At 44.6% G+C, this 65,343-nt stretch overlaps 2 protein-coding genes across 2 annotated transcripts; one reads left to right on the plus strand and one right to left on the minus strand.

The window, feature by feature from the left end:
- The first annotated feature begins 3,652 nt into the window (after positions 1–3,652).
- PDLIM1 (PDZ and LIM domain 1) lies at positions 3,653–59,098 on the plus strand. Its single transcript, XM_032136241.2, has 7 exons — positions 3,653–3,890; positions 23,518–23,669; positions 26,446–26,530; positions 31,915–32,114; positions 49,176–49,327; positions 57,986–58,103; positions 58,559–59,098. The coding sequence occupies exons 1-7, from the start codon at positions 3,795–3,797 to the stop codon at positions 58,743–58,745; spliced, it is 990 nt and encodes a 329-aa protein (XP_031992132.1). The 5' UTR covers positions 3,653–3,794; the 3' UTR covers positions 58,746–59,098.
- On the minus strand, positions 29,798–30,359 carry LOC116457236 (large ribosomal subunit protein uL13-like). The gene has a single exon (XM_032754770.2). The coding sequence runs from the start codon at positions 30,357–30,359 to the stop codon at positions 29,814–29,816; it is 546 nt and encodes a 181-aa protein (XP_032610661.1). The 3' UTR covers positions 29,798–29,813.
- Positions 59,099–65,343: the final 6,245 nt, after the last annotated feature.

The raw sequence follows: 65,343 nt of genomic DNA on the forward strand, positions 1-65,343 counted from the left end.
CTGTCAATCTGTTTCTGGGTATTTTCTGAGTATATATGCTGTGTGCCCAGTTCAGAGCTAGCTGGCTGGGGGAGAGAAGAGGAGATTAAAAAGATCAGTGGAGGCCGGGCGCGGTGGCTTACGCTGTAATTCCAGCACTTTGGGAGGCTGAGGTGGGTGGATCACTTGAGGTCAGGAGTTCGAGACCAGCCTGGCCAACATGGTGAAACCCCATCTCTACTAAAAAGACAAAAATTAGCCAGGCGTGGTGGCAGGTGCCTGTAATCCCAGCTACTTGGAAGGCTGAGGCAGGAGAATCGCTTGAACCTGGGAGGCAGAGGTTCCGGTGAGTGGAGATCGTGCCACTGCACTCCAGCCTGGGAAATAGAGTAAGACTCTGTCTCAAAAAAAAAAAAAAAAAAAAAAAAAGGATAAATGATCAGGTCTCTATCCTGAGAAAGACGACTAGCACTTAGTCTCCATCCAAGGAGCTGGGACCATTTTGATGTTTATTATGAAAATTTTACATCATCCTTAGAGGCAATTATTAAAAAAAATTCTCATTCTGTCTGCCAGTAGTTTTCCTACTTTCTGTTAATTTCAATAGGTAGATAAGCTTTTATTTTTTAAGATGGTATACAAATAATTTTGTTGCACTCTTTTCATATATTTTGAAAACACGTTTCCCTGTCTCTTCACAGTCTTCATGGTTATTTTCATGCTGCATACTCTTCCCTCTTACGGCCATACCATATTTAGCCACTTTTCTGTTACTGGCTGATTCCAATTTTTTGTCATTATAAATAATGCAGCTATAAATATCTGTATACATATAGCATTTTTCTTTTTAAAAATTATGTCCTTGGAATTGTTGCTCAGAAAGTGGATGACTGGGGCAAAGGGTTGACTGTTTTATAGCTCTTGCTACGTAGAGCCAGACTACAACCGAGGACATTTAACAACGAAGCAACTGAGGACTCAAGTCTCACAGACATTTTGCTAACACATTAGCGCACTATGTCTGTATAGACTATTGTATGGAATAAACATTTATTGACACCTACTATGATTGAGGTCCATGTTAGCAGGGCACTTGGAATGAATGAAAGGCAGTCTCTGCCCTCAGAAGCACAGAAGCTGTGGCTTTTCAACTCTTTTCTCCTTCTAGGACAGAAAATATTCAAGATGCTTACACATCTAGGGACAGATTCAGAATTTGGTGATTCCTGCAAATTCTGCAGGGACTTGAAACACAGTCATGCTTTCTAATCAACAGAATCTTGAACAAAGACAATGTATTTTTGGTGTTCATAAAGCAGGTGGCTGGTTACTGGCTATAACACCATTCCTTTTTCTCAGGTTCAGGAAAGAATATCAGGATGCAAGAGGTTGAGAGGGATGTATAATCATATAACTCCACTTTGATTTCCTTTTTTTTTTTTTAGACTGAGTTTCGCTCTTGTTGCACAGGCTGGAGTGCAATGGCGCAATCTCGGCTCACCACAACCTCCACCTCCCGGGTTCAAGTGATTCTCCTGCCTCAGCCACCCGAGCAGCTGGGATTACAGGCGTGTGCCACCACGCCTGGCTAATTTTTGGTATTTTCAGTAGAGATGGGTTTCTCTCTGTTGGTCAGGCTGGTCTCGAACTCCAGACCTCAGGTGATCCGCTCGCCTTGGCCTCCCAAAGTGTTGGGATTACGGGTGTGAGCCACCGTGCCCGGCCCTCCACTTTAATTTCTGAAAGCAAACAAACTATTCCCAAACATAGGCATTTGTGCTGTCACACAATTGGACAAGCAAGATAATCTTTTTATGTGTAAATCTGTGCACAGGGCTCCTCAGTAGGTAGGCCAGAATCACAGGGAGACAGAGGTGTATAGTGAACAAACTCATTGAGCATAGGCTCTGTGCCAAGCACTGTGCTGGGGCCTGGGTACCAGGATGAATGGGTGCCAAGAAAACTGGGAAGAAACTGGGCCCAGAGAGGGTAAGTGGTCCTGAGGATGGCCAATGTGTTACATACATTAAATACTATGTGCCAGGCACTATTCTAGGCACTGGGGCACAGCAGTGATCTAAACAGATAAAAACCCCTGTCCTTATGGAATTAATGCCTAAGAGTGGGGGTGGAACAAAAAAATATGCAAAATATAGAGAATGCCAGATGGTGATACATACAAAGGAAAAAAATAAGGCAAGGGAAGGTAATAGAGCATTCTCGAGAGGATATCTTAAATGATGCTCAGAGATGACCTCAGAAAATGACATTTGCATTTTTTTTATTTTTTAGTTTTTTGAGATAGGGTCTCACTCTGTCACCCAGGCTGGAGTACAGTTGCACGACCACAGCTCACTGCAGCCTTGACCTCTCCGGCTCAAGCCATCCTCCCACCTCAGTCTCCCCAGCAGCTGGGACAGGTGTGCGCCACCAAACCCGGCTAATTTTTATTTTTTTAAATTTTTTTGTAGAGACAGGGTCTTGCCATGTTGCTGGGGCTGGTCTAGAATTCCTGGGCTCAACTGATCCTCCTGCCTCAGCCTCCCAAAGTGCCGGGATTCCAGGCATGAGCCACGTGTCCGGCCCCTAGAAAATGACATGTGAACACAGAGAGTGGTGGGGATGTCTGGGAGAAGGGCATTGCAGACAGGGCCCTGAGGCAAGGCTCTGAGTTAGGAGCAAGGAGCACAGCCTGGCAGAGTGGGGGGCAGGTGAGGAAAGGGCAGGAGGAGTTGAGGTCAGAGAGGGAGTTGAGGCCATTCTAGGGGTGGCCCTGTAGGCATTGAAAGGATCTGGGTTTTTAACCAGGGTGAGGTGGGGACGCCATGGACAGCATGAGACATGGTCTGGTCCGACGTGGAGAATGCACTCCACTGGGAGGGCGTCAGGGAGCCTGGCTAGGAAGCTGGTGGGAGGCTGGGAATCCAGGTCCCCAGACTCAGCTCTTTTTTTGCACTTACTTGGCCCTTGGCCCGCCCCAAACTTGAGGTTTGAACTGTTGGGGTCAGAACCTACCACGAACTCCAGCCTGGAGGAAAGATTTCTAGGAAGGTCTTGAAGTTCAGTTATAACCTGTGCGATGGTCTCATTAGCATTATAAAAGTTCCAGGATGGGGTTCTGTAGCACTGGGCCCGGGCAGTGGTCCAGATGCTGACTAGTGGTGTAGCCTCGGGCAAGTCGTCTCACCTACTGAGCAGACTCAGTTACTTCATCTGTAAAATGGGACTAAACGTCCCGATTGCCTCAGCATCAAATGAGATCATTCGAAAGCACCTTTTAAACATCATTACCGATTACAAAAAGCAAATGGGAAGTCGGAGCTGACCTCAGAGGGCTGACTTGGCACAGCACTTCAAATTTCTCATTTTACAAAGCACGAGGCGCGAGTTTGTCTCGCTGTCGGGACCTGCTTCCCTCTCACCTAGCACCCGCCCCGGGCCCGAGAGCCGCCTTGCGGCCGTGCGTACAGGAGGGAGGGAGGCGGTGTGGGGTCCCGGGCAGAGTTGCTGAGAGCCACGACCCCGCATCTGACTCGCGCTCTCTCGGCGGGACTCCGGGCCGGGGCCCCTAGGCCGGCGCGCAGGGCGGGGAGCGGCTGCGGGCGGGAGAACGGGCGGGGCGGCGGGCTGCGACGCGGCCTGGGCGGAGCCGCCCCCGCCCTGGCCCTCGCGGTTGCCCTGCCCCCGCCAGCCCCAGGCTCCCCGGGCCCGCGCCGCGCCGCTCTTTCTCCGACAGCCGCCGGGGGTGCCCTGCAAGCTGTGCCGCGCGTCCTGCCCGTCTGTCCCCGCGGGTCGTCGCCCGCCACAGCCGCGCCATGACCACCCAGCAGATAGTCCTCCAGGGCCCGGGGCCGTGGGGCTTCCGCCTCGTGGGCGGCAAGGACTTCGAGCAGCCTCTCGCCATTTCCCGGGTAAGAGCAGCTGGGACGTGCGTGGAAGCGGGGCGCTATGGGAGGTGATGTGCGGGGACTGGGGCCCCGCGGGCGCGGTCGGGGACGGAGTCGGGACCGCAGCCGGGCGCGTCCAGGTGCGCTGTGAGTTGAGCGCTCTCCGCGCGCCCGGGCCCCGCCGCTCCCCGCCGCTCCCCGCCGCCGCTTCGCGGAGGCTGCGCTCCCGGGCTGGCCGGCCCGCTGCGGGCGCGCTTCGTGTCCGCCAGAAAAAAAGAAGGCAGTTTTCGTTCTTTGGCCCCGGAAGCGCGGCGGGGCGGGTGTTAGTTCTTTGTCAACCAGCGAGGGGACGAGGGTCCCCGCAGATCCCGCGCGCTGGGAGATGGCACTTCTCCCTTCTTCCCAAATCGCTGTGCAGCCGAACGCAACAGGAAAGACCTGGAAAGTGAGGTGGGGTGGGTGGGAAGTTTACTGGGGTGGGGGTAAGTGGGATTAACCTAAAAAAAAACCGAAACACGCCCTTTGGACTTGACCCACGGCCGAGGCTCGCCCCTCGAATGCCTTTTGGAGAATGTGCTGGATTCGGGAAATAAACACAACAAACAAACTCAAACCCTCTTGGTTATTCTTCTCCCCTCTGCAGAACGTGGCCCTGCGGTCATTCTTCTAGCATTCCCAGATTATCTCTTTCCCCTCCCGGCACCAGCCCTTTTTTCTCAGGGCATGAGTAGATACTGGGATGGGGTTTCCACCTGGGGTGGGGTGGTGGTGCTTGAAATCTTAGAAGGGCTTCGGATCTTTAAAAGGACTCACGTTGAATCAGGGGCCACCAGAACCATTGCCCCCCTAATAAAGCGAAACCCCCAGGGAGACCCAGACTCAGCGTTCAGAGGTCTGGGCTTTGGCCATTTAATCTGGCCAAACACAGGTTGATGTCCCACTGAGAGATACCACGTTCAGTGCTTGGGCACCAAGAAGAGACTCAATAAGTACCTCGAATGAGGAAAGGGAGAAAAAGAAGTCCCCTTTCTCCCCACCCATGGCCACTCCTTGCCTGTAGGCGGCACATTCCATTCTTGGGCCTATCTGCCTGCTGAAGCTGCCCTTCAGCTTGTCTCCCAGACCTTCTAAACATCCTTCTTTTTACTTGGGGTTGGGGGAAGGGTGGAGAAGAAAGGGAATGATCCTTATGGATCCTTTTGACTCAAGCCCCTGCCTCCAGCAGCTGAAGGAGTTTGGTGGGAGGTGCAGGAGAAGAATTGGTGGCCTCCTCTTGACTTGTCTGCCAGCCACAGTCCTACCCATGCTTCTTTCCGGGTTGGCCTGGCCCAGTGAGGAGGTCTTCTCTATCTCACCCCCATGAAAGAGTAGGCGGGCCAGTTTTTGGGCCTTATCTTCCACCTGTTTGCCTCGTCCCACAGAGACCTCTGATTATTCTCAAAGGTACACACTGCCTTTCCAGCCACCAGCCTAATTCCTCAAGCGCAGGAACTGTGCCTTCCCCAAAATCGCCCCCAAGCTTGGTGCAGACCTGTACCTGGCCGGGCTGGGTAAATCCTTGCAGGCTTATTAAGAAATGCTTGTCCAGGGAGGACATTGTGTCTGCACATTTCAACTCGCTTACCTCATAGTCCATTTGTCCCTGTTCTTTGTGTCTATAATTAACCTGTCAGCCCTCTCCACTTCTGAGATTTATATATGACATGAAGCCCTTTTTTAAGTAGTGGAGGATGTATTGGCAATCTGTTAAAAGGGCAGTTACTGCCTTTCACTTTAGCTGCTTTTAAAAGTCTTAATGCATGAGTGAATGATGGAATGGCGTGGAAAACACCACACTGTAAATTCATTGGTTTTTACCTTCATATATTCACTTATTTATTTATGGCGTGTGCACGTGTTTAATGAGCATGTATCATATTCCAGAAACTGTGCAAACGCCTCAGAAATGAGAGGGCACAGCTCCATTCTCAAGGTGTTCATGGTCTAGTGAGGGAAGCTAATCTTTATAATGCCCTTGGCAGGTGCTTTAATTGAAAAGTGAAAGTGACTCAGAAGAGGTAACATTTTCATGCTGACAGTAGTTTATTTGTTTCTCTTCAGCTCCTTATTAATACATGGAAAAATTGTGAGCCTGTTCACCTCATGAGAATGGGAAAGTCATTGTCGTAAAGGGACCCTGGGGTGGCCATCTGAGATCTGGTGCTGGTCCAGTGTCTTCTTGCTTGAGCTGTACCTGGGGTGAATCTTCCACTGTCTGAGGCTATTTAAAAAAAAAAAAAAAAAACCTCTGCAGTGGGGATAGCACCAGCCCTTGGCTGTAAGTTAAGGTATGTGAGAGTGCTCCGTAAATAGTGATAGTGAGGAAATGTGAGCATTGACAAAGAGCTGTACACACTTTCTGATTGGTAGGTATGCTACATTATTTATCATCCTGGGCAGTTTGCTGGTACGGTTTTGTATATGATAGGCTTTGAGTCTCCACACCAAAGCAAACCATAAAATTAGGCTGGGAGAGGAGTGCCTTTTATTTAAATAACCATGTTTGCTTTCTCTTGCATGAATTATTGTGGTATTGGCTCCAGTCTTTTGCTCAACTGCTAAAGCTTCTTAATATAATGCTAATCTTATGTATTTGCATTTTTTTTATTTTTTAACTTGTTTTTTATTGTGGAATAAAAAATCATAAAATACAAATGCACAGCAAATGATTGTAAAGCAAGCATCTGTATAATCACTACCCAAGTCAAGAAATAGAATACTGCAGCACCCAAAAGTGCCCTAAATGTAACGCTATCCTGACCTATGGTAATCCCTTCCTTGCTTTTCTTCATAGTTTTACCACCTAAATTAGGTATCCAAAATACCATAGCTTAATTTTGTCTGTTTCTGAACAGACTCATACAGAACACGTGTGTGTGTGTGTGTGAACAGTTTCTTTAGCTCCTTAATGTTTTCATCTAGTATCGTGATCAACTTCAAATTTCAACCCAGATTTCCAACTTTAAGTGGACATAGGCTAGCTTTCTACTTTTACTCCCATTCTCGTTTAGTGCTCTTGCCTTGTGTTCCCTGATGATCCAGCCACACATTTGCCACTGTTCTCTGATATTTTTTTCTGTCAGTTCCTGCTTCAAATCAACACTTGCCCATTTCCTTGAGGTATTTTTTTAATTAAAAAAATTTTCCATGTTAATTTCTCATTCCCTCTAGTTACTTTCAAGGGAAGCCTTTAGAGAAATACCCGGGCCGACGTTGCAACTCAGTTTATGTTGACTGTTTTTCTCTCCCAGCAACTGATAAAAGACAGGAAAGGGGCTGGGTGCGGTGGCTCACGCTTGTAATCCCAGCACTTTGGGAGGCCGAGGCGGGCGGATCACGAGGTCAGGAGATCGAGACCTCAGTGAAACCCCGTCTCTACTAAAAATACAAAAAAAATTAGCGGGGCGTGGTGGCGGGCGCCTGTAGTCCCAGCTACTCGGAGAGGCCGAGGCAGGAGAATGGCGTGAACCCGGGAGGCGGAGCTTGCAGTGAGCCGAGATTGCGCCACTGCACTCCAGCCTGGGCGACAGAGCGAGACTCCGTCTCAAAAAAAAAAAAAAAAAAACAGGAAAGGGTGAGGCCAAGATCAAGGGATGCCCTTAGTTGGAGGAGTTGCTCATTTGTCTCTGGAGTCCTGGGGAACCCTTTGCTAAGAGCTGGGCGGTTTTGTGGCAAATGCTTATGCCTTTTCTCAAGTATCCCAGGGGATGCTTAATAATGGATACTGTGGCCAGAGGGTCATTTCTGATTTTTAAGAGTGGTATTTCCGGATTCAGATAGATTTTACATCATGTCCTAAAGATTGAAAGAGAAGGGTTTGTCTGTCAGATTATGAAAAGCAGGAAATGTCCAAAAAGGGTCATTATGTTTTAATGGCCATTATGCTGCATGCCCTTGGTCTGTGAAATTGATACCTGGGAAATATTAGTGACTTCAGCTGCTCACAGCTGACTTAAGGAGAGAGGGGGAAGACGTGAAAGAGAATGACGTGTAAGTGAATGGCTGAGCCCATACTACATTACCACCCTCTGACCAGATACTCTCCCCTCCCCAAACTCCTGATGCCAACCTTGCTGGTTTGTTTGAGGAGGCAAGAGGGAAGAACAATGGCTTTAGGGTATTGCAGCCAGGTAGATGACTGAGAGGAGAGTGTCATCTAGCCATCTGGGTCATATTCTCCTAGGCTGACCAGGACTCAGAAAAGCACCAAGGAATTGCTGTGTACTGGGATCAGGATAGGACTGGCACATTCTTAGGCCATGCCTTACTCTTGCTCCACAGAGGAGAGGAAAGCTAGCATTCTTTGCCTTTTGCAAATAGGAAAGCTCAGGTGCTCACAGGTTAGGTAATTTGTTTGAATTTACATAATTTCTCACTAGCTGACTTACTACTCAGCTTCCTTGTAAAGGATAGGGTAGAGACTGGAGCAAAAGTGGTTGTGTCAGAAAACTAACTTTTAAAGGATTATTTCTCTTCCAGTAGGTCTCAGAGGAAAGCCTGGGGGAAGCTTCCAGGACTTTAATTGAGGGCCTGGTACAATGTCCAGGGCAGGGACTCAACTGAGCTCTAGTCCGGGGCACCTCGGTGGGTGATCCTGGGAAAATCATGTCTTCTCCTGGGTTCAGTTCCCTGTAAAGATAAAATAAAATAATATTCCGTGTAAAGATAAAATAATAAGCAAGCAAACCCAGAAGTTTTCATATCCTTTGAATATGAGAGCTACTTTTTTTTTTTTTTTTGAGACAGGGTGTCGCTGTGTTGCCCAGGCTAGAGTTCAGTGGCATGATCTTGGCTCACTGCAACCTGCACCTCCTGGGTTTAAGAGATTCTTGTGCCTCAGCCTCCTGAGTAGCTGGGATCACAGGCGTGAGCCACCACGCATGGCTAATTTTTGTATTTTTAGTAGAGATGGGGTTTCGCCATGTTGGCCAGGCTGGTCTCAAACTCCTGGCCTCAAGTGACCTGCCCACCTTAGCCTCCCAAAGTGCTGGGATTACAGGCATGAGCCAAGAGCCCACTTTTTTATTGTTAGAGTGTCCTAGTCTCTCATGACATTAGTTGTACCTTCAATCATAAGTTGATTTAGAAAACACTATGAATTCAGGAATGTTTCAGATGTATTTGTCTTCTGTTAATCACAGCAGCATCCATTTACATTTGAAAGATTTGTGTGAGAAATATTTATTTGATCTGCCTGCAATAATAACCATAGTTAAAACATATATAGGACTTTTAATATGCCAGGCACCATTCTAAGACCATAATATATTCAGTGATCTTCACAAGTATTTTGTGAGGTAGGATTAAGATCCCCATTTTACAGATGAGGGAACTGAGGCATGGAGACATTAAGTACAGTGCCTGCATCATATAGCAGTGAGTGGTAGAGCTGGAGTTTGGCTAGGAAGTCCGGCTTCCAAGCCTGTAGTCTTAATCTCTGTGCCATAGTAATATATTAATAGCAGCTAACATTTTTCGAGTGCCTGCTCTGTGCTAAGCATGCACTTACATTATCTTCTTCTGTATTCCCCACAACCCATGACAGAGGGACACAGAACACAAAGTCAGACAATTGCAGAGCTGGGAAGTGAAGCCAGGCAGACTCACTTCCAGGTCAGCTTTAACCACTGTATTCTGCCTCCTAATAAGCCATAACTGTCAATATTTCATTGCTAATGGTGTTGACCCAGCACACAGCTCTGAAAAGTGCTAAGGGTGGTGCAGGCTTCAACATGAGGGATAAGACACTCCTGGGCTCCACACCCTGGAGCCTCTCATTCCCCTGAGGTTGGTTGCGGTGGCTCTCCAGTTGCCTTGTGGCCTCAGCTCAGGGCACCTCAGAAAGCAGCACCTCCCTTCCCTGTCCCTCCTGAAAAACTGGAAGTCATGGCCCCACCTGGGAGAATTTACAGTCCAGTTACGAGGTTCCATGACCACTTGGACAGTGAAGAACAGAAGAGCAGAGGAGTGGAAGGACTGGCTAGAGAAAGACCTGCTTGTGGGGGATAGGAGGGCATTTGGGAATGGTTCTTGTGGTAGATGAAGATAACCAGGCAGTGAACAGTTCCACCTTGTGGTAGCCAAGCTAAGTCCAAAACCGAATATACCCATGAAACCTAAGACAAAAAAGGTAATTCCTGTATGGCTGTTAGCACCCTGTGTGATTATTGATACTCTTGTTAGCCACATCCTGGACAAATTGGGCTGCTTATCCGTGGCCGAGTTCTGTGGTGCACTTTCCCATATGTAGTACACTGTCTCCTTGGTAAATGCCATAAATACTAAAAATGATTTTCTGAAGAACACAGTGGTCTTGTAGGAGGCCAGATTCCTGACTGAACACTCAGGGACTAATTTTTATAGACATGACCATTCATATCAAGTAAGACAATAAGAACATAGATAGGACCTAGTTTAGATAAAGATATTGAAAATGCATGCAGAGGCTGGGCTCGGTGGCTCACGCCTGTAATCCCAGCACTTTGAGAGGCCAAGGTGGGTGAATCACCTGAGGTCAGGAGTTTGAGGCCAGCCTGGCCAACATGGTGAAACCCTGTCTCTACTAAAAATTCAAAAATTAGCCGGGCGTGGTGGCAGGCACCTGTAGTCCCAGCTACTCAAGAGGCTGAGGCAGGAGAATTGCTCGAACTTGGGAGGCAGAGGTTGCAGTGAGCTGAAATCACGCCACTGCACTCCAGCCTGGGCAACAACAGCGAAACTCCGTCTAAAAAAAAAAAAAAAAAAATGCATACAGATAGATTAAATGTGGTTGATGCAGCAAATAGTTTGCACCCATTTCTTTAAAAAAATATAAAAAATACTTATGCTTCTGAAGCTGAGCATACCCATACCATATAACCCAACAGTTCTCCTGGTTAAATAGTCAATAGAAACTGGGTCCACATGAGTGCTAAAGGACAAGTTTGAGAATTTTCCAAACAACACTATTCATAATAGCCCCAAATTTGAAACAATTCACATGTCTAACAGCAATAGAATAGATAAGTAGTGGGTATAATTATATGATGTAAAACATCACAGCAACAAGAATGAAGAAATTACAACTATGCACAGTGACATGGAGGAGACACACACACACACACACACACACACACACACACACACACACTGAGAGAAAAAGGCCATACCTAAGAGTAAAGAGTAAATACTGTGTAATTCCAGTTACATAAAATTAGACAGAATTAATCTACAATGTTAGCAGTCAGGATCATGGCAGACCTTTGCCAGAAGGTCAGTGACGGAAAGCGGGCACAGGGAGGTTTAGCAGTTCAGGTAATGTTCTATTTCTTTATCTCATGCTGTTTCCTTGGGTGTGCTCTGCATGTGAGAATTCAATCAGCTGTGTAATTACCATTTGTGCTGTATACATGTCGTCCTTCAGTAAAGGTTACATAGAAGCCCACGTAATTATTTAAAAGATTGGACAATATAAACCTACAGAAAGCATAAGGTAAAAGGCTTCCCCAGTCTTACTTTACAGAGGTAAACACAGTGAACAGCTGGCTGCAAACCTTTCCAGACTTTTTCCATACACGTAGCATTTCTAAAACCAAATTACTATATCTCAGTGAACTATTTGGACTTCATTGCTTTGTGCTTTCTGCCTTATTTTTACTGTAACAAATCAAGAATTAAAGACATCTTAATGTCAAGGGAAAAATACATTTTTGATATCTGCTAGATCTAGTTCAAACCTTATCTTGTCCATTTACTAGCTTGTATGTTCTTGGACAGGTTAACCCCTGAAAATTCAGTGTCCTCATTTGCAATGTGGGAATAATAGCACTTGTCTTCAAAGGTTGTGGTGAGGATTAAGATGATATATAGAGAGAGCCTAGTGGTACTATTAAACAAATATTAATGGTAGCTACTATATATTGAGTGTTAATTACATGCCAGGCATTGTTCTGAACTCTTTACAAATGCAGTCTCATTTAACCCTTCCAACAACCTGATGAGGTTGATGCATTATAAATTTCATTTGATAAATGAAGATACTGAGTCAGAGTAATTCCCTCAAGGTTTAGTAAGTGTTTCGGCTTTGGGTTATGGATGGTAGCTGTTGGAGCTATTTAAAAGCACATAGGGTTCATAGGAGCTTGTTTGGAAACTTTTGAGGAACTCGATGACTTCTTGACGGAGTCTCGCTCTGTTGCCTGGGCTGGAGTGCAGTGGCATGATCTCAGCTCATTGCAACCTCCACCTCCTGGGTTCAAGTGATCCTCCCACCTCAGCCCCCCAAGTAGCTGGGATTACAAGCATGCGCCATTACACCTGGCTAATTTTTGTATTTTTAGTAGAGATGGGGTTTCACCATGTTGGTGAACAGGCTGGCCTTGAACTCCTGACTTCAAGTGATCTGCCCATCTCGGCCTTCCAAAGTGCTGGGATTACCGGCATGAGCCACCATGCCTGGCCTCAATGACTTCTTAAGAATTTAGTCAGGGTGTTCTATTTGGCTACCTGTTTTATTATATTCCTATCTGAGAAATGGTGGTCAGTCTTTCAGACTGAGAGAGCAGCACGTCTCTTTGAACTGTCACCCCTTAGCACTAATAACTTCTTTTTGCACCATGCACAGTGTGAAGCCGGATTAAGATGCAACTTATCTACAAGCACCTACCCTATTTTATTGCCTCATTTCCCTGAGAAAATGGTTATAGACTAACCAAGAACATTTTAAAACAGTGTTATGTTTTCAGGTCGCCCTGTATAAGTGCATACAGCTTCTGCAGCCATAATGTGGCTGTGAAGTCTGTGCCACAGCCTCAGCCCACAAACATACTGAGTCAGAAGATTCTGACTAAAGAGAGTTCAAATTCCACATCTAAATGGCATCCTACAGAGCTGGGTCCTGCTTTATCCCCAGTTTAGAATCTGTTAAAATTTGTACCCAAATACTTTGACACAACTATTAAATCAGTGGAGATTATGCTTAAAGGCATGTAACATTGAGATTGAACTTGAATCTCACATTTCTTTATCCCAGTTGTATATAATTATTACTATCATTATTTAGGCTGTCTCTTTCACTTACTTGCAGGCTTGTCTTTCACTTCCTTACGTATTTACAATATTTAAAACACAAGAACACACATAAGATTTAACAAAAAATTGGAACATGGAAGAGGAAAGAGAGAGAAGTGCCAGGAACTTTAAATCAGTTGGTTCTGTAATTGCACACTACATTTAGCTGTGAGTTTTCTGGCCAAGGGAAAATAGGACCCACGTCGAATTATTTAGATACCTTGTTTGGAGTTATTATACTTCTACTGGTTGGACGCAGTGGCTCATGCCTGTGAAACTAGCACTTTGGAAGGCCGAGGTGTGAGGATTGCTTGAGGCCAGGAGTTCAAGACCACCCTGGCCAACACAGTGAGACCCCATCTCTATTTAAAAAAAAACAACAAAATTACTTATGCAATGCTCCATTTGCATAGCATTTTCGGGGGTGTTAACCAACATTACAGGGGCTGTATTTTTTTGTTTGTTTTTTGTTTGAGACAGCATCCTGCTCTGTTGCCCAAGCTGGAGTGTGGTGGTGCTATTATAGCTAACTGCAGCCTCGACCTCCTCCCAGCTTAAGCGATCCTTCCACCTCAGTCTCCTCGAGTAGCTGGGACTACATGCCTGGCTAATTTTTAATTTATTGTTCAGACAGGGTCCCACTATGTTGCCCGGGCTAGTTTCAAGCTCCTGGGTTTAAGCAATCTTCCTGCTGTGGCCTCCCAAAGTGCTGGGATTATAGGCATGAGCCACCCCTGCCTGGCCTATTTTTTTTTTTTTTAAGTCTGTTTTGGTAAGAGATAGAGAAATACTATTCTAACGGATATTCCTTTCAAGGGCTTTCTATGTATTTTATAGGAGTATAAGTTCTGCCCTTGAAGGTGTTTCTGGAGGAGCTGAGATTTTAGGGTCTAATTACTTTTTGTCTACCTGATGACTTTAACTTCATTCAGGGAGAGAGTTTAAGGGGAAAAGATAGTCATAGTCATCATCTCTCTTGGTGTTTCCAAACCTGATGAGCATTAACATTTTCTGGGAAGCTTTAAAAAGGTATGGGTTCTTGGGTTTCACTGTATAGGCTGTCTTTGGTGGATCTGAGATGGGGTGTGGAGCTCTATCTATATTTTTAATCTCTGCCCCCATGGGATCTGACGACCAACCTGTTTGAAAACCATTGCCTCATCCTTGCAAATATCACAGTTGGCTGAGTATTGGTGAATGGGGTTGATTTCTGGCCTGAGGTTTAGATGCCAACTCCAAGGGGCAAGGTTAACAATGTCCCATAAAGAGTCAGGAAATTGGCCTGTAGTCCTGTCCACAAATAAACCTTCTGAATAGACACGGTTTTTCCCTCAAGAAAAAGAAAAAAATAAAACAAAGCAAAAACCTCTGCCTTAGAACCATTTAAACCATTCGACAAATATTTGGTTAAAACCCCCACCTCTGTCAAAAAGGCAACAGTGCTGTTTATCATCTAGGCTAGAATACTTCTGAGAATGAAATGGGGTGGTCTTGATAGTTAAGCTGTTTTGGGCAAATCAGGGCATTTGGTAATCCTAGTCATAAAGTATTTCTACGTATAATCATGCTTTCCATAACTTTTAAACTGAGCCAGTGGTCACAAACTCATTTGTATCAAGGGGTTAGGAGGCAACACAAGAGTTTTTAAATTTTTTTTTTCGGAGATGGAATCTCGCTCTGTTGCCCAGGCTGGAGTGCAGTGGGGTGATCTTGGCTCATTGCAACCTCTGCCTCCCCGATTCAAGTGATTCTCCTGCCTCAGCCTCCTGAGTAGCTGGGATTACAGGCATCTGCCACTACCTGGCTAATTTTTTTGTATTTTTAGTAGAGACGGGGTTTTGCCATGTTGGCCAGGCTGGTCTTGAACTCCTGACCTCTAGTGATCCACCCGTCCTGGCCTCCCAAAGAGCTGAGATTACAGGTGTGAGCCACCATGAATTTGTTTTTTTAAAAAGAAAATTTACTAAAAAGGACTAATATGCTCATACTTACTCATTTTTGTTAAATTCTGTATGTTATATATGTAAAAGAACATTTAAAAAATTGCAACTTTTAAGAAGCTGGCATTGGGTTTATGTTGCCTAGAATTGAAGCATATGGCCTGTTTGCAGCAGGAAGTTGCCTGGTAAATAATATTTTTCCTCATTGCTGAATCCCATTGGGCCCCCAGTGGGATCTCTGCTATCTTTTCTTTCTTTGCTCACCAAAACTGTTTCTTTGCCTATGAGAATTAAATAAGAATGTTGCTTGGCTTGTTTGAGAATCACATTTTCTTGCTGCATTCATTTCTGCTTTAGTAATTTTACAGAAGGCAAATTATAATCCCTAGTCCAAACCATTTGTAGCACAGGGACAACGTTTTGCTCCCCTGAGTAATCACAGTAAACTCTGACTCAGCCCAGTGTGTAGCATGCAGAGCTCAGCGTGTTGGTTGAATCAACAAATGTTGATGGACCAGACCTCCAAAATGATTTTCCCTAAAAACTGGCACCCTTTAAGGCATTGGAGAGGAAAAGCGTTAGAGTTGGCGTTTGAATTGCCTCACCCAGCAAGCTCTGCTCAATTATTTTTTTCCCATACCGTATTAGAAGAGTCAAGAAGGTAGTTATATTGTGGTATAAAGTATAATTATATGTGTATATTAGAATGGGAAAAAATGGCTAGAAACTTATATACCATAATAAATGAGTTTTGAGTAGGTGAGGTAGTCAGAAAATTAATAGCTGCAAGAATGGTCATAAATGGTAACAGGTACTGGGTTTCTGTGGCTGGGGCAGTAGAGCATGGTAGAGCCTGTGGCTAAATGGAGAGCATGTGTCTCATATAGAGGATCAGAGGCTCCTCATTTGGTGCTGATTGTTGCCATTTGGGAATCTAGGCCCAGAATTGCCAGATTTTCTGATTTTTCAAAAGAAGCTGAGAATCTAGGGGTTTGAATGATTTTGTTGATATATAAATATTGGCATGTGATTTAAATGTAAGAAAAAAAACAAGACTGTTGGCTGGGTCCATTTCACAGGCCTAGCTTTCAATCTTGAGCCAGAGTTAAAGGAACCCCATCTGGCTGTCAGTAGAACATGTGATTTTTAAGTAGGACTGCCTTCTGAAAGACCAGTTACTAGGGAAAGCCAGCCACAGAATGGCTGACCTAGAGGCCAAACAGGTGACCCCTTGAATGGATTTGCTTCTTTGAGCTGCTGTTAGAGTATCTGTCAAATGCAGTCACCTTAATCTCAGCAGAGCTAAGGCTCAGTGGTTGTTTCTTGGCAGTTGACTGGGCAGTCAATGTCAGACGCTATGTTTCAATTTCTTTGTTGGTCTCCTAGTCTGTGTTTACATCTACAGCCTCATCCTCTTCTTCTTCCTTCACTTGCTAAATTTCTTTCTTTTCTTTTTTTTTTTTTGAGACTTGGCATGCTCTTTCCTTTTGCTTTTTTCCTTTTGTGGCTTTGCACAGTTTTAAGCAGCACCTCCTCCAGGGAGTGTTCCGTGATTCCACCTTTAGGCTCCTACTGCCTTGTTGGTTCTAGCACAACACTCATCAGCTGTTGTACATGCTTGTCTCCCCCCAGGAGACTGTGAGCTTTTTGATGGCAGGCACCACCATTTTAACAGCTGAGTTCTAGTGCCTTGTGTGGTTCCTGGAATCTACAAACAATAGCTCACATTTCTGGAGCCCTGACAGTGGGGGCTCTGCCTGAATTGCCTAATGTAATCCTCGCAACAGCCTTCTGATGTCAAAACTGTTCTTTTCATCGTTGGTGCATCCTTGTTTACACAGAAGTGAAATATCCTGCCCAAGGACATTTAGCTCACAAACCAGGCAGGACTTGAACCCTGGCCATCTGACTCCAGAAACCACATCTTAATGAACAAGTTACACTGTCTTTCAGAATGTACATAAGGATGTCTGATAAGTGAATGAACAGAGAGAAAGAAGGAACAGGGGAGGGATGAAGTAGAAACATGCCATTATCACTGAGGAGGAGGGTTATCTTTTTATTTGTCATGGGTATGCATCCAGTTCTGTATGATAGTAGTGTCATTTAGGTATGTAGTTATTTAAATGTAAGTTGAAGAAAGTGAGAGAGCTACATCATCATCCTATTTACACCAGTTAGAAGTGCAATTAAACTTCAAAAACCTTCTTATGTGCTCAGGACTGGCAGCAGTGGACAGGTCTTAAAGATGCATTATGAACTTGGAGTAGAGGACATTTGGCCTCTAAGCAAGCAGTGTCTGCCTGGGGTGCTGGTGGGGGCAAAGAGTGAGGGACACAAGAATGAATTGAGCATAAAATGATAGATTGTTCATTAGTGGAAATTGTTGTGCCTAAACCCGTTTACTCTTTTATTTTATTTTATTTTATTTTTAGATATTCTTACTCTGTTGCCCAGGCTGGAGTGCAGTGGTGTGATCTCGGCTCACTGCAACCTCCACCTCCCGGGTTCAAGCAATTGTCCTGTCTCAGCCCCCTGAGTAATTGGGATTACAGGCAGTGTGCATCACCACAGCTGGCTAATTTTTGTATTTTTAGTAGAGATAGGGTTTCACCATGTTGGCCAGGCTGGTCTTGAACTCCTGAGCTCATGTGATCTGCCTGCCATCTGACCTCCCAAAAGTGCTTGGCTTCTGAAAGTGCTGGGATTACAGGCATGAACTACTGTGCCTGTCCCTACTTACGCAGCAAGAGTTGTGTGATCTAGTTGTATGGTCTCTGGGGAAGAAGGCTGGCAATGGCATGTTCATTGAACTAATGGGAGAGAGTATATAATTTTTTTTTCTTTTTCTGAGACAAAGTCTCACTCTATCACCCAGGCTGGAGTTCAGTGGCACAGTCTCAGCTCACTGCAGCCTCTACTGCCTGGGCACAAGCTATCCTCCCACCTCAGCCTCCTGAGTAGCTGGGACTACAGGCGTGTGCCACCATGCCTGGCAAATTTTGTTTTGTATTTTGTAGAGACAGGGTTATGCCGTGTTGCCCAGGTTGGTCTCGAAATCCTGAGCTCAAGGCAAGCCACTTACCTTGGTCTCCCACAGTGCTGGGATTACAGGCGTAAGCCACCATGCCTGGCCCAGAAGTTTGTTTTTTTTTTTTTTTTTAAGAAATTGAAGCTGACTCTATTATGAGCTGGTTCTGACGGAACTTGATGGTCAGGAAGAAATTAGAGCAGATAGTGTGGCCTAGTTGGTTAAGTGGGTGGACTCTGGAGCCTGCTGTGGCCTGCCGCTCACCAGCTGTGCAACCTCAGGCAAACTGCTTAACCCCTGTTCCTCCATTTCCTCATCTGTAATGATGCAGATAACATTGCCTGTCTGGTAGCACCACGTGAATATTGGTGAGTTAACCCTTGCTAAACATGCTTGGTACCTAAACGCTCATTAACTGATGGCTGTCATTATGATTATGATTGTGATAAATAGTGTTTGGCAAGGATTGGAATCCACCATTCAAGACAGGAACTATCCAGTGTTGGAGGCACAGGCCTTCTCTCCTGTAACCCTTGTCACTTCTGTGTTATGATTTGTAAATTTTATAGTGGGTGGGTTACTGGGCCCCAGATCAGTACAGGGCAGGGGAGTGACGGTCCTGTGGTGGGGAGGCACTCAGCCAGCAGCAGGACTTTGTGACACTCCAGGTCTTATGTAGAAGGCCACTGCAGATAAGTCTCCTGGATTTTTTTTTTGGCTTTGACAGTTGAGTTTGGAGCCTCTGCTTGTGGCAATGTGCTAAAGCAAAAAGGAATGGAATTTGCAATGAGAGAGCCTTTCGAGTTCAGGCTTAGCCTTTAGCTGTGTGAACTTGAACCACTCACAGTTTTTCTGAATCTCAATTTCCTCATCTGTAAAGTTTATCTAATATGTTGGTGGTGAGGTAATCATATTATTATCTCAAATAGGAGATTGTATATGAAAGGGCTTTGGAAAGGCAAATCCCATAATTTGTTTAAATCCATTTTTTCCCCTAAAAAAGATAGCTCATAAAAGAATGTGAACTTAATCTGTATGTGTAATTTCTTTCAAGTCCTATCTGATGTTTCTTGTGACTTTCTGAGATTTCCTTTGGCTTCTTACCAGTTTGGCTTTAAAAAAAAAAACAAAGAAATTATACTGAAAGATAGGATGACCAGACCTCAGTTACTCAGGCTTGGGGCTCCTAAGACTGGTTCTAGCTTGTCCAGGACCTGTTGGGATATACTTAGCAGAAATGTCTCTCCCACAAAACAGTTGGAACCAAATGCTGGACATTCTGGACTTCTCAGCAGTTCACCGTAAAAAAGTGAAAGGAAATTTCTTTTTCATCTTCTCAACCTCTCCAGTTCCAGTCTCGTGAGTTTTGTGAGTGGTCATGCTTCAGGATAGCAGTGTAGAGGGAAATGATTATTTGATTTTTGAAATAAAAATATTTTTGATGTTTTTGAAATAATTCATTTTATTTTATTTTATTTTTTTATTCATTTATTTTTTTTGAGACAGAGTCTTGCTCTGTCTCCCGGACTGGAGTGCAGTAGCGCGATCTCGGCTCACTGCAAGCTCCGCCTCCCGGGTTCACGCCATTCTCCTGCCTCAGCCTCCCAAGTAGCTGGGACTACAGGCGCCCACCACCACGCCCAGCTAATTTTTTGTACTTTTTGTAGTAGAGACGGGGTTTCACCGTGGTCTCGATCTCCTGACCTCGTGATCCACCCACCTAGGCCTCCCAAAGTGCTGGGATTACAAGCGTGAGCCACCACGCCTGGCTGAAATAATTCATTTTAAAGGATAAAATGAAGCAGCCTGATTACATATTTAACAACACTAGGTGTTTTAGAGCCAATCATTTATTATACAGATATTTATTGAGCACCTATGATGTTCCAGTTATTGGGTGCTGAGGATACTGTAACTGCCCAATGGGTTCTTGCCCATTGCCCAGATAGAGCTGATTTATCAAGACAGGGGATTTGCAATACAGAAAGTTTAATTCACATAGAGCTGGCTAAATGGAAGACTAGAGTTTTATTATTACTCAAATCAGCCTTCATGAAAGTTGAAGGCTAGGGGTTTTCAAAGATAGTTCAGCAGGCAGGGGGCTAGGGAAGGTGAATGCTGATTGGTTGGGCATGCCATCACAGGGGTGTGGAAAACAGTGTGTTGAGTTTGCATCTTGGTGGGGGGGCATCCGGTAGGTAGCCAGAAATGCAAAAGCCTGAAAGGACATCGCAAAAGGCCAATCTTAGGTTCTACAATAGGAGTGTTATTTACACGAATAACTGGGGAAGTTGCAAATATTGTGAGCAAATATTGCAAAAATTGTGAGCTCTGGAATAATGGCTGGTAATCATTTAACTATGCCTACATCTTAGCAGAATTCAGGCCCCTCTCATCCTCCTAACCTGGTGGCCTTTCATTAGTTTTTCAAAGACAGTTTAGTTTTGGAAAGTGCTACCATCATTTAAACTATACACTAAAATTTCTCCGGAAGTTAGCTTTGCCAATGCCCAGGAATGACCAAGGACAGTTTGGAGGTTAAAGGCAAGATGGAGTTGGTTAGGCCAGATCTCGTTCACTGTCATAATTTTCTCACTGTTAAAATTTTTGCAATATCACAGCACAGAAGGCAGACAAAATCCTGCCCTCATGCACCTTACTGCTGAGAAGGCCTTTCAACATTAAACAAACTAATCCACCAAGGAGGTTTGCAAACATAAAGTGACCAGTGCCGTGAAGAAGAACCAAGTGTATTAAAAGGATGGCTGGGTTGGGCATAGTGGCTCACGCCTGTAATACAAGCACTTTGGGAGGCCGAGGCGGGCGGATTACCTGAGGTCAGGAGTTCGAGACCAGCCTGGCCAACATGGTGAAAAAACTCCATCTCTTCTAAAAATACAAAAAATTAGCTGGGCATGGTGGTGCAGCCTGTAATCCCAGCTACTCAGGAGGCTGAGACAGGAGAATTGCTTGAACCCGGGAGGTGGAGGTTGCAGTGAGCCGAGACTGCGCCACTGCACACCAGCCTGGTCAACAAGAGCGAAACTCCGTCTAAAAAAAAAAAAAAAAAAAAAAAAAGGATGATTGTGGGGGTATAGCTTAGATTGGAGGTGAGGGAAGGCCTCTTTGAGAAGAAGGGTTGTTTACACAGACACCTGGAATTTGAGAAGTTAATCAGGCAGGGGTAAAAGCAGGTGTGAAAGTCCTGAGGCCCTGTAGCTGGAGCCCAGTGGGGAAGAGGCATGATGCGGGTGGGGAGGGAGGCACTGGCTTTAGCGGCCTTGTTAAAGATTTTGGATTTCGTCCTAAGGGGACTGCTCTTTGAAACTGCTAGATTTAGCCATGATAAATGAGTTCCATAAGGCATTATTCTCCTTGATTCAGGCTGCTCTCCTTGGAGTTAGAGTCTGTCAGTCAAGAACGCTTGCCAATCCCAAATAAAGTGATGCTTAGAGCCATTTAAAAACTGAGCCTGCGTTGTCCTTTAGTAACAGTGAAATGTATATGAAGATGCACCAGATCAGTCTTCTCAGGACAACAGGTCAGAAAATGGAGGAATTTTTTTTTTATTGCACTCACTGGATGACTCAGAAGCTAACACTCCATTGTTGACTGAAATGAGAGTGGCCTGTGCTTGCCTGGATAAAAAGTCCTGTCCCAGTGGCTGGATGAGGGGACGATCTGAACCTTGAATCAAGAGGCTGCTTTCGTTTCCTAAAACCCAGATCTCTGGTAAACAAATGATGGGAGAGCCAGAAAGGAAGGTTAGGAGGTCAGGATCTCAGTACTGGTTTCCACATCCTGCCACATTCCAGGAGAGTTTTGCCTGATAAAGTCATAGCATGTGCAGGCCAGAAGGGACCTCAAGGATCAACTTGTCTTGTCCTCATTTTATGGGGTCAGGGTGCTGATGGGGAATGCACCATAATAGCGGCACTACACTAGCTGCGCTGAGGGCTAATCGGAAACTGTAGCTGCTGAAAACTGCATCAGATACTGAGGTTTAGGACCTAACTTGCGTGTCCTGGTTTGGTGCCTTGAAGAACCTGTTACCTGTGGTTCAGCCATAAGGAGACACCCAGGTGTTCATAAGATCTTCCTCAATTGGATCCCAAGAGTCAAGGGCCTTCTCCAAAGGGTGGCCAGAGCCCTGTGGGCACTGGGAGCCTGGGGGTGTTACTGCCACCCTGATCCTGCGGACTTGGAATTCCCACCCAGGAAGGTCTTGTAATGTGGAAAAAAAGTTGTGAACTTACCCTGGGATGATGACAGTAATATTTTTAGTATACCTTAGTTTAGAAAATCTAACCAGATACCTTGGTTAGAAATAGTACTCTGAGGTGAGTACTATTTCAAAATGAGTTTGGATCTTGTTCATTCTAATAGCATCTGTATTCACTTGAAAAATAGTTGTACATCAGTGTAGGAGATGTGATATGTATTGAGTCCGCATGTATTGCTCTGTAGGCAGGTGAATTTAAGGACCTATTGCAGTAATTGATTGGCTTCCCCCAAGCATCAGTGACCTGTCAATTTGGAACCACTGGTTTTAGAAGCATCTGTCTGCAGAAAACCAGCCGCCTATAGGGAATGACCCTAGTCATTTTGCGAGATTAAACCAGTATAAACCTATACTACCATATTTTAGGATATCCTTGATTGCTTTTAACAATTTTTTATTTTTTTAATTTTTATTTTATTATTATTATTTTTCGAGACAAAATCTCACTCTGTTGCCCAGGTTGGAGTACAGAGGCGTGATCTTGGCTCACTGCAACCTCCACCTTCTGGGTTCAAGTGATCCTCCTGCCTCAGCCTCCTGAGTAGCTGAGATCACACCCGGCTATTTTTTTTGTATTTTTGGTAGAGACAGGGTTTCACCGTGTTGGCCAGGCTGCTCTCAAACTCCTGACCTCAGGTGATCTGCCTGCCTTGGCCTCCCAAAGTCCTGGGATTACAGGCGTGAGCCACCATGCCTGGTCAACAATTTTTTAAATTAAAAAGTAATTCAATATTATTGTAAAAAACATTGCAAAACTGTATAACTGTGAACAATTTAGTGTGCAGTGTTTCCACTTTCTTTTGTATATATAACATTATTAAGATTTTTAAAGAAATAGGGTGTTATAGTATATAATGTTCTCTAAATGTGCGTTTTTTTAAAAAATATAATTGTTAACTAATTTTAAGGGAGCAAACATGGTTCAGGGAGAAGGACATCAGATCTGTTCGGGGTTTGTTTCCTGGCTCAGTAATACACTAGTTGGAGGACCAGTAATATAATAATATACTAGTTGGGTGATCCTGGGTAAGTCATAGGTCTTTCTAAGCCACAGATCCTGGTCTTGGAAATGGGGACTGCTATTTGTCCTCCTTTCTCACAAGGTTGCTACAGGGATACAATGAGATCATATTAGAAAAGCACTCTTTGTCAATGATAACATAATATAAATGATTGTTATTATTTAAGCTATGATTTCAGCCCTCTTTTCTTTTTCAGGGCTTTGCTCCGTATCAGTGAATACTTAACTTGGTGGTAACTTAGTGGCTTGGAGACAAATAGTAACTAGCCTGCTCTCCCCTTTTTTTCTAGGTCACTCCTGGAAGCAAGGCGGCTCTAGCTAATTTATGTATCGGAGATGTAATCACAGCCATTGATGGGGAAAATACTAGCAATATGACACACTTGGAAGCTCAGAACAGAATCAAAGGCTGCACAGACAACTTGACTCTCACTGTAGCCAGGTGAAGCCTATGGAAACATTTTGTTCATTTCTGATTGACTAGAAGCTGTTTGTGGGCAGGGACTGCCTTCCCTATCTCAGAATCCCCCAGACCTCCTAGCTCAGTGCCATGTATGTACTATAGCCATGCCAAAAGGTCTGTGGAATTTGAACTTCAGATTGCTTATTTCCCCTCTATTTTTTTTTTTTTGAGATGGAGTCTCACTCTGTTGCCCAGGCTGGAGTGCAGTGGTGCAATCTCAGCTCACTGCAACCTCCGCCTCCCGGGTTCAAGTGATTCTCCTGCCTTAGCCTCCTGAGTAGCTGGGATTACAGATGTGCACCACCACACCCAGCAAATTTTTGTATTTTTAGTAGAGATGGGGTTTCACCATGTTGGCCAGGCTGGCCTCGAACTCCTGACCTCAGGTGATCCACCTGCCTTGGCCTCCCAAAGTGCTAGGATTACAGGCGTGAGCCACGGTGCCCGGCCCCCCTCTAAATTTCACAGTGCTTATGATGTGGGCTTCTTTCAGTAAGATACCTGCATTTTCACTTGATCCAACTCAACTAACCAAAATTTTGAGTAAGTAAAATGTCCTGGCCAGGTGCGGTGGCTCTCTCTGTAATCCCAGCACTTTGGGAGGCCGAGACAGACAAATCACTTGAGGTCTGGAGTTCAAGACCAGCCTGGCCAACATGGTGAAACCCTATCTCCACTAAAAATTAAAAAATTAGCCAGGTGTGGTAGCGTGCACCTGTAGTTCCAGCTACTCGGGAGGCTGAGGCAGGAGAATCACTTGAACCCAGGAGGCGGAGGTTGCAGTGAGCTGAGATGGCGTCACTGCACTCCAGCCTGGGCGACAGAGCGAAACTCCATCTCAAAAAAAAAAAAAAAAATGTCCTTAGGATGCTGCTGCTACTGCATTGTGCTGAGCAGTGGGTACCTTGCCAGGAGATTGCAATAACAGAGAAAAACTTGGACACATTAGCAGCAGAGTACTGAGTGTAACTTTAAGTACATGACAAGCAGGGAGCGCTGGGGATAAAAGAATGAATGAGGGTAGCACCTTGGGAGCTGTAATTAGGGTAGACTTTCCATTCTTCTTTCATTTAGCCTTGGAAGGGGTCCTGCAAAGGCAGGATTTCAGAAGTGATTTGGTTCAACCCTCAGTTGGCTCCCTGTTTCCTACTGCATCAAATTCAGATGTTTCATTCTGATCACCTGTTATCTCACTAACCTTAGCTGCCACAGCTCTTTGTCATGAAGCCTTTGGTTAGATTCTCATCTGTGAAGTATGTTTTTTGCTTTTTTTTTTTTTCCGCTTTGTGGCACAGGACTGGCAGGTGGATCGAGTGTGGGGGAGTATATCAAAATATTTTGTACACTTCAGAGACCTACCCCATGAGAGGTACACCGTGTTGTTACTACCCCCTCAAAAGCACATCTGCCCTTCATTCTCATCTCCATTTCTATCTTTGTCCAAATCCTCTCCTTCAAGCCCGAGTTCAGGACATTCATTCATTGATTGATTAATTGATTTTTTATTTGTTTACCAACATGTTGAACAGGGACATCTTGTATATATCTGGCATAGACATTGTGACAAATATAAAGTTAAGTATGGCCAGGTACGGTGGCTCTATCTGTAATCCTAGCACTTTGGGAGGCCGAGGCGGGTAGATCACCTGAGGTCAGGAGTTCAATACCAGCCTGGCCAACATGATGAAACCTTGTTTCTACAGAAATACAAAAAAATTAACTAGGGATGATGGCGGGTGCCTGTAATCTCAGCTACTCGGGAGGTTGGGGTGGGAGAATCGCTTGAGCCTGGGAGGCGGAGGTTGCAGTGAGCCAAGATCACGCCATTCATTGCACTCCAGCCTGGGTGACAGAGTGAGACTCTGTCTCAAAAAATAAATAAAATAAATAAAGATAAGTATAAATATTTTCTACCTGCAAGAGAGGAAACAACGACACTAACGAAAACTGAGACTAAAGTAAAATTATTGCTCTGTGATTGGTACAAAGAAAATAGTTTATAAGAGCAAAAGAGGGGCATTCTTTTCTTCTCTTTTTTTTTTTTTTGAGATGGAGTCTTGCTCTGTCACCGAGACTGTAGTGCAGTGGCGCTATCTCAGCTCACTGCAACCTCTGCCCCCTGGGTTTAAGCGAGTCTCCCGCCTCAGCCTCCTGAGTAGCTGGGATTATAGGCGTATGCCACCACACCCGGCTAATTTTTGTATTTTTAGTGGAGATGGGGTTTCACCATGTTGGCCAGGCTGATGTCAAACTCCAGACCTCAAGTGATTTCCCCGCCTCGGCCTCCCAAAGTGCTGGGATTACAGGCGTGGGCTACCACGCCCGGCCAAGAGGCATTATTTTCATTTGGGTCAAACAGCCTTCACAAATAAGTTGGTTATTTGGTCTGGACCAAACACACTGGGTTGAGATAGAGGAGAAGCCCATTCTGTCCTGAGCAGAGATAGGGCAGTGTGAGTCATGCTCAGAAACATGGAGGAGGCCACACTGCTGGTGTCAGCTACCCAGAGTGTGGTGAGGGAGGATGAAGTGCTTGGGAAGCCCCTTGGGGCTATGCTGGGGAGCCATCAGCCATGGATGTTATCAGATTGGGGTGTTTAAAAGATCAAACTGGTGGCAAATGGAAGGTAGAGCTGATGGGAGGATGCTAGTTCAGAGCCTAGTCCAGGAAAGAGGGGGCATTTTTCCAGTTTGTCTTTAGTATATATTATTTATTTTACATGAGTGAAACGGCAGCTTTGTTAATCTGTTGCAGATCTGAACATAAAGTCTGGTCTCCTCTGGTGACGGAGGAAGGGAAGCGTCATCCATACAAGATGAATTTAGCCTCTGAACCCCAGGTAAGTTCTTGCTCATTGTTGCCACTGCTCTCACCACCCAGCACTTTGCCGTTTCTGACACTGCTCAGCACATTCCTGTTTTTCCTGCCCTGGAGGCCTGGGGATAAGACTGCAGGGAGAGCCCTCCACTGTCACTGTTGGTATCTGGCTCTTGTTCAGTTCTTCCCGTAGGGAACTGCAGGAGGACAGGGCTGGAAAACCCCAGGGCAGTGACGCTGTATCCTGGGCTGGAAGCAAGGGGTCGGAAGGCGATAAGGGAAGCCGGTGGAAGCCTTCCTGTGTGGGAAGGGTTGGCAGGATCAGAGTGAACTCAAGGAGCTGTTCAGCTCCTTATGGATTTCAGCAACAAATGAATCTTGACAGGGATGAAAATAAGTTTAGGTCTGGAGGCCTAGAGCCTAGAAGAAATCGGGGAATATGTAATAGGAAGCCCTGCTTCTCCCCACTGTATGCCCCTGTCTGGTTTCCATGAGCCATGGAGTGGAAATCTCTATTTTTGTTACAGTGAAACTTCTAGTGAGACTTTAAAATTACTAAAATAAAGCAGCAATTAATATAAAAAAAGCAGTACATAGTGTACAATTTGTCACCCAGATAGAATTTCTCAGGACAGTAGACTGCCTTAAGGTCCCATATTTGTGAATAAATCTCTCAGTAGTTGGATTATAGGTGATTTTATTTCTTTCTGCCTTATGTGCCTCTTTTAAATAATCTACAATGCATGGGTATTGTTTTTAAAATAAGGGACAAACTTAGAGATGTTTAGAACATCTTTTGTAAAATTCCGCACACCCAACATGCTACTTGTCACAAAGTATGTGTCTGTTGGATACATTAATGAATTAGTAATGATAAACTAGGTATGTTGATAATGCCTTTTGAAAATTTTAGACTGGTTTGTGATGGTTATGCATTTGACCCAAATTGAAGATTTGAAATTTAACTTATTTTTCTAAATTTGGGATACTATTTAGTTTTTATGGTGAATTAAGATATAATTAAAATACAATATATAGCTAGCTATCTTTTATACATAAAACAGAAACTTGTATGAAGTTGAACTCACTTGGTATATTAGTGTGTGTTAATTGGGTGGTTGGATATAAGTCATATTTTCTCAAATAGAATCCATTAAAATTTCAAAAATGAAGTCATATATAATTTTTGTCATTAAGATAGTAAAAATAATTATTAAAAATCTCAAGAGTCATTTTAAGGATCATTTTGCATCATTTCAAAACTGACGTGAACATATTCTTCTATACAACTCTTCTCAGGAAAGTTCGTAAAATGGCACTTGGTCTATACACTGGCAGTTGTGCAAACTAATTTAAAACATGCCACAGTTAGTTTCAGTTTCCTTGAGAGTTCTCAGCTACTTCATTAAATTTACCTTAAGTGTTAAATTTTAATTGTTAAATTTTAATTTTTACATATTTTATAACACAAGGAATGATTTCGTTTTAACTTGGTCTATCTGAAATCCTCATTTTCATGTAAATAAGGTAATTATGTAAATTTCAGTTATAGTTTTCATTTGTAGTATATTTGAATTTTCATTTTAAATCTATAGTTACCTGTATTAATCTTTTGAAGGTAGTTCTCTTCAGATTACAAAAATTCTCAAATACTTTAAACCCTAGTATTTTTCTTGTGATTCTAGTAATGCTTTATTACTGTAAGGAAAACTTCTCACCCATCATTTTTCCAAAGTCTTTTACTTCCAGCCATTCTAAAGTAGAGGATAAATGAGTGAGAGCAGAGTTAATCTATAATAAAAAGATCTGTTGGTTCATGTAATGCCAACCAACACCCCAGCTTATCTGAGGTCAGCATAGTTACACACCTAGTTTGTACTTCCTCATTATTGAGTTTCCTTGGAGACTGATAAATACAAAGCCCAAACAATTACATCATCCTTTCTAAAAGGCAAGCCCTGAATCTGCCTGCTTTCTGGAAAGACCAGTCAGTATTCAGATGAGGGTAGAGATATTCCTTTTATGTACAAACCAGATGCATTCTTGAAAGATTCTTTATAAAGTGAAATCATCTGAATTTTCAATCTGAATTTTCCATTGACTTCCATTCTAATTGGAAATGTGTTTCGGTGGAGGGAGAAGGGAACAGACCCTGGTTGAATATGTGCCATGAGCCAGGCACTGTACTTGACACTCTAGTAACTCACACAAATCCTTGTGAAGAAGGCTTTATCTTCTTCATTTTAAAGATGAAAAATGGGCTCAGAGGGGTATTCCTTGCCAAACAGGAAATTGCAGGGAAAAATTGAGCCAAGGCAGAAAAATAAAGACCCTTCCTTGGGGCTTTGCATCCTCTGCTGCTCCTAGGAATTGCCATGGAGATGGAGAGAAGAAGAAAGAATGACCATCCTGGCTGCGGCATATGTAGGCAAGGGTACTAGGCCACCCATCTGTAAATCTCCTCTGTCTTCATGACCATAGCCTTTAATTATTATATATTATTTCTTTCGGTAGCGGTGCCATAAAATTTACTTAACTACTCTTTGATAACTGCTGAAGTTTTGTGTTGTTTTTTATTTTTTATTATTTATTTTTGTTTTTTATTTTTGAGATGGAGTCTTGCTCTGTCGCCCAGGCTGGAGTGCAGTGGTGCAATCTTGGCTCACTGCAACCTCTGCCTCCTGAGTTCAAGTGATTTTCTTGCCTCAGCCTCCGAGTAGCTGGGATTACAGGCAGGTGCCACCACGCCTAGCTAATTTTTATATTTTAGTAGAAACGAGGTTTCACCATGTTGGCCAGGCTGGTCTTGAATTCCTGACTTCAGGTGATCCTCTTGCGTTGGCTTTCCAAAGTGCTGCGATTACAGGAATGAGCCACCGTGCCTGGCCTGTTTTGTTTTTTTAGAGATGAGAGTCTTGCTCTGTCACCCAGGCTGACATGCAGTGGCACGATATGGCACACTGCAGCCTCCATCTCTTGGGCTTACACGATCCTTCTGCCTCAGCCCTCTCAAGTAGCTGGGACTACAGGCGTGCACCATCATGCCTGTCTAACTTTTTTTTACGGATGGGGTCTTACTATGTTGCCCAGGCTGGTTTTGAACTCCTGGGCTCAAGCAATCCTCCTGATTTGGACTCCCAAAGTGTTGGGATTACTGGCATGAGCCACTGCACCCAGCCAAAAGAGAAATCTTTTTTTTTTTTTTTTTTTTTTTTAGGAATTAACAGTCTTTATTGGGCGCAGACCAGGAGTCCGTGTGTCTTGAGGACCTCTGTGTATTTGTCAGTTTTCTTCTCCATGTTCTTCTAGGCCTGTTTCCGTAGCCTCATGAGCTGTTTCTTCTTCCGGTAGTGGATCTTGGCTTTCTCTTTCCTCTTCTCCTCCAGGGTGGCTGTCCCTGCCTGGTACTTCCAGCCAACCTCGTGAGCCAGGCGCCCCAGATAGGCAAACTTTCTTGTAGGCTTCAGACGCACAACCTTGAGGGCAGCAGGAACCACCATCCGCTTTTTCTTGTCATAGGGCGGTGGGATGCCGTCAAATACCTTGAGGCGGTCCAGAGCGGCCTGGCCTCGCTTGGTCTTGTGGGGCAGCATACCTCGCACGGTCCGCCAGAAGATGCGGCTGGGGGCCCGGAAGTGGTAGGGCCCTCGGGAAGGGTTGGTGTTCATCTGCTTGCGGAGGAAAGCCAGGTACTTCAACTTGTTTCTGTAGAAATTGCCAGAAATGTTGATGCCTTCGCAGCGTACCACCACCACCTTCCGACCCAGCAGTACCTGTTTAGCCACGATGGCCGCCAGGCGGCCCAGGAGATGGCCTCGACCATCAAGCACCAGGACCTGCACGTCCACCATCTTTGGCAGCCGCTTGGGCAAGCTTTTTTTTGTTTTGTTTTTTGTTTTGAGACAGTTCCACTCTTGTTGCCCAGGCTGGAGTGCAATGGTACAATCTCGGCTCACCGCAACCTCCGCTTCCTGGGTTCAAGAGATTCTCCTGCCTCAGCCTCCTGAGTAGCTGGGATTACAGGCATGCGCCACCATGTCTGGCTAATTTTTGTATTTTTAGTAGAGATGAGGTTTCTCCATGTTGGTCAGGCTGGTCTTGAACTCCGGACCTCAGGTGATCCGCCCGCCTCGGCCTCCCAAAGTGCTGGGATTACAGGCGTGAGCCACCACGCTTGGCGCAAAAGAGAAATCTTAAACATAAAAATATTTTCAGGTTGTTTTATTTTAAATTAGGTACTCAATATAGCTTTTAGTTTTCATGATTTTTTTTAAGAAAGCATAAAAGACTTGAAGATTTAACAAAAAAGGAGAGAAAAAAAGGAAATGCAACAGATGACAGGAACTCTTTTGGAGGCAGCTGTTGTGGGCCTGGGTGTTTTAAGAAAGAGACTTTTTCTGGAAAACACAGACACTAAGACACATTTTGAGTTCAGCCGGCTGCACAGAGCATGCATCACCTAGAAGCCATGGGTTGATCCAGACACCCATATAGAAAGAACCTTGCTAATTGGGCTATCAGAAAAGCTGTGATGCTGGCAGGGGGGAAAGAAAAAGTAGAAAAGCTGTAGTTTTAGAAAACAGGAATGTTAATTTCCAAAGTGGTTTTGGGGGTTTGTAAAGGAGCTCTGAGATGTTGTAGCTGTAGTAATTATTCACCTGACTTAACAAGTCTAGGCTGGGGGTGGAGGGAACTTTCTCAAATTACAGAAAGAGGGGAAAGAGAACACAAGGAACTCAAAGGTCCTTTTCAGCAACTCTGCTGGGTACTGCCCCTGTAACAGGTATCCCCTGACCTTCTGTCTGATTAGCCTTGTCTTTCTCCCAGAAGAAACAATAGATCCTTAATTTCCTTTACCCTTGCTCTGCAGGAGACTGAGACCATCTCTGCCTAGTCAGCAGCTGCTTCCCCTGTGACACCACACCCTCTTATCTTGCTTGTCTAACTTGCTCACTTCTGGAGAATTTATCTCCACCTTTTATCATCTCCTGCTTTTGCACTGACCAAAGTCACTGCATATTTCTCTCCACCTAGTGCTTTAATCTCTTTGGTATGTGCCCTGAAAGCGTGTTTTAGCTCTGACTTGAATCTTACAGCCCAAAGCATCAAGGGCTGTCCTGCCCGAGGGTGCCTTAGAGGGCAGGCTTTGCTGGGCCTCAAGGAAGAATCAGAAAGCAGAGATGATTCAGGGGGTGTGAACTCACACAGGTGCCCATTGTGGGAAACTTCCCCAGTCATTGCCCATGTGTCTCAGTGGGTGTGTCGGTGTCCCTCAGCTAAAGTTTGGGTTGAACTAGGGCCATCTTAGCAGCTGGAACACCTCTCCCTGGAGCTCAGCCTGCACTGCCCATCAAGGGGTTTGCATTGGATGCCCCCCTTGATTTCTCCTCTGATCCCTGCCTGCAGGAGGTCCTGCACATAGGAAGCGCCCACAACCGAAGTGCCATGCCCTTTACCGCCTCGCCTGCCTCCAGCACTACCGCCAGGGTCATCACAAACCAGTACAACAACCCAGCTGGCCTCTACTCTTCTGAAAATATCTCCAACTTCAACAATGCCCTGGAGTCAAAGACTGCTGCCAGCGGGGTGGAGGCGAACAGCAGACCGTAAGTAGCCCAGGAGTCCTCCTCTGAGCCGGTCCTGGGAGGGGCTTTTCACATCAGGACCAGGGCTGCCCAGGCAGGTGCAAGAGCCACTACTCCAGGGAGAAAAATGACTACATTAGCAGAACACTTCTGTGTTCATTTTCTTCATCTACACAAAGGGGACAATACCTCCTGCTTTATAGGTTGTCTGTAAAAGTAAGAACACGTAAAATGCCCAGCGTTGTGTCAAGCACAAACAAATCAGTTAATCCTCCAGAAGTTTTTATTTGTGTTTTGATTTCTGTGGTCATCATCTTCTAATTGAACATAGTCCTTCCTTGACAGGCCTGCTGCTTCCCGAGAAATTCTTCAGTATTATTAGCCGGGGAGTGTTTGAGAGAATCTAGAGTAGCCTGTGCTTGTGTTCACCATCTGAACCAAGCAAGGGAGAAATACTTCATGCTGCACAGTTTTGGTGAAGCAGTGTTTGCTTTTTCCCTAGAGTGGACCAGAGGTCATGAAAGGAGAGGTCCCTGAGGATATAAATGCTTGTCCTTAGGAATAGGTTCTGATCTGGGGACAGAGGCAGGCTTAACTGTGGGAGAGGTAGGGCTGCAGGTGGAAAGGGGAGAGGTGTCTGAGGAAGTGCCTTGCGGGGGACTGAGGAGGCATGTCCTCTTCTGTCACAGATCATTTGGGTGCAGCTGCCTTTGAGTCTTTTTTTTTTTTTTTTTTTTTTTGAGACAAGGTTTTGCTCTGTCACCCAGGCTGGAGTACAGTGGTTTGATCCCAGCTCACCGCAGCCTCGGCCTCCTGGGTTCAAGTGATCCTCCCGCCTCAGCCTCCTGAGTAGCTGGTACTACAGGTGTGTGCCACCACACTTGGCTAAGTTTTAATTTTTTTTGTAGAGATTGGGGTCTCACTATGTTGCCCAGGCTGGTCTCAAACTCCTGGGCCCAAGTGATCCTCCCACCTCAGACTCCCAAAGTTCCTGGATTACAGGCATGAGCCACCAAGCCCTTTGAGTCTTTATTGGAGTCTCCTGGATCTTCCCAGCAGAGGGGCCCAGTGTCTGCTTCATCTCAGGCTCTTTGAGGATGAATCCAGAAACACTGGGAATCCCAGCAAAGGAACTGGGTTTGAGGATGGGTTAGAGATGGGGCCAATTCTCTGTAGGTGTAAAGGGGGTGGACTAGGTTAGGAATTGCCCACTCAAATACCCAAAAGTGGCAGGCAGGATGAGGAACTGAGGCAGAGCTCTGAGTAAACAAGGGTGCCGGGTGGGGGTGGGGGTGGCAGCTGGAGCGTGCATTCCTGGTCCAGAGGGGACGCTGCTCCTTGGCTCCAGCCGCGTGCCACATGCAGGTCTCGTTTCTGCTGATTATTTCCATTAAAACAGAAGTTGGAAAGCCTCTTTTTTTGGGAAATCTCCTGATTTTTAATTATTGGTGACATTTAAATTTTGTTGGAAAACACTGTGTGGTCCAAACTTGCCTGAGCTCTGAGAACCTTTCCCACTTGGAATCCTCAATTTTTGTATTATTGCCTCTGAAGCCCGCTTTGCCATTCAGTTTCTCCCCAATTCACCTTTAACAAGAACCTGCTCAACTCTTAGGGTAATTAAATTGCAAGCCAATGGCTTCAAATGCAGGTTGAGAGAGGTTAAGATACTAGAGGTTCCAAACTACTTAAATGTTTGGAAAGGGCTGTTGTAGCAACACCTCTCAAGGGCTCCTTGGCCATTCCGTGCATATAGTCACCCCTCCCCTCCCCAGAGAGAGACAGATGTCATTGGACACCCATGGCATGTGCATCCCTGTTCCCTGTGCCTGACACTGAGAGGACACTAAGATTTCTTTCTTTTTTTCTTTTGAGACGGAGTTTCACTCTTGTTGCCTAGGCTAGAGTGCAATGGCGTGATCTCTGCTCACCGCAACCTCTGCCTCCCGGGTTCAAGCGATTCTTCTGCATCAGCCTCCCGAGTAGCTGGGATTACAGGCATGCGCCACCACGCCCAGATAATTTTGTGTTTTTAGTAGAGATGGGGTTTCTCCATGTTGATCAGGCTGGTCTCAAACTCCCGACCTCAGGTGATCCGCTTGCCTTGGCCTCCCAAAGTGCTGGCTTACGGACGTGAGCCACTGCGCCCAGCTGACACTGATTTCTTTTAACATTTCTTTGAGTCTAGTAGGGCAGACTTTTTTCTGTGTGACTTTGGCTTTAGAAGATGTTAAAGGTTACTGGCCATTTATCATAGTAACCAAGGCAAAGTCGCCACCAATGTTTCTTCTTCCCTCAAATTCTGGTTCTTGCAAGGGCTTACTGTCTTGAGATGATGATCCTCTTCCAGGTGACTGTGGGGACATTTGAGATACCTGAGAAACGGTGTCATACTGGGCCCCCTAGGCTTTCCACAGACACACCCTGAGAGGAAGCTTCCAAGCAGCTCAGGAGTGGTGGAAACACTGGGGGCTGTGATCCTTGTTTTTAGCTGCTTTGGTGCTGGGGAGGCTGAGAACGTGACGCTCTTTTACTGTCCCAGAGTGGAATGTTCCATGATCTGGACTTAGTAACCCAGGAAATGACACATCCTTAATTGAAAGAGCTGCTATGCATTGGGAGAAATATGTGCCTGGGAAATATTTTTAGTATGGCCTTGGCTATTTTTCCTTCATTAATGTCTTTCTTCTTCTCTCATGTTCCCTGCCTGCTCCCTCCCCTGAGTCTGAAACTACCAGGTGGCTGTGTAAACCTTTCCTCTAGCCCCTGGCCCAGACTCTTTGGCTGCAGTATTTGCCGAGTATCAAAATTTGTCTTTGCAGATTTTCTCAGCAGAGAGGGTCCTGTTTCTGTTCCATCCTGCACTGTTTGAGGCTGAACCCAGAAACAGTGGGAAAACCAACAGCCTAAGGCAGAGGAGCTGCCTAACTGGCCATGCTGCTTGTATGGGGGGATCTCAGCTTGCTGGTGTATTTCTAGTGCATTCCCACAAAGAAAGATTCTCCTGTGAGCCCAGCAGTCACCCGGTAACTTTGCTTGCTCAGTCAGCACAAGTCCCAAGTGCTCGCTCCCTCCCACTGTTTAGTCTGTGAAATTTGCTGAAGTTCCAGAATTGGCTCACTACATACTTTGCATCTGAGGTCATCACCCATTCTCTGGGGCTTGCCCTGGATTTCTTTGTCCTATGCACTTGAAAGTATCATAGTGTGTGTGTGGCTATCTGTCTTGTAGGTCTTTACAGAGCTGTATCCCAGTCAGATAAGAACAGAGATAGCCTTGCCAACTGGTAAGGCAGGTGAGGGGGTTTCTCTGCTGCCCTTCCTCCTAGTGCATACAGTGGAGGGGGAGGTCCTCAGTGGCCTTTTTCCTCTAGGTCAGTTCAGCATAATAATCATTTATTGAGTGCCTACTGTGTACCAGGTGGGCGAAGAAAATGTCAGTTCAGCAGAAAGCTAGCACTTTTCCTCTGATCTCTTTTAATTGAGTTGAGGGGACCTGGTCAAAATCAGAAAATTCAGAGCCCAGGTTTCATTGTTTATATGACACTGCCTGATACTTCCTAAAGGCTTGGTAGATAGTGGGGCCTGAGCCTTGAATTCCAGCTCTGCCTCTTACTAGCTGTGTGACCTTGGGAAAACCATGTAACATTTCTGAAACTCAGTCTCCTGAGATCTAAGGTGGAAATAATACTAACTTCTTCACCACCAGGTTGTTGAGACAATGCAATGGGATGTGCACAGAGCACTCAGCACAGTGCCTGGCCCCTGGTAGGTGCTCAGTAAATGCTAATTATTGCTGACTTTAGTGTCCATGAGGAACTCCATCCCCATCACTTCTGAGAACTGGGGGCTACAAAAGTGTGGAAGCACATAGACAAATGTAATGGAGAAGACTTTGCTGTGGCTTATGGTACACTTCTTTCTTTCCCATTAAATTCAGCCAGCCCACACAGCTAATCAGCTTACTGATGGGGTTGTGGTGTTCTCTTCAAGGAATGATTGGAGAGCTCCTGTAACCAACATACTAGGCCCTAGATAATAGCTCTTCCAAATTGTGTTGTAAGTTGTTGCCCCCAAGCATTCATGAGGGAGATTTCTAAGCAGCTGCCCTGGAAATAAAGGGATGCATCATTTTCTATTCAAATGATATCACAAGGATGATATTAACCCTGGCTTCTTCAGAGCTGAATCAGAAGTACACCTCTATCATGAAGGCTGCTTGCCCCTCTAGCTAAACTTGCCTGCCACCCACAGAAAACTGGCTCTGGTGTGTGGGCATTCCTCTCTCTTCTCCTGGTGCCTACAATTACCCCTCTGGTTTCTTACTGCAGGACCAGTATGTGTGCCTTTGAAGACCAAAACTTAGGAAGCACACAGGCCAGGCTTCCCTTCTGAAAATGATTACATAGGGTTGCCCAGAATGGCATTTTTGGGTGAACATTGGGGTAATCAGGCTGGGACATCTCATTTCTTGGGATATGAGATAGGAAAGATTTTTCTGGGTCCGTCTACCTCCTTTCCCCCACCTACATAAAAAACAAGTATTCCTCTACATTATTTCCAGCTAGCACTTAACTTCCACCATTTGGGGAAAATATTTCTTAAAATTAATTAAAATTTTTATTTTGAGATAATTGTAGATTCACTTGCAGTTATAGGAAATAATGCAGAGATCCCCTATACCCTTTACCAATTTCCCTCAATGGTAACATCTCGAAAACACAATAGTAACAAAACCAGGATCTTGACATCAATACACTCAAGATACTGAACATTTCCATCTCTGCAAGGGTTTCTCATGTTGCTCTTTTATAGCCACGCTCACTTCCCTCCTTTTCCCTCACCCTCTTTAACCCCCGGCAACCTACTCATCTACTCTTTATATTTTTGTTATTTCAAAAATGTTATATTAATGGAATCATACAGTATGTAACCTGGGATTAGCTTTTCTACTCAGTATAATTGTCTGGAGATTTATTTAGGTTTTTGTATCAATAGGTTTATGTATCAATAGTTTGTTCCTTTTTTTCTGTTCTATGGGTTTGTCTTTTTTTATTGTGTTAAAAAACATGAAATTTATGATCTTAAGCATTTTTAAGTGTATTGTAATGTTTACTTTATGTACATTGTTGTGCAACACATCTCTAGAACTTTATCCTGAAAAACTGAAACTCTATACCCATTGAAAAACAACCTCACCTGAAAGTCCCCATCTCTCAAGCCCCTAGCAACCACTATAATACTTTCTAAGGGTTTGATTACTTTAGATATCTCATAGAATTGGAGTCATGCATTTGTCTTTTTTCAATTACCATAATGTCCTCAAGGTTTTCCCATGTTGTAGTATATGACAGGGTTTCCTTCTTCTTTTTTTTTTTTGAGACAGAGTCTCACTCTGTCCCCCAGGCTGGAGTGCAGTGGCGTGATCTTGGCTCACTACAACCTCTGCCCCTCCAGGTTTAAGCAGTTCTCTGCCTCAGCCTCCTGAGTAGCTGGGATTACAGGCACGTGCCACTATGCCCGGCTAATTTCTTTTGTATTTTTTTAGTAGAGACAGGGCCTTCTTTTTTTAAGGCTGAATAATATCTCATTTTTTTTTTCACATTTTCTTTATTCATGTTGATATGGTTTGTCTGTGTCCCCGCCCAGATCCCATCTTGAATTCCACGTGTTGTGGGAGGGACGCAGTGTGAGGTTATTGAATCATGGGGTCAAATCTTTCCCATGTTGTTCTCATGATAGTGATTAAGTCTCACAAGATCTGATGGTTTTAAAAAGAGGAGCTCCCTGCACAAGCTCTCTCTCTCTTTGCCTGCTCCATCCATGTAAGATGTGACTTGCTCCTCCTTCCACCATGATTGTGAGGCCACCCCAGCCATGTGGAACTGTAAGTCCAATTAAACCTCTTTCTTTGTAAATTGCCCAGTCTTGGGTATATCTTTATCTGCAGCATGAAAACACACAAATACACATGTTTTTATGGACGTTTAGGTTGCTTGCATCTCCTGGCTATTGTGAGTAATGCTGTAATGAACATGGGTGAGCAAGTATCTCTTTGAGATCCTTCTTCATTTCTTTTGTATATAATCAGAAGTGGGATTGCTGAATCATATGGTAAATTTTTAATTTTTTGTGGAATCTCCATACTGTTTTCCACAGTAGCTGCACCATTTTACATTCCTACCATCAATGCGCAAGGGCTCCAATTTCTCCACATCCTTACCAACATTTGTTTTATGTCTTTTTGATAGTGGCCATCTTTTTTTTTTTTTTGAGACGGAGTCTCGCTCTGTTGCCCAGGCTGGAGTGCAGTGGCGCGATCTCGGCTCACTGCAAGCTCCGCCTCCCGGGTTCACGCCATTCTCCTGCCTCAGCCTCTCCGAGTAGCTGGGACTACAGGCGTCCGCCACCACGCCCGGCTAATTTTTTTGTATTTTTAGTAGAGACGGGGTTTCACCATGGTCTTGATCTCCTGATCTCGTGATCCGCCTGCCTCGGCCTCCCAAAGTGCCGGGATTACAAGTGTGAGCCACCGCGTCCGGCCTCTTGTTGAATATCTTTTCATATGCTTGTTAATAATTTTTGGCTAAATGTCTATTCAAATCCTTTCTTTGATCATTTTTAATCAAGCTATTTGTTTTTTGTTGAGTTGTAGGAGTTTTTTTATACATTCTGGATATTAATTCCTTATCATACGTATGTTTTGCAAATATTTTTTCTATTTCATAAGTTGCCTTTTCACTCTGTTGTTTCCTTTGTGGTGCAGAAGTTTTAAAGTTTGATGTAGTTCCATTTGTTTATTTTTGCTTTTGTTGCTTGTGTTTTTGTGTCATATTCAAGAAATCATCACCAAATTCAATGTTAGGAAGCTGTTTTATTTTTATTTTTTAATAGAGACAGGGTCTCAGGCTGGTCTCCAACTCCTGGGCTCAAGTGATTCTCCTACCTTGGCCTCCCAAAGTGCTGGGATTACAGGTGTCAGCCATAGCACCTGACCTCCTATGTTTTCTTTTAGAAGTTTTATATTTATAGTTTCTGGTCTTATGTTGGTCTTTAATCTATTTTGAATTATTTTTTCTTTCTTTCTCTTTCTTTCTTTCTTTCTTTCTTTCTTTCTTTCTTTCTTTCTTTCTTTCTTTCCTTCCTTCCTTTCTTTTCTTTCTTTCTTTTTTTTTTTTGATGAAGTCTCATTCTGTTGCCTGGGCTGGAGTGCAGTGGCACGATCTTGGCTCACTGCAACCTCTGCCTCCTGGGTTCAAGTCTCAGCCTCCTGAGTATCTAGAACTACAGGCTTGCGTTGCCACTCCTGGCTAATTTTTTTGTAGTTTTTGGTAGAGATGGAGTTTCACTGTGTTGGCCAGGCCGGTCTTGAACTCCTGACCTCAAGTGATCTGCCTGCCTCAGCCTCCCAAAGTGCTGGGATTACAGGCATGAGCCACTGTCCCTGGCCAAATTATTTTTTTATGTGGTGTTAGGTAAGGGTCCAACTTCATTCTTTTACATGTGAATATCCAGTTTTTCCAACACTATTGAAGAAATTATTCTTTAACTGTTGCGTAGCTGTGGCACCCTTGCTGAAGATCATTTGACAGTGTATGCAAAGGTTTATTTGTGGGGGCTCTATTCTATTTCATTGGTCTCTATAGCTGTCTTATGCTAGTACCATACTGTTTTGATTACTGTAGCTTTGTAAAATGTTTCGAAATAAGGACATATGAGGCCTCCATTTTTGTTTTTCCTTCTCAAGGTTGTTTTGGCTATTTAGGATCCTTTGAGATTTTATATAATTTTACAATGGTGTTTTTTTATCTGCAAAAAATGTCATTAGGGTTTTGATAGTGATTGCATTGAAGGTGTAGATTGCTTTGGGTAGTACAGATATTTTAACAATCTTAGGTCTTCCAGTCCATGAACATGAGATGTCTTTTTGTTTATTTGTGCATTCTTTGGTTTCTTTCAACAATGTTTTATATTTTTAAACATTTTAAAATGTTTTATAATTTTAAAATGTACTCTATTCAGTGTACAAGTCTTTCACCTCCTTGGTTAAGTTTATTAGGTATTTTGTTCTTTTTGATGATTACACGAGATTGTTTTCTTAGTTTTCTTTTTGGATTATTCATTGGTCGTGTATAGAAACAACTGTTTTTTGCTTGTTGATTTTGTATTTTGCAACTATGCTGAATTCATTTATTAGTTCCAATAGTTTTGTGTGTGTGTGTGTGTGTGTGTGTAGTGGGGGGGGATCTTTAGGGTTTTCTGTGTATTTGATCATTGCGTCTTTGAATAGATACAATTTTACTTCCTTCCCAATTTGGATGCCTTTTATTTCTTTGTCTTGCCTAAGGTCTCTGATTAGGACCTCCAATGCTATGTTGAAAAGAGGTGGTAAAAGTTGGCATTCTTGCCTTGCTGCTGATCTTAGAGGAAAAGCTTTTGGTTTTTCATTTTGAGTGAGATGTTAGCTATGGGTTTTTCATACATGGACTTTATTATGTGGAGGTAATTTCCTTCCATTCCTGTTTTGTTGAGTATTTTTATCATGAAAGTTTGTTAAATTTTGTCAAATGCTTTTCTGCATTCAGATGACTGTGGTTTTTGTCCTTCATTCTGTCAGTGTGATGTGTTACATTGATTGATTGTTATATGTTAAAACATCCTTGCATTACAGGATTAAATTCCACTTGGTCATGGTGTTTAATCCTTTTAATATGCTGTTGAATTTGGTTTGCTAGTATTTTGTTGAGTATTTTTGTATCAACATTCATTAGTAATATCAGTCTATAGCTTTTTTTTTTTGTACTATCTTTGGTTTTGGTATCAGGGTAATACTGGCCTCATAGAATGAGTTTGGAAGCATTCTCTCCTCTTCAGTTTTTTGGAAGAGTTTGAGAAGGATTAGTTTTAATTCTTTTAAAATTGTTTGATAGAATTCACCAGTGAAGCCATCTGGTTCTGGGCTTTTCTTTGTTGGGATGTTTTTGATTACTGATTGAACCTCCTTACTAGTTATAGGTCTGTTTAGAGATTTTTAATTTTTTTATGACTCAGTCTTGGTAGGTTGTGTTTTTGGGAATTTATCTATTTCTTCTGGGTTTTCTAATTTGTCAATATATAATTGTTCATAGTAGTCTGTTATTATCCTTATTTCTGTGGTATTAGTTGCAATGTCTCTTTCATTTCTGATTTATTTATTTACTTACTTACTTACTTAGAGGCAGTCTCTCTCTCTTGCCCAGGTTGGAGTGCAGTGGCTCACTGCAACCTCTGCCTCCTGGACTCAAGTGATCTTCTTACCTCAGCTTCCTGAGTAGCTGAGACTACAAGTGTGTGTCACTATGTCTGGTTAATTTTTTTTGTAATTTTTGTAGAGACGGGGTTTCACCATGTTTCCCAGGCTGGTCTCGAACTTCTGAGCTCAAGCAATCCTCCTGCATTGACCTCCCAAAGTACTGGGATTATAGTCATGAGCCACCGTGCCTGGCATGATAGTATTATTGAATTTTTCTGTATCTTCTCTGATTATCTGTCTAGTTGATCTATCAGTTGTTAAGAGAGGGGTGTAGAAGTCTTCAACTAAAATTGTGAATGTGTCTCTTTTCCTTTCAGTTCTATCAATTTTTGCTTTACATATTTTGAAGCTCTGTTGTTTGATGCACACACATTTAACATTGCTATAGCTGTTGGTGAGTTAACCCTTTTGTGATTATATAATGTCCCTTTCCATCTCTGGTAAATTTACTTGTTCAGAGGTATACTTATCAGATATTATTAATAATATAGCCATGCCTGTTTTCTTTTGATTAATATTGGCATGATATATTGTTCTCTACCATTTTACTTTTAGCCTGCTTATATATTAATATTGGAAATGAGTTTTATGTTGACAGCATATATTTAGGTCATGTTTTAAAATGTACTGTTTTGTATCTACCCTGTTCGTTTCTGTCTTTCGGTTGGTTTATTTAGATGATGAACATTAATGCGGTGATTGATATGTTAGGGCTTAAGTCTGGTATTTTATTTTTTGTTTTCTGTTTTCCATTTCTCTGTTTTCTTTTTCCTGCTTTCCTGTGGGTTATTCGACATCATTTTTTTAAGAATAACATTTTTATTTGTAGTGTTTTTTATTCTATGTCCTTGTATAACCTTTTCAGTAGTTATCTGGGTATTACATTGTATATATATAACTTATCACAGATTACTGGTGTCATCATTTCAGGAGTTCAAAGAAGTATAGAAACTTTACTTCTCTTTGTGAACCTTTGCCCTCCCCTGCTTACAATATAGTTAAAATAGATCCTTTTATACACTTAGAACCATATCAGACAGTGTTAATAATTTTTGCTTTACTTGTCAACAAGAGTTAGAATATATTGAGAGGGAAAGTATTTTTTAAACCCATATTTTTGCTTATGGGTTCTTTTTTTCATTCTCGATATTCCAAGATTCTTTTTTTTTTTTTTTTTTTTAAGACAGAGTCTCGCTCTTGTCACCCAGGTTGGAGTACTGTGGTGCGATCTCCGCTTACTGCCACCTCCACCTCCCGGGTTCAAGTGATTCTCATGCCTCAGCTTCTTGAGTAGCTGGAATTAACAGGCGTCCGCCACCACGCCCAGCTAATTTTTGTATTTTTAGTAGAGACAGGTTTTTGCCATGTTGGCCAGGCTGGTCTTGAACTCCTCACCTCAGGTGAGCCACCGTGCCTGGCCGGTTCCTTCTTTTATTTTTTTTCGTCTATTTAGAGAACTTCCTTTAAACATTGTTAGGGTAGCTTTGCTAGAGATAAATGCTCTCAGTTTCCCTGTATCTGAGAATGTCTTGCTTTCTCCTTCATTCTTGAAGGATATTTCCACTGGATACAGAATGCTAGGGCTGGCAGTTTTTTTTCTTCCAGCGCTGAAAACATTGTGCTGCTTCCTTCTTTTCTTTTTGGATTCTGATAAGAAATCTGCTGTCTTTTGAATTGGTTTTCCCCTCTAGATAAGGTGTCATTTTTCTCCTACTGCTTTGAAAATTCTTTCTTTGTTGTAGTTTTCAGAAATTTACTATGATGTGTTTTGGTGTGGATTTTTTTTAGGTTTATCCTGTTTCCTGTTCACTTCACTTCTTTATGTCTTTTGCCAAATTTAGGACACCTTCAGACATGATTTCTTCTAGTACTTTTCTAGTTCCACCTTTTTTCTCTTCTTCCAAGACTCCATTGACATGAATTTTTGATCTTTTATATATTCCCATAGGTTTGTGAGGCTCTTCATTTCTTTTTTCTCCCCATTCTATTTTTCTATGATCTTGAATTGTATAATTTCTAATATTCTACCTTCCAGTTCACTGATTCTTTCCTTCGTCTCCTTCATGCTGCTGCTGAGTGTATCCACTGTGGTTTTATTTCAGTTATTTTGTCAGTTCTAGAATTTCCGTTTCATTCTTTATATCTTCTGTTTGTTGAGACTTTATTTAAGTGTGCTCATAGTTGTTCATTGAAACTTTTTTTTTTTTGAGACGGAGTCTCGCTCTGTCACCCAGGCTGGAGTGCAGTGGCGCGATCTCGGCTCACTGCAAGCTCCGCCTCCCAGGTTCAAGCCATTCTCCTGCCTCAGCCTCTTGGAGTAGCTGGGACTACAGGCGCCCGCCACCACGCCCGGCTAATTTTTTGTATTTTTAGTAGAGACGGGGTTTCACCGTGGTCTCGATCTCCTGACCTCGTGATCCGCCCACCTCGGCCTCCCAAAGTGCTGGGATTACAAGTATGAGCCACCGTGCCCGGCCGATTGAAACATTTTTACGATGACTGTGTTACCATCTTTGTTAGATAATCCCAGTATCTCTGTCATCTTGGTGTTGGCATCTCTTTATTGTCTTATTTACAGTTTGAGATCTTCCTGGTTCTTCTGAGAGATGTGATTTTTCAACTGAATCTTGACCATTCTTATTATTATGTTATTAGATTCTGGATCGCATTAAAACCTTCTGTTTTCACTGGCTTCCTCTCAGAGAGGGGGTTGGGGATGCTGCCTCATTACTAACAGGTGGGGGTAGAAAGTCCAGTTTCCCCACTCTGCCTATGTCACACCTGAGGTCATTGGGGCCACTCATTACTGCTGGATGGGGTGGGAGTTCTGGCTCCCATATGGCTTCCACTGACACCTTATGGGTGAGTGGTGGCCTAGACACTGCTGAGCAGTGGTGAGAGTCCTGATTCTCTCCTAGGTTTTCTTCATTACAGCTGGGTAAGGATGAAATATGGACTCTCTATTGGGCTTTCTCTGAGTCTACCCCAGTGAGATAGTTGGGGAACCGCATCATAGCCTGGTGAGACTAGAAGTCTGGACTCCCCACTTGGCCTTTTCTGGCATTTGGCTGGAGAATAGTGGTTGTTGTTTCAATGTGTTGTGCCTTGCTGGGCTGCCCCTTTCTGGTCATTTGGTCAGGCACAGTAGGTTCCTCTTGAGACTTCTTCTGTCTGTGCCCATTGCCCTTTCCAGGTTGCTGCCCTCAGCTCCATGTCTGGGATGTCCAAGGAAACAAGAACACCCTGGGAGCTCACCACCATGGTCCTCAGGATGCGGGGTCCCTAGCCAGTGTGCCTTCCATTGCCCTGTCAGAGTCTTCTCATGTAATGTCCAGGGTTTTTGGTTTTACTGGGTGAAACAGGGAAAAATATGTCTACCTCATCTTCTCAGAGAGGAAAAAGATTTTTATGAGGAGACCATCTTCTCCTGTCTGGATGCTTTCAATAATTCACGTAATTTCTATTCTATTCTAATTTTTGTCTCACATACAGGTAGTTTTATTAAAGTATCAAAATGTTCTTACTATGTGAGAAAATGACCCTGCTAAGGTTGTATCAGCAGTGAGGATTTTTTTCTTATGGCTGTCTTGTTTTAGCAACTTCTGCCTCCTAGGTTCAAGCGATTCTACTGCCTCAGCCTCCCGAGTAGCTGGGATTACAGGTGCACGCTGCAGCACCTGGCTAATTTTTTTTTTGGATTTTAGTAGAGATAGGGGTTTCACCGTGTTGCCCAGGCTGGTCTTGAACTCCTGAGCTCAGGCAGTCCGCCTGCCTCAGCCTCCTAAAGGCTTGAGCCACCGCACCTGGCCTAGCTGAGATTTATATACAGATAATTAAGTTGCTGCCACAGATGATGGCCCAAGTTAAAAAAAAAAAAGCCCCTTATATCCTCACTCTGGGCACTTCATGGTTCTGATGGAGTAGACTTTCATCCCAGGGTTGCTGTGCTGACCCATGCTCCAGAGCCATAGGTGTACTGCTTTCCATCCTCCTCATCCTTCTGACCCTCACCCCAGCTGCCCTTTTGGCTGGAGCAGGTGTGAGAGTCACATAAGGTCTGCCGGCTCAGCCTCCAAAATCCTCCTCTGGGAGGTGGTCTGAAGGGGAGTTTCTTCTTATGTTCTAAAGACCACTAGGATCCTCCTACGCCTGGCTGTGTCAGCCATCTTATTCGGCAGGGATGGGCTAGAATAACCCTGGGGCGCTCAGGTCACGTCCTAAAATAGTGGGAGAAAATACTAAACATTTAGGAAACAGATACACATCAGCTGCCAGGGAGAACAAGACCTAGGAAACTTTGTGTAATGTATTGTTATTCCAAAGTAGTTGAATTTGCTTAAACTCGTTATTAAAACTGTACAGAGTGGGTTCAGAAGAAAGTGTTTATTTTCACTGTTCCGCCCTCAAAACTTTTTCTCGTGGAGACTGAGTGGTGTGTGTTGTATTTTCTGAAGCCATATCACTGTAATATTCTTTCATTGCTGTTATTAATATAAAAATGAGAAATTTTTTGCTCCATTCCTCCTTCATATTTTTGTCATTATTTTTTAAGATATTATGGTATCATGTCAATACCTTGTAGTCTAGTGTCTAAGACTTAGACGTTGGATCTTAGGATGTTATTTTTGAGTCAGGTATATCAATACCTTAAGTAAGGTAATAGATATTGGAAGTCCTTTATAAATTGTCCAGTGGTATAAAGATACTATCATTATTTGGGAAAAATGTAAGTTTTTTTTTTTTTTTTAAATCATAGAAATCCTTCACAAGGTGATTTGCTGGAAGAATATGTGATGGCCTTGTGGTCTGGGTTCTGTCATTTTTTTGGTGTGTTCCGTTGGTGGCTTCTAGACATAACATACACCAAAGAAGAGGAAAAATCTTTCCCAAGAACATTCCATAGTCTGATCTCAATTTTAAAATAGTCCTAAGTGTAATAGAAAAAAGATTTATCCAAAAATAATGTAATATGCTTATTATGGGGCAAGTTCCAAACTCAGGACTCAAAGAGTCAGGCATATAACTCAAAGAAAGGGCTGGAAACTGAGACAAAGAAAGACCCTTGGTTAAAACAACTCCCCCAGGTGGCCCCATTGCCTGCCCTGAGAGGCACCCACAGTTCCCTGCAGGTGGGGGAGGAGGCCAAGCAGGAGTGGGGAGGACAGGGAGGGATAGATGCTTTCCCTTCCCCAAATGCAGCCAGCTGGAGTGACCAACCCATGAATCTTGCTACTTAAACTCTGACCTTTGGCAGCCGCAAAGCATATGCCACTCTTTGGGTGCCTTTTCCTTTATTGTGAGAACGTGATTGGAGTGGAAGGGAAACACCTGGACCTTGATTGCTGTGATTGACTCTGCCTTTAGCTGGGGACCTGAGTACTGAACGTGCCCCAGAGGTTGGCTCAGAAAAGAGAAAGGAAGAAAGGAGAGGGAGAGAGGGAGAGGAAAAGGGAACTTGTGGAGAATTACCCAGGGAAAACATATACCCTGGAAATGAGTAAGCGTAATTGGTATAATTCATTTGCACCTGTGAAAGTGGCTCCAGCCCTAAAGAGAGTCTGTTTAGAGTTGCTGAATAAAACCACTCCTGGCCACTGCCTGCATCTGTAAAGCTGGGAGGCAGCCTGGTGGGCTGGAGACTTTATAGCTTTATTACTTAGGAAGCACAACTTGTTTATATACAAATCTATCCATCTGCATCAATAAATTGCCCCACCATCTGATATTTGCTCTTTGGTTCCACTGGGCACACTGGCCTTCCTCCCTAGCAGCTCAGCTGAGAGGAAGGTGGTGATCTGGGGCCAGGAGGTGGGGCTGCCCATGTCCCTGGCACAGCCCTCAGAGGCCGGCTGCCCTGGAGGACCTTGTGAGCCTGCAGGAACGGGGAGCACAGCAAGGAGGAAGGAGGCCCTGGACCCACTCTGCAGTGTTCATTCACTTGCCTGATGCCTGCTGAACTGTGACCTATGCCAGGCACTGAGCCAGGCCTGGGAATGTGACGGGGAGCAAGACAGGCCACGTCCCTGCCCTCCTGGGGCTTACTTTCCAGGGGGAGACAGACAACGAAATAAGGGAATACAGTGGAATCCATGGTGAGAGAGCGGGTAGGGAGTTAAGAGTGATGGTGGGGATGTGGCGGACTGTTTGGAGTCAGGGTCAGGAAGGCCTCTCGGAGGAGTGCACTTGAGCAGAGATCTGGATGAGGCATGGGAGCCATGACAACACCTGGGAAGGGCATTGCAGGCTGAGGGCGCAGTAAGTGCGTAGGCTGTGAAGCTAGTGTTTCCCAGGCACAGCAGGAAGCCTGGTCTCGGTAGAGTGGAGTGGGCCAGGGCTGGCAGGGGATGTGTGTGGAGGGAGAAGTTTGGGTCACATATGTGAGGGACTTTTTCCTCTGTGATAACATTTACTTCAAAAAAGTTGAATTTGATTAAACATATATTTTAGTATTAACACTAAATATTTTGTGCTAAGTCAAATGAGAATACATTGAGCCAGAGCATGACACAGTCTGATTCATGTTTAAAATACCATTCTGGGCCAGGCACTCTGGCCCATGCCTGTAATCCTAGCGCTTTGGGAGTCCGAGGCTGGAGGATCACTTGAGGCCGGGACTTTGAGACCAGCCTGGGCAACACAGCAAGACTCTGTCTCTACAAAATAATGACAAAATCAGCGGGGGATGGTGGCACACCTGTAGTCCTAGCCACTCAGGAGGCTGAGGCAGGAGGATTTATCTATTGAGGCCAGTAGTTCGAGGTTACAGTTACCTGTGATTGCACCACTGTACTCCAGCCTGGGTAACAGAGTGAGTCCCTGCTTCTAAAAAACAAAAAATATCACTCTGATATTTTGAATAGAGGCCATCACTTTGGCCTCTAGTCAGAAATAAGACTGTCCTTGGGCCGTTAGTGATAGCGGAGACAAGTCACTCATCTTGTCAGCTGTGCTGGTAAGCATGGCGTGGCTTGGACCTGGGGGAGGTGGGGAGGTGAGAAGGGGTCAGATGCAGGATAGATTTACAGGTATAGCTGATGAGAGACTACCTCCCTGTCACCATCCACCGCTTAGAAAGTGGAGCCCTCGGGGAAAGAGGCAGGCTCTGCCTGTCTTATCCTGTTCTGGGTCACCCAGAATGACAGAAGAAGGTGGGGAAGACAAGGCCTGACTTGCCCAGTCCCTGGGCCTGAACATCAACAGTTCACAAAGCACTTGCATGTCCCATCCTTACCACCAAACTGTGAACCAGGCAAGGAAAGTACTGTTACCTCTGTGTTATAGGTGAGGAGATCCAAGCACCTGGCCTTGAGAATCAGGAAGTATTTATAGACAGGGAAAGCACAGTGAGATCATCAGGAATGAAGAACACTATGATTCTTGCTCGTGAAAGCAATGTTTGTGGCCCATACAAGGGGGACCCGGCTGAGTTTTTCATGGTTGGGCTGTGGTTGACATTTTTTTTTTCTAATTTTTCTCTGGACATAATGCTGTTGATGGAATTTATAAAGAGATAGAGCATTCTCATTCCATGGGATTAGGCCAAAAAGTAATTGAGCTACTGAAGCTATTTAGAAGAAGAGCCTCTGATTGCATTGAAGCAGCAGCCAGCTCTGACTACAAAGACATCTCAGTTTCACTGTGCTGGCAGCAGGTCTGTGGCTGATTTAGGAGAGGGCTTTGAGATCATTTCTATCCATCCTTCAAATCAGCAGTGTCTTTGTGTGGAGGAGGTTCCTGGTGAAGTTATTTTTAACGTCATTTTCTAATCAATTTTTCAAACATTCTTTACAGCTTAGACCATGCTCAGCCTCCAAGCAGCCTTGTCATCGACAAAGAATCTGAAGTTTACAAGATGCTTCAGGAGAAACAGGAGTTGAATGAGCCCCCGAAACAGTCCACGTCTTTCTTGGTTTTGCAGGAAATCCTGGAGTCTGAAGAAAAAGGTAATCAGCTCCATCTGCAGTCAGAGGCTCTTGTTCAAGGTCAGGTGTGAGAGTCAGTCATTGCGGAAGCACAGGTGAACACACTCTGGAGCCTGCTTTGGAGGGCATGGGCTTTTAAAATGCTGAAATTCTTTAAAAGAGATAGAGGAAGAGAGAGAGAGAGAGAGGAAGAGAGAGTGCTGACCACATTTTCCCATCTGGGTCTGTATTTAAGAAACTCCAGGCCTGGCCAACTGTGTCCTGTCACATGTGCAAGAGGATGCTTAGGTTGGGGTGAGCCTGACTGCTGTGGGAGCCTGTTGGTCTGTCCCTTGGCATTTATTTGCTTTGAGCACAGAAACAATACCTTGGTGGTGGCTGAGGAACGCGAGTGATGAAGGCCATGGGCAATGAGCAGCAAAATGAGAATGAATTAGTGCTCAGTGAAGCCAGGGGCTGGCTTTGCTTGGGGGCATGTGCTTGCATTTGCTCTAGGGTGGGTGGCCTCTTGAGGGCCCGAGAGCTCCCCCTTGTGTCCATGTTCTTATTCTGTGACCTTTGGCAAATCTCAACCTTCCCAGGCCTGTTTTCTCATCTGTCCATCAGGGATAAAAATCCTTTCCTCTAAGATTATCATGGTCATGAAATGGCATAAGTTGTGTAAAACATCCATCATCGTAACTGAGTACTCGCTTCATAGTTATTGTGATGTTTGAAATGTCATGAAGAGGCTTTCTTTTTTCTTTTTCTTTTTCTTTTTTTTTTTTTTTTGAGACGGAGTCTTGCTCTGTCGCCCAGGCTGGAGTGCAGTGGCGCGATCTTGGCTCACTGCCAGCTCCGCCTCCATGAAGAGGCTTTCTTGTCCTTGGGGTGAGCTTTGATGTTGAGGCACCCAGCGTCACCCCGTAGGGTTCTGCAGGTCTCAGGAGACATGCTTCTCACTGAAGACATTATGCAACGTATACTTATTATGATCATATTTAAGTGGATAGCGGTAAAAGTATCTTCACTTAATAACAATGCTATACGTTGAGAAATTATGACAGGTGGATGTATTGAAGAAGGAATGCCTTATTTCCCTCACAAAGATGATCAGCAGCCCTCACACCCGCTTCTTCCCTGGTGGTTCCTCATCAGCACCTCCTGTGATGCTCATGGGCAGTCTTTTCCAGAGAGCTGGGTTTTGTACCCTTTCCTGGTCCCTGTGTTGCCCAGTCCTCCACACTCTCTCTTCCTTTCTTGAGGCTTGGGCACTTCAGTGGGGTCGTGCTTTCTATGCCCTCTTTATCTCTCTCATGGACCCATCTGCAAAGAGACAGTGGATGCTCCAGTGAGGGGACACCTTGTGATGGTGAGTGTGAGACCTGCCTCAGCCAGGCTGCAAAGGGATTGGCATGTTGGCTGAGAGGCTAGTGCTCTCTGGAAGATGAACCTCCCTCTTCAAAGTCCGCAGCCGAAGATTCAGCTTCCTGGGGAGCCCTTTCTGATAAGAAAGTTCTCTTCTGAACACACCCGACACCTGGGCTTCCTCCCCATTTGTGTGATTTCTTTAGAGAGAGTGGCAATTTACAACCATAGGAAATTAGGAAACCACGGGCCATGTGTTTGCACGTGCTTCTTTTATGCTAAAATGATACTGTTCTACCACTGCTTTCCTCTTTTGCTTGGAGCAGCTGAGCAGCTGGGAAGTAATGAACCATACTTTGTATCAAGTTCCAGTATTAGCTTTTCCTGACAAACAACTTGGGGGCCAACCCTTGAGGATGACAGCTTTGTAAAAACATGTGGGAAACCACAGCTTATTTCACTCTTACGTGGATGTGAAACCCTTCAAGGAGAGGCAAGGTCAAGTTCATCTGTGCCCAACTAGACAAATGCTGCAGAGCTCATCTCGGCTCACAGAGAAGGACCTGAGCATGGATTTGGAAGCTCCATGCTCTTCAAGATCTGGACTCCTATCCGGCACTCCAGCACCCAAATTTGTGGCTTCCATTCCCAAGGTTACTTCGTGGTCCTGGTTGGCAGCTGGTGTTCAACCATCATGCTTACCTCCAGGTGACAGGAAGGAAGAAGGGAGATAAGGCTAACTGGAGAGTCCCAATTTCAGATGAGCCAGCTTTCTCCTTCCCAGAAGTCCCACACTACTCCTCCATTTTATTGACCATGATTTAGTCACCTGGCTGGGACTTAGGATTCTTTTAAAAAAAAATTTTAGCCCTTAGTCTGGATGGTTCTTGCCGCAAAGAGAATCAAGATTCTGCTGGAAGGGAAGAGGGAGATAGCAAATCTTGTAGTTTCTCCTGTATCTCTTAATGTGTACCCGCATTAAATCTTTACTGATGGTAACAGGATAAATTCCATTCTAAACATTCTTTACATGCAGAAGGCTCTTGGGGGAAGGAACCCAAATGCCTGTTTTTTTTGTTTTTGTTTGAGACAGAGTCTTGCTCTGTTGCCCAGGCTGGAGTGCAGTGGCATGATCTCGGCTCACTGCTACCTCCGCTTCTCAGGTTGCAGCGATTCTCCTGCCTCAGCCTCCCAAGTATCTGAGATTACAGATGTGTACCACCACGCCCAGATAATTTTTGTATTTTTAATAGAGATGGGGTTTCTCCATCTTGGCCAGGCTGGTCTTGAACTTGTGACCTCAGACGATCCACCTGCCTGGACCTCCCAAAGTGCTGGGATTACAGATGTGAGCCACTGCACCCGGCCCCAAATGCCTGTTTTTATTTGAGATAAAACGGTGAAAGGTTAAGGCAGTAAAAGCAGTTGATGAGGGGTCCTGTCATTCAGAAAGGCCTCTGGTTCAGAAAGCAGTGCTGCAGGGCAGAAAGAGCACTGGCATCCAGGATCTGCCTCTGACCTGCTGTGACACCTCCAGCAGGTTGCTTGCCTTTCTAAGCTCTAGCTTCTGCACAGGTCCAATGAAGCTAATAGCCAGGACCTCATGGGATTGTTTACAGGGTTAAGTGAAGCCACTTCTGTAAACTGCCAGGTGCACAGTGAGTAAGGCCCCTGAAGGAAGTGTGGCTACAGCAGTATTTGGTCATAAATCTTGAAGACCCAACACAAGCTGTCTCATTTTGGGTAAAATTCAGCCTCTAGACTAGGAGAAAGGGGCTCTTGGTTCCTCAAACTTCATCTTGTTCTGGATCAAATTCCAAAACTTGCAGGCAGAAGAAGCTGTTATATTTAAAAAAAAAAGGTGAAACATACTTAATATAAAATTTACCATCTTAACAAATTTTAAGTGTACAATTTAGTGGTATTGAGTACATTTATGTGATTGTGCTACTATCACCACCATCCATCCATAGAACTCTTTTATTTTGCAAAACTGAAACTGTTCTCATTAAAGAGTGTTTCACCATTCCTGTCTCCTTCCAGCTCCTGGTAACCACCCTCCTGCTTGTCTCTATGAATTTGACTACTATAAATCCCTTGTATAAGTGGTGTCATGCAGTAGTTGTCCTTTTGGGCCTGGCTTAGTTCACTTAGCTTAATATCCTCAAGATTCATCCATGTAGCATGTGTCAGAAATTCTTTCCATTTTAAGGCAGAGTATTATTCCAGTGTTTGTGTATATTACATTTTATTTATCCATTCATCTGTCCATTGAAGGAGACTTTTAATGATTGGAGGTTTGGAAGGAGCAGTCATGGGCTGAGAATTCACAGTGGTGGCCAGAGGCTTTGAGATGAGAAAGCTGGAGACTTGTTCGCAAGTACCGAGGCTCGTTTTGGCTGGTACCCAGGGTTCCATGTGAATCCTCGGGTGATCTCGAGTCAGAGATGGGGGACCACCAGGTGCAAGGTTAATAATCATGAGCTTGATTCTAAAGGTAGTGTGAAGCCATGCAAGGTGGTTGAGCAGTGAAGTGGATAGAAAAACAGCTGTGGTTTATTTAGCTAATTTTCACTTTTTTTCCAGAAATATTTGGGATACAGGGTTCACCGTAAGAAGAGAAATTTGGAAATTTTTGTAGTTGCCTGGAGTTCAAAGGAAGCTAGTATTTTCACTATAAGCTAGTTGAGAAGAAAGGAAGAGAGATTTCTTTGGATTAGCCGTGTTGGCTGGATATGCAAGAGAAAAAACCTTGAAGCCAGCAGGTGGCGCCGTAGGGCTGAACAGGCCACAGTGAGTCTTGTGTTGGGCAGGCAGCCTTCTCCCCCAAGCTGTGCCCAGTTTTATCCAGTTTTATCCAGGTCAGGTCTCTTCATTCTAGAAACAGATGTGGATTCTCTTACCTAATGGAGATTTCATGTCCCTCCTAGCTTTTTCTCATTCTACCCTTTTGCAGCCTCTCTTCTTTCCTGGTGATTTTTCTGTGGATTGAGTGGATTCCAGGTCTTTAAGTGTGAAATGTGAAAAAGCCCATTGCATAAGAGAGCCCAACCTCATTGAGCTGGTTCTCAGCCCAATCAGTGCCTTTGCAAACTGCCCAGGTATGTAGAGATGCTGCCATTTCCTTCTTGTCGTGGGCAGGCAGTGAGATGGCTTAATCAGCCAGAAAATGAGGGAATCCGTTTGGGATGCTTGAGGCATGATGCTTAGAGAAGATGCCCACCCAGGCCCTTCTGAGATCCCTCTAGGCAGGGCCAGGATCAGGGTGAGGTGAGGGAGGCACTGCTTTGAGTGCAGAATTTTTTTTTTTTTTTTTGAGACCGCCGTCGCCCAGGTTGGAGTGCAGTGGTGTGATCTCGGCTCACTGCAACCTCCACCTCCCAGGTTCAAGCCATTCTCCTGCCTCAGCCTCCCAAGTAGCTGGGACTACAGGCACGTCCCACAATGCCCGGCTAGTTTCTGTATTGTTAGTAGAGATGGGGTTTCACCATGTTGGCCAGGCTGGTCTCGAACTCCTGACCTCAAGTGATCTGCCCACCTTGGTCTTCCAAAGTGCTGGGATTACAGGCATGAGCCACTGCGCCTGGCCTTGAGTGCAGAATTTAAAGGGGCACTGGAAAACTCAATAATCAAGAAAAAAATGACATTTAAATGCAATATTAAAAAAAATTAATACAGGTAAAGTATATGATGAACAAGATTGGAGCTTTGGCCTCCTCCCAAAGGAAGGGAGGAAGGCTTGGGAAGGGCAAGAAGGTGCCTTCGGCTCAGGGAGAACAGAAGCACCAAGGTGGTTTCTCCTTATGCACCTGCTGGTGGGGCAGAACTGAGTCTTCCCCAAGCCCATCTGTAGAGTTCACCACTTAAAACCATGGAGCCTCCTAATCTCTGCCCCATCTCATGTGCTGCCAGGTGGACATCTGTGTGCATCGGTTCCCAGTGATGAACAGTCCCAGCTCTGAGTGGGGAAGCCTAAGTCTGAGCCATGGCACCGTGATAGGGCTGTTGAGAGTCCAGGCTGCATTCACACAGACCCTCTTGTTGTTCCCCATAAGCTAGCCAAGTACTCCAAACCATCTCTCATATTGTATTATTCAGCAGTGGGTAACCTGTATTTATGAGGGCTACCGGATAGCTGTGGCTCTGCTGGGCTTGGCAGGGCTGGACCAGGCCCCCGAGTCCTCTCATTCAAGCCCAGGGAAGGGAGAGGCCCTCTGGTGCTTGCTGTTTTCATGGCAGAGGCAATACTTCTGTGGGGACAGGGCCAAACCTCACAAGTGCCGTTAGTACTTTTGCCTGTATAAGGCTCACATCTGCTCACGTTGGCCAAAGTCTGGGGATGGGGAAGTTGCTCCATCGAGAGCAGGGTTTCTCAGCCTTGGCGCTATTGACATTTTGGGCCATATGAGTCCTTGTTGTGGGGCTGCCCTGTGTATTTTGGGATGTCCGGCAGCATCCCTGTCCTCTGCCCACTAGACGCCAATGGCACCCCCTTTCACTGTGACAATCAAAACTGCTCTCTAGGAGATAAAATTGCCCCCAGTAGGGAACCACTGACTGGAGGTAAGCATGGCAAGAGAGGGGCGGGGTAATTGTGGTCAAAATACAGTCAACCATGTATTCTAAATGCCCCTTGTTGCCAGGCACAGTGGTTACTGGAGAAGCTCTGGTGGGAGGATCGCTGGAAGGCAGGACTTTGAGACACAACATAGTGAGATGCTATCTCTAATTAGTAAAAATAAAAAATTAATAAATGTCCATTGTGTGAACATGTGTCTCAATTTTTGGTTCGGAAGGATTGGTCAGCATACAGGGACTCACTTTCTGAAAGGACAAGAGAGCTAAGGCCCTTGTCTGTCAGCCCCACGATTGCCCGACGTGACTGCAGTCATGGGGTGACCCTCTCCTCATCCCCTCGCCTGGCACAGGAAGCTGTTTCTTTGCTCTTGTCCAGTGGTTCTTGGATCAGCAGCACCTGGGAACTTGTTGGAAATGCAAAGTCTTAGGCCCCATCCTGGGCCTTCTGGATCAGAAACTCTGGGGATGGGGCCCAGCAATCTGTGTGTTAACAAGGCCTCCAGGTGATTTTTACCATTATTAATAGCTACCATGGTACAGGGCTTTGTTACCTAAGATGTGATGAGTGGGGCCTTAGGCAGCTCAGCGTCTAGCTACTAGGGGCTTATTTTACACACACCAGGCTGGCTACAGAAAGGCTCCTTCCTCTGATCTGTAGGAGATCATTGTTATCTGCCTGCTGTAGCATGCTGTACTCTGATGGTTTTGTTCTTTTTGTGATGTGGATTTCTTTTCTTTCTTAAGAACTTTATTTTTAAATTTCCAGCATTTAAGTTCAGGGGTACATGTGTAGGATGTACAGGTTTGTTACATAGGTAACGATGTGCCATGGTGGTTTGCTGCACAGATCATCCCATCACCTAGATATTAAGCCTAGCATCCATCAGCCATTCTTCCAGATGTTCTCCTTCCCCCACTCCCTACCATCCGACAGGCCCTAGTGTGTCTTGTCCCTCCACCATGTGTCCATGTGTTCTCATCATTCAGCTCCCACTTACAAGTGAGAATATGTGGTATTTGGTTTTGTGTTCCTGCATTAGTTTACTGAGGGTAATGGCTTCCAGTTCCATACATGTCCCTGCAAAGGACAAGATCTCATTCCTTTTTATGGCTGCGTAGTATTCCCTGGTGTATATGTACCACATTTTCTTCATCCAGTCTATCATTGATGGGAATTTAGGTTGATTCCATGTCTTTGCTATTGTGAATAGTGCTGTGATGAACGTAGAGTGCATGTATTTTCATGATAGAATGATTTATATTCCTTTGGGTATACATCCAGTAATGGGATTGCTGGGTTGAATGGTATTTGTGCTTCTAGGTCTTTGAGGAATCACCACACTGTCTTCCACAATGTTTGAACTAATTTACACCCCACCAACAGTGTAAAAGCATTCTTTTTTCTCCATAACCTTGCCAGCATCTGTTGTTTTTTGACTTTTTAATAATAGCCATTCGGACTGGCGTGAGTTGGTATCTCATTGTGGTTTTGATTTGTATTTCTCTAATGATCAGTGATGTCAAGCTTTTTTTCATGTTTGTTGGCCGCATTTATGTCTTCTTTTGAAAACTGTCTGTTCATGTTCTTTGCCCACTTTTTAATGGGGTTATTTTTTTCTTTTATTGAGATGGAGTCTCGCTCTGTTGCCCAGGCTGGAGTGCAGTGGCATAATCTCAGCCCATTGCAACCTCCGCCTCCTGGGTTCAAGTGATTCTCTTGCCTCAGCCTCCTGAGTAGCTGGAACTATAGGTGCATGCCACCACACCTGGCTAATTTTTGTAATTTTAGTAGAGAGGAGGTTTGACAATGTTGGTCACGCTATTCTCAAACTCCTGACCTCAGGTGATCCACCCACCTCAGCCTCCCAAAGTGTTGGGATTACAGAAGTGAGCTACTATGCCCAGCTTATTTTTTTCTTGTAAATTTGTTTAAGTTCCTTGCAGATGCTGGATATTAGACCTTTGTCAGATGGATAGATTGCAAAAATTTTCTCCCATTCTGTGGGTTGTCTCTTCATTCTGATGATAGTTTCTTTTGCTGTGCAGAAGCTCTTTAGTTTAATTAGATCCCATTTGTCAATTTTTGCTTTTGTTACAATTGCTTTTCGGGTCTTCATCAGGAAATCTTTGCCCATGCCCATGTCCTGAATGGTATTGCCTAGATTTTCGTCTAGTGTTTTTATAGTTTTGGGCTTTACATTTAAGTCTTTAATCCATCTTGAGCTGATTTTTATATATGGTGTAAAGAAGGGATCCAGTTTCAATTTTCTGCATATGGCTAGCCAGGTCTCCCAGCACCATTTATTAAATAGGGAATCCTTTCCTCATTGCTTGTTTTTGTCAGGTTTGTCAAAGATCAGATGGTTGTAGGTGTGTGGTCTCATTTCTGGGTTCTCTATTCTGTTCCATTGGTCTATGTGTCTATTCTTCTACCAGTACCATGTTGTTTTGGTTACTGTAGCCTTGTAATATAGTTTGAAGTTGGGTGGCATGATGCTTCCAGCTTTGTTGTTTTTGCTTAGAATTGTCTTGGCTTTTTGGGCTTTTTTTTTGGCCAGGTGTTAATCTCCTGTTTTATAGAAAAATAAACTGGGGACGAGAGAGGTTAAGTAACTTGCCCAGGATCACACAGCAGAGTCACTCCAGTTCCCATGGCCTTGCTTGAACATATACTTATAAGTGGTTCTGAAGAGCTGAGTGATACTTATGCAATTCTGCCCTTCCTGGCCAATGACAGTGTTTTCCTCATTTCAGGGGATCCCAACAAGCCCTCAGGATTCAGAAGTGTTAAAGCTCCTGTCACTAAAGTGGCTGCGTCGATTGGAAATGCTCAGAAGTTGCCGATGTGTGACAAATGTGGCACTGGGATTGTGTGAGTATCTGCTTCCCACAGCCTTTGCAGACCCGCAGGTTGGGTAAACCATGAAAATGTGGAAAGTGCTGGATGTTGCACATTTTGCTTGTGAAGGAGACAAATCCATCCTGGAAAAATGCGGCAGAGAGGCCAGGAAGGTCCTGTGTCCCAGAGCCAGGTTGTGAAGGTTTTCCTTCACTGCGGAGCCCTTAGGTTATGAACATGTAAAATGAGAAAAATCAGGGCTGCCCTATTGAAGTAGGAGGGGTTTTTGGAAAAATGTCTCTGGACCCTGGGAAGGAGAAGCAAGTCCCTTATGATTGGAGGCCAGTTGGGAGGCCCTGGTTTCCCCTGTGATGGGTTCCTGGGGGGAAGCCCCAGGCCCCTGCTCGGGAAGGATGGTGCCACCTGCTCGGAAGCCACCTGCAGGTGCTTGTCACTGATGGAGTCCCTTCCCTCCCTTGCTTCTGTAGCGGTGTGTTCGTGAAGCTGCGGGACCGTCACCGCCACCCTGAGTGTTATGTGTGCACTGACTGTGGTACCAACCTGAAACAGAAGGGCCATTTCTTTGTGGAGGATCAAATCTACTGTGAGAAGCATGCCCGGGAGCGAGTCACACCACCTGAGGGCTATGAAGTGGTCACTGTGTTCCCCAAGTGAGCCAGCAGATCCACCACTGTTCTCCAGCCGGCCTCTGCTGCAGCTTTTTCTCTCAGTGTTCTGGCCCTCTCCTCTCTTGAAAGTTCTCTGCTTACTTTGGTTTTCCCTCTGCTTGTAAAACATTGAGTCCCCTCCTTGCCTTGGTTAATCGACTCACACCAGCTGTGCGATGCCCGCTTTTACAATTAAAGGAAAACTGTTTTGTTCAGTGTCCCCTTGTCAGCAACACCGTGTCCCTTCCCCCACTCTGTTCTTCTCTGCTGCATTTGGACATCAGCCAAATTTGAACCCAATCAAATATAATGTGTCTGACACTGATTTTGTTTTTACTCAATAAATGTATAGACTCCAAAGCAGTGTGGTGTCTGTTATCTGATTATGTGTCCCATTTCCTACTCAAGCCTGAAGAGATTTCTGAGGCCTGTCTTCTTGTTTTGGGTTTCTTGTTTCTCTCAGATTTACTGGCCTTTCCCCCGCAACTTGAATCTTAACAAGCTCTGTTCTTATATTTCTTTGAAGCTTACTTGAAATCCTCTTTCTGTAATGCTAATATAAGATACCTAGCTCTGTTTTTTTTCCTTTTTTGGAGATGGAGTCTCGCTCTGTTGCCTAGGCTGAAGTGCAGTGGTGCTATCTCAGCTCACTGCAAGCTCCACCTCCTGGGTTCACGCCATTCTCCTGCCTCAGCCTCCCGAGTAGCTGGGATTACAGGCGCCTGCCACCACACCCGGCTAATTTTTTTGTATTTTTAGTAGAGACGGGGTTTCACCGCGTTAGCCAGCATGGTCTTGATCTCCTGACCTCGTGATCTGCCCGCCTCGGCCTCCCAAAGTGCTGGGATTACAGTCGTGTGCCACTGCGCCCGGCCCCTAGCTCTGTTTTAATGAAATGAAGTTTTCTTTGCATTGGGCTGTTTTGAGGCTTATCTGAGGAAATGAATGCTTCCCAAATAATAGGTGGGAGCATTAGCAGTTGGCTTGGAAACATTCCCTCGTAAGTCCCTCTTCAGGCTGGTTGCTGACATCACAGTTGCTCCCCTTTGTGAGGGGCAGCAACCTCAGGAAAGTGTCCAGCAGCAGCAGAGAGCCCAGGACATGGCCACTGTGTCCTCCTCACAGAGGAGACTGAGGACCCTGGCTGCTAAGAAAGAGTCCTGAGTCAAGATCTGAGGTCACCACAGTTTATCTCCTGGTAACTAATCCCTCATGGGGTCAGTTGCACAAACAGTGGTGCCCCCATCCCTCCAGACACTGAGACTAAGTGATCGTTATGAGAGGCGGACAGGGTACTCCAGGCAACCCTCTTTCCCCCAAAGGAGCAACCATCTATTCTTGAGCAGTGCTCACCATCCTCAGTAATAGTTCATGACCTTTAATTATGAATGCACTAATATGGTACATACTCTAAGGGTAAGAATTTTAATCAGTACCAGGATTTCATACCATAGACTCTGAAGCCAGAATGTACGATGGACAGTTTATGCACGAGCTGTTTTAGTGCCACAACAAGCAGAACTGAAACTGTTCAGGCAGAAAATCATGTCATGTTAAAGCTCTCGATTTTTTTTTTTATTTTTTGACAGTTAATGAGTTCTTACTTTAAACCCCATCTGTTTCTATGCTTGTAAAAGTCAAGGTGGCTTAAACTATGCAATTCTTAGAAATCAGCATAAAATGAAAAGTCTCTGAACCACAGCAGGTCTGACTCATTTACAAAGACATTAACAGTTATGATTTGGATTTTGATTGTAAGGAATAGATGAGTCATAGATTCTTAGAACTTTCTCTAATCCCTCTCCTCAGATAATGTGCCAATCAAATGTCTAACATTTGTCAGTATTACTTCTTAGGTGTGGGTCTTTCATACAGATATCTTGCTTCCAGGGGAGGCCAAACACCAACAGCTTCAGGTGACCATTATTACTATTCAATATAGCCTGTATGGGGAGTTCATTTCCTGACTGAATGAAACAGAATGTCAGCATTACCACCCCTAAGTGCTAGCTGTGTTATGTGGCAAAGAAGCCTTTTGCCTGCGGTATTTGGCACATACAAATATTTACTGCTCTGCCAGGTGTGGTGGCCCACGCACCTTGGGTGGCTGAAGTGGGTGGATCACTCGAGGTCAGGAGTTTCACACCAGCCTGGCCAACATGGTGAAACCCTGTCTCTACTAAAAATACAAAAGTTTGCTGGGCATAGTGGTGCATGCCTGCAGTTCCAGCTACTCTGGAGGCTGAGGCAGGAGAATCACTTGAACCTGGGAGGTAGAGGTTGCAGTGAGCCGAGATCGTGCCACTGCACTCCAGCCTGGGTGACAGAGTGAGACTATGTCTCAAAAAAAAAAAAAAAAAACAAAACAAAACAAAACATTACTGCTGAGAGCAATTTGAGATTTGGCCTATTTTTTGTGCTTCATGCCTACCATATTTATCTGATTATTTCTCTTTCATGCTTCCTCTAAAATGAAAAGATTGGAAGGAACGGTCTAACTCTGTAGCCATCTTTCATTACTAAACTTTCAGAAAATTTCCTGAAGAGGAAAAAGTCAGCCAGAGTCATGCAGACTGTGATCAAGCTGTTTTCTCTGACTTGGTATGCTCTTCCTGCACCTCTTGATTACTTAACATTTAATAAATTTCTGTTGTCTTTCGAGATTGAGCCACCTCCTCCTCCAGACAGGCTGACTGCCCAGCATGACTTGGATGCCACTCTCCTATGCTCCCATACCCAGGGGACACTTCCTTCTTGGCATACATCACACAAGACACTAATCACTCATCTTCTGAAAGGAAAGAAGCCTCCATGAGAGATGATCCTTTGTCTTCTTCAGCCTTTTCTCCTCGGCACTCAGCTCAGTACCTCACAAGTGGCAGATAGTCCACAAGCTTGGTAAATCTGTAAATGGGTGATTGCTGCTTCACTGCTGTCCAATAGAAGTATGATGCAAGGCATGAATGTAATTTAAAATTCTCTAGTAGCAATGTGAAAAGAGAAAAAAAGCAGGTAAAATTAATTGTAATAATACTTTTTTTTTTTTGAGACAGAGTCTAGCTCTGTCTGCAACCTCCACCTCCCGGGTTCAAGCCATTCTCCTGCCTCAGTCTCCCAAGTAGCTGGGATTACAGGCGTGCATCACCATGCCTAGCTAATTTTTGTATTTTTAGTAGAGAAGGGGTTTCACTGTGTTGGCCAGGCTGGTCTCGAACTCCTGACTTTGTGATCCACTCACCTCGGCCTCCCAAAGTGCTGGGATTACAAGTGTGAGCCACCACGCCCGGCCAATAATACTACTTTTTTATTTTTTTGAGACAAGGTCTTGCTCTGTCACCCAGGCTGGAGTGCAGTGGCACAATCATGGCTTCCTCCACCTCCTGGTCTCAAGTGATCTTCCCACCTCAGTCTCCTGAGTAGTTGGGACTACAGGCACAAGCCACCGTGCCTGGCTAATTCTTATATTTTTTTAATAGAGGTGCGGTTTCGCTATGTTGGCCAGGGTGATCTTGAGTTCCTGGACTCAAGCGATCAGCCCACCTCAGCCTCCCAGAGTGCTGACATTACAGGTGTGAGCCACCGTGCCCGGCCAATAATACATTTTATATAATACTATACATCCAAAGTATTATCATTTCAACATTTGTCACAAGCCACATTTCAAGTGCTCAGTAGACACATGGGGGTAGTGGCTACTGTATTGGACAACACAACTTTAAACTCACCTTAGGCCGGGCACGGTGGCTCAAGCCTGTAATCCTAGCACTTTGGGAGGCCGAGGTGGGCGGATCACGAGGTCAGGAGTTCGAGACCATCCTGGCCAACATGGTGAAATCCTCTCTACTAAAAATACAAAAAAATTAGCAGGGCATGGTGGCGGGCGCTTGTAGTCCCAGCTACTTGGGAGACTGAGGCAGGAGAATGGCGTGAACCCGGGAGGCAGAGCTTGCAGTGAGCCAAGATGGTGCCACTACACTCCAGCCTGGGGGACAGAGCCAGACACTGTCTCCAAAAAAAAAAAAAAATTAAATTAAAAAAAAAAAGAAAACTCACCTTAAAACAAAGACATCTTGGATTTCTGTTTCCCTTCAAGGCTGCCAGCTTTGATCTGGGCCAGAGCAGAAAAGTGATCTGCAGCAGGTGCAGGCTGTAGTGGAAGTGGCTCTGTGCTTGGTTCATGTGATCTAGGAGACCCTATGATGTCAGAATTTTCAAGATGGTACACCAGTGGGAGAATAAAAACTGAAGCCCCTTGGGTTCTAGAACAAGACTGCCATCTGCAGTGCAGAACTTTATGTTTTTCATAAAATAACTTCTGGCATTCTTCCACAGCTTCGATAGAGACAAAGCCCCTGACCATGGGACATCAGGTGGCAGAACTGCCCATCATGATTTGGGTTCTCTCATTCTTATTAGGTCAGAAGGTCAGGCATCTTCCAGAGCAATCCCTCATGAGATGGGAGGACGGCTTGAGCAGGGCTGGAGGAAATATGTGAGCTGTAGCAGCATGGAAGCCTGGATACTCATGCTTTCTACTGCTGTGCCCCTCCCTCAGCTCTTCCCCATGGCTGATGGGGGATCCCATATGAGCAGCAGATGGTGGAATAGGAAGCCTAGACTTGATTCATGGATGAGTTGGCTAGGTATGTAGGGGCATGCTGAAATGGTGGCTGCACTGCTGTACTTCTTGAGCTGGCCTTGTAAGGAGAAAAGAAGTCCTCCCACTGGGCAGAGCTTCCAGTAGTATTCCTAATGATCTACTTTGCGTGGCAAGAGGAGTGGCTTCAGTATAAATGTGCCTGGACTTATGGACCGTGGTGAATGATGTGGTTGGCCAATCAGGGGAAAGATGAGAAGATCGGGACAAGGAGGTCTGGAGTAGAGGAATGTGGATAGACCTCTGTTAACCCTCATTAGAATAAACCATGGAAAAGACAGTAAGTGACCAGGTTGACAAAATGAATTAGCCAATGGACATGAGCCAGCCTGTTGTTGGGCACCCCTGTGTTGGCGTAATGGGTGTGTGAGTGGAGTAGCCATGATGGTCAGTGATAGAGGCTCTACGTGGTTGCAGTAAGATGGGCTTCTATTTCAAGGCCCATCTAGCTATTGCTGCTGCCAAATGTTCAACCTTCCAGCAAGAATGACCAACGGAACAGTGCTATCCCTTGAAGACACCAGCTAAGCCACTTAGTGGCAAGCTGACTAGCTTGGATCCCTTCCATTTTGGAAAGTGCAGTGATTTATTTATTCAGTCAGGAATAGACTCATATAGGTATATTGGGTTTGCCTTTGCTGTCCACAGGGCCTCAAACACAACACTTTCTGAGGACATAAAGACCTTTAGATCCACTAGTGCAGGACCCCTCACGGCTATGTGCGACCAAGGACCCATTTTACTGCAAAGGAGGCACAGCAGTGGGCACATGATCATGGAGTCCATTGGATCTATCACAATCTGCACCACGCAGAAATGGCCAGCATAAAAGGGTGATGGTATGGCCTGTTGAAGACATAGTTGAAATGCCAACTTATATACGACGACTTGTGAGTGTAGAGTGCCATTTTCTAGAATGTAGGAACATTCTTTCATGCGTGTCCATGTGAAGAGACCACCAAACAGGCTTTGTGTGAGCAACATGGCTGTTTATTTCACCTGGGTGCAGGTGGGCTGAGTCCGAAAAGAGAGTCAGCGAAGGGAGATAAGAGTGGGGCCGTTTTATAGGATTTGGGTAGGTAAAGGAAAATTACAGTCAAAGCGTGTTCTCTGGCGGGCAGGAGTGGGGGTCGCAAGGTGCTCAGTGGGGGAGCTTTTTGAGCCAGGATGAGCCAGGAAAAGGACTTTCACAAGGTAATGTCATCACTTAAGGCAAAGACCGGCCATTTACACTTCTTTTGTGGTGGAATGTCATCAGTTAAGGTGGGGCAGGGCATATTCACTTCTTTTGTGATTCTTCAGTTACTTCAGGCCATCTGGGCATATATGTGCAAGTCACAGGGGATGTGATGGCTTGGCTTGGGCTCAGAGGCCTGATATTCCTGCCTTCTTACATTAATAAGAAAAGTAAAACAAAATAGTGTTGAAGTCCTGGGGCGGAGAAAATTTTGGGGGATGGTATGGAGAGAGAATGGGCGATGTCTCTCAGGGCTGCTTCAAGCGGGATTAGGGGCGGCATGGGAACCTAGAGTGGGAGAGATTAAGCTGAAGGGAGGTCTTGTGGTAAGGGGTGATATTGTGGGGATGTTAGAAGAAACATTTGTCATGTAGAATTATTGGTGATGGCCTGGATATGGTTTTGTATGAATTGAAAAACTAAATGGAATAAGAGAAGGAGAAAAACAGGTATAAAAGGTCTAAGAATTGGGAGGACCTAGGACATCTGATTAGAGAGTGCCTAAGGAGATTCAGCATAGTCCTGCCAGCAAAGATTATTTATTTACTTCAAGAGTTTAGAGTGGCAGTTTGGGGATAGCACCAGGAGATATCAGCTGTGATGGCTTGGAGAAACAGTGTAAACCGGCAGTGTAAACAAGAGCAGGGCATGTATGAGTAGTTGAGAACGGAGAATAGGAGTATGACTAGACAGAAGATAGTAGGGATGACA

This window comes from Hylobates moloch, unplaced genomic scaffold (genome assembly GCF_009828535.3).
Source record: "Hylobates moloch isolate HMO894 unplaced genomic scaffold, HMol_V3 SCAFFOLD_3, whole genome shotgun sequence".
Taxonomy (NCBI): domain Eukaryota; kingdom Metazoa; phylum Chordata; class Mammalia; order Primates; family Hylobatidae; genus Hylobates; species Hylobates moloch.

Bases quoted from the DNA above. Each gene is read 5' to 3' on its own strand.
- PDLIM1 (XM_032136241.2), top strand. From the start codon at position 3,795: ATGACCACCCAGCAGATAGTCCTCCAGGGCCCGGGGCCGTGGGGCTTC. The intron at 3,891-23,517 runs GTAAGAGCAGCT...CTTTTTTTCTAG, and splicing joins AGCCTCTCGCCATTTCCCGG to GTCACTCCTGGAAGCAAGGC. The intron at 23,670-26,445 runs GTGAAGCCTATG...AATCTGTTGCAG, and splicing joins TTGACTCTCACTGTAGCCAG to ATCTGAACATAAAGTCTGGT.
- LOC116457236 (XM_032754770.2), bottom strand. From the start codon at position 30,359: ATGGTGGACGTGCAGGTCCTGGTGCTTGATGGTCGAGGCCATCTCCTG.